Consider the following 72,089-nt stretch of genomic DNA (forward strand, 5'->3'; position numbering starts at 1 on the left):
AAGAGCCCGGATCTCAATCCCATTGAGCACGTCTGGGACCTGTTGGATCGCAGGGTGAGGGCTAGGGCCATTCCCCCCAGAAATGTCCAGGAACTTGCAGGTGCCTTGGTGGAAGAGTTTGGTAACATCTCACAGCAAGAACTGACAAATCTGGTCCAGTCCATGAGGAGGAGATGCACTGCAGTACTTCAAGCAGCTGGTGGCCACACCACATACTGACTGGTACTTTTGATTTTGAGCCTCCCTTCATTCAGGGATACATTGTGAAACATTTTGAGTTTATGTCTTATGGTGTTGACTCTTTTAGTGTTCATACAAATATTTACACATTAAGTTTACTGAAAGTAAAAACAGTTGAAAGTCAGGGGACGTTTCTTTTTTTGCTGAGTATATATGTATGTGTATATATATGTAGATATGTATATATATGTGCATGTATATGTATATATATATATATATATTGTAAAAGATGCAACAACAAGCAGCATAAACGTTTGGGGTTTTCCGGCACCGTATATTGCAGACAATCCACAATTAATCAAAAAAAAACACTGGTCAAAATATAAACACAAACAGGTTCATATGCGCAACGCCGAAGATGGCGTCGGCGGCCATTTTATGTAGGAGGAGCCGGAAATGGAGGAATGCTGGGAAGGAACAATAAGGGAAGATGGGATTGATGACGTCAGGAACAATGGCGGAGGAAGGGTGGAAGTAACGTGCTGAGGGCAAATGAGGCTTATGGTGGCGGAGCGTCTTTTTTTCTGTAAGAAAGCAAAGGAGAAAGGTTAGTACCCCGCCACTCTCTGCCGGTGAATGTCTTCCGAAGCATTTTAAGGTCAGTCCAGCGGTCTCCTATTTGCGCGTGCATGACTATATATATATATATATATATATATATATATATATATATATATGTGTGTGTATGTATATATGTAGATATATATGTATATGTGTATATGTATATATATGTTTATATATGTATGTGTGTATATGTATGTGTGTAGATATGTAGATATGTATATGTATATGTGTATATATATATATGTTTATATGTGTGTGTGTGTGTGACAGGAACACTCATGACAATGACAAAACAATTACATTGACAATCATGTTACGTTATTTTTAAAATGTTTCCTTTTCTTTTTCATTACTTGAAGCGCGGGTATTTTGCTAGTATATATTTATGTATATGTACAAACCGGATTCCAAAAAAGTTGGGACACTATACAAATCGTGAAGACTGAATGCAATGATGTGGAGGTGCCAACTTCTAATATTTTATTCAGAATAGAACATAAATCACGGAACAAAAGTTTAAACTGAGAAAATGTATCATTTTAAGGGAAAAATATTTTGATTCAGAATTTCATGGTGTCAACAAATCCCCAAAAAAGTTGGGACAAGGCCATTGTCACCACTGTGTGGCATCTCCCCTTCTTCTTACAACACTCAACAGACGTCTGGGGACCGAGGAGACCAGTTTCTCAAGTTTAGAAATAGGAATGCTCTCCCATTCTTGTCTAATACAGGCCTCTAACTGTTCAATCGTCTTGGGCCTTCTTTGTTGCACCTTCCTCTTTATGATGCGCCAAATGTTCTCTATTGGTGAAAGATCTGGACTGCAGACTTGTCATTTCAGTACCCGGATCCTTCTCCTACGCAGCCATGATGTTGTGATTGATGCAGAATGTGGTCTGGCATTATCTTGTTGAAAAATGCAGGGTCTTCCCTGAAAGAGATGACATCTGGATGGCAGCATATGTTGTTCTAGAACCTGAATATATTTTTCTGCATTGATGGTGCCTTTCCAGACATGCAAGCTGCCCATGCCACACGCACTCATGCAACCCCATACCATCAGAGATGCAGGCTTCTGAACTGAGCGTTGATAACAACTTGTTGTCCTTGTCCTCTTTGGTCCGATGACATGGCGTCCCAGATTTCCAAAAGAACTCTGAATCATGACTCGTCTGACCACAGAACAGTCTTCCATTTTGCCACACTCCATTTTAAATGATCCCTGGCTCAGTGACAATGCCTGAGCTTGTGGATCTTGCTTAGAAATGGCTTCTTCTTTGCACTGTAGAGTTTCAGCTGGCAACGGCGGATGGCACGGTGAATTGTGTTCACTGACAATGGTTTCTGGAAGTATTCCTGAGCCCATTCTGTGATTTCCTTTACAGTAGCATTCCTGTTTGTGGTGCAGTGTCGTTTAAGGGCCCGGAGATCACGGGCATCCAATATGGTTTTACGGCCTTGACCCTTACGCACAGAGATTGTTCCAGATTCTCTGAATCTTCGGATGATGTTATGCACAGTTGATGATGATAGATGCAAAGTCTTTGCAATTTTTCGCTGGGTAACACCTTTCTGATATTGCTCCACTATCTTTCTGCGCAACATTGTGGGAATTGGTGATCCTCTACCTATCTTGGCTTCTGAGAGACACTGCCACTCTGAGAAGCTCTTTTTATACCCAATCATGTTGCCAATTGACCTAATTAGTGTTCATTGGTCTTCCAGCTCTTCGTTACGCTCAAATTTACTTTTTCCAGCCTCTTATTGCTACTTGTCCCAACTTTTTTGGGATTTGTGAAATTTTGAATCAACATATTTTTCCTTTAAAATGATACATTTACTCGGATTAAACGTTTGATCTGTCATCTACGTTCTATTACAAATAAAATATTGACATTTGCCATCTCCACATCATTGCATTCAGTTTTTATTCACAATTTGTTTATATATATATAGCAAAATACCAGCGCTTGGCAGCGGAGAAGTAAAAAGAATTTTTTAATAATAACGTAACATGATTGACAATGTAATTGTTTTGTCATTGTCATGAGTGTTGCTGACAGACAAACACATATATAAACATATATATACACATCATATATATATATATACATACACACACATATATTTAAACATATATATACATACTGTACATATCTACATATCTACATATATACATACACATACACACACACACAACTATCGTATATGTTGAATTTCTATTTAAATTTTAAATAGAAGGAATTTTTATTTAGTCGACAGAATATTTTTCCGGAATAAATCAACTCAAACCTTAAATAACATAATATTTTGCACTCCATAAAAATATATCTTGTCTAAATTATACAAGTTAGAAATAAAGTAAACGTTAAAAGAACAAACATTCAAATTTCTTTACTCTTATGTAATTTTATATAAAAAATAAACTTAAATTTTAAATATCCCAAAAGATTTTGCTCTCCATAAACATTATATATCCTGTCAAAATTATACAGATTCAAATATGAACATGCTGCATAACAAAACCTGGAAATATAAATAAAATGTGTTCCTTTCAGCAATAACAAATCAAATCATTCATTTGTCTTTGCTCTTATGTCATTTTAGAGCTGGACGCCTGGCATCTTTTTTTGGCCACAAGTTCGTTTCTGTTTGGTGTGAGGTTCTGTGTTGTGGAGATTCTCAGGATGGATTGCAGGTGCTCATCAGTGAGGCGACTCCTGTGTGCTGTTTTGTTAGTCTTCATGATTTTGAAGAGCTTCTCACACAGATATGTGCTACCAAACATGCACAAGGTTCGAGCCACATGTAGACGGAGCTGGAGCATTTGTGCGGGAATGGAGTGAATAAACTGTGCGGGTCGTGCAGTATCGTACTTTGCCTTCAGTGTGCCATTACACGGAGCTCAATCACCTCCATCTGAATCTGCACAGGTGCAGTTTCCACATCGACAGCAAATGGGTTGCGAAACAACTCAAAATTCTTTTTTTGTTCTTCAAAGTCACCAAAGCGCTGTGCAAACTCAGTGTGCAGTGCGCTCAGTTTATCAGCAAAGTGCGTATTTGGGAACACCGTCACAGCCGACTTGGTTCAACATTACTTGGCAACAGGGAAAGTGGTGCAAGTTGCACTGGTGCATTTGTGTCTCCCATAAAAGTAGCTTCACTTGAAATCACTTTGTGATTTTGCACGGGTAAAAACGTCTGCTGGATTCTTCTTTAACTCTTCTGCTTTCTGTATCTTGTGCATTGCATTCAGGTCTTTCAGGTTATCTTGATGTTTTGTCTCATAGTGCCATCTTAGATTAAATTCTGTAATTACAGCCACATTAGCTCCACAAATGAGACACACGGGTTCAGTAAACATATACTCAGCCTCCCATCGGTTTTTAAAGGCTCTTTGTTCAGAATCACCTTTTCTCTTTTCAACATCGTGTGGGCTAGCTTGGCAATATTTTGTAGCATCATAAGGTAGACTTGATTAACGCGGTAAGTGTTCGGAAAGGCAGCTGAAGTGCTGCATTATGGGATCTGTAGTTTATTGTGTTACCAGCGCTTCATATACCCGCGATTAATAACAATAATACAGTATATAAAATGATCTCACGGGCCGGATATAATTACACGCCAGGCCGGATGAGGACCGCGGCCCTTGAGTTTGACACATATGGACTAAATAGAACTTGAAAATATATATTTTTTCAAATGTGATCGCGCAATTCAGATCGAGTTGACGCGCACTATAGTACATCGAGCCCGCGTGCTATTGTGGTTTTGCCTGCATGCCTCAATAAGATACCCTCCCCTCGCTCTTACTTTTTTACCGTTCATCTAATGAATACACTGAGTATGGCTTTACCAAAACAATCATTGATCGCGAATAAAGTATCCATTATTCATAAAGCTTCAATTGGTGATCTGTCTTTCTGCGTTACAACAACAACAACAACATTTATTTATATAGCACATTTTCATACAAACAGTAGCTCAAAGTGCTTTACATATTAAAGAATAGAAAAATGAAAGACATAATTATAAAACAAAATAAATCAACATTAACATCGAATAAGAGTAAGGTTCAATGGCCAGGGGACAGAAAACAAAAACTCCAGACGGCTGGAGAAAAATAAAATCTGTAGGGATTCCAGACCATGAGACCGCTCAGTCCCCTCTGGGCATTCTACCTAACATAAATGAAACAGTCCTCTTTGGATTTAGGATTCTCACGGAAAGGCTTGATGATGATGATGGTCACGTAGACTTCTGCCTTTTAATCCGTCCATCATTGTTGGAGCATCATGAAGCTTTGAGTAGGTGGAGGTGGCGCAGGCCACCACCACAAAGAAACCGGAAAAAGAAACAGAAAAGAGAATAGGGGTCAGTACCGATTTTAGAGTCACCATGAATAGTTATTATGATGAATTGAACATGCAGAGTATCAGGATTAAGTTAAATTACGATTATAATGAAGTTATAGAAAGGCCATGTTAAAGTAATGTGTTTTCAGCAGTGTTTTAAAGTGCTCTACTGTATCAGCCTGGCGAATTCCTATTGGCAGGCTATTCCAGATTTTAGGTGCATAACAGCAGAAGGCCGCCTCACCTCTTCTTTTAAGTTTTGTTCTTGGAATTCTAAGGAGACACTAATTAGACAATTAGACAACTAATTTCTCAGCATCTTTCAGTGATATAAGAGGTCTAACTTTACTTATGTTTCTTAAGTGAAAAAATGCTGTCCTAATGATCTGATTAATATGTGATTTAAAATTCAGATTACAGTCAACAATCACCCCTAAGCTTTTTACCTCCGTCTTGACTTTTAATCCTAATGTATCCAGTTTATTTCTAATAGCCTCATTGTATCCATTATTGCTGATCACTAAAATTTCAGTTTTCTCTTTATTTAACTTGAGAAAATTACTATTCATCCATTCTGAGATACTAGTCAGACATTGTGTTAGTGAATCAATAGAATCAGGGTCATCAGGTGCTATTGATAAGTACAGCTGTGTGTCATCAGCATAGCTGTGGTAGCTCACGTTGTGCCCTGAGATAATCTGACCTAACGGAAGCATGTAGATTGAGAAGAGCAGCGGACCCAGGATAGAGCCTTGTGGAACACCATATTGGATATCATGTGTCTTCGAGTTGTAATTCCCACAACTAACAAAATATTTTCTCCCTGTCAGGTAGGATTCAAACCAATTTAAGACACTGCCAGAGAGGCCCACCCATTGACTAAGGCGATTTCTAAGAATGTTGTGATCAATGGTGTCAAATGCAGCACTCAGATCTAAGAGGATGAGAACAGATAAATGGCCTCTGTCTGCATTTACCCGCAAGTCATTTACTACTTTAACGAGTGCAGTTTCTGTGCTGTGATTTGTTCTAAAACCTGACTGAAATTTATCAAGAATAGCATGTTTATTTAGGTGGTCATTTAACTGCATAATGACTGCCTTCTCAGAACTTTACTTAAGAAGGCAGGTTAGAGATGGGTCTAAAATTTTCAAGAGCTGAGGGGTCAAGATTATGTTTCTTAAGTAGGGGTTTAACTACAGCAGTCTTAAGACAGTCTGGGAAGACCCCAGTATCTAGTGACGAATTTACTATGTCAAGAACATTATCAATTAGCACGCCTGATACTTCTTTGAAAAACCTTGTTGGTATCGGGTCAAGGACGCAGGTGGAGGGTTTTAATTGAGAGATTATTTTTTTAAATCAGGTAAATCTATCCTAGTGAAAGAGTTTAATTTGTTTATAACAGGATGTTGGGGTTTAGGGGATCCTTAGTGTTGGGGAGATATACTATGTTATTTCTAATATCATTAATTTTTGATTGAAAATACAGCGACAGCCTCACAGGTTTCACTGGAAGCACTTAGGAGGCATTCCTTTGAGCTACCTGGGTTTAGTAGGCGATCAATTGTTGAAAATAAGACTCTGGGATTACTAGCATTGTTATTTATAATCTTGGAGAAATCGCCTCTCAAGACGGACAGTGTTATTGTATTCTGTTATTTTGACTTTTAATATTTCGTGGTGGATAGTAAGTTTACTCTTCCTCCATTGACGCTCAGCTCTACGGCATGTTCTCTTTAAATCAGACACTCTTTGGGTCTTCCATGGTATACCAATGCTAGAAGATTTTTTCACTGTCTTTTCAGGTGCAACTATGTCAACAGCAGCTCTCACTTTAGAATTAAATCTTTCCACCTTACTATTTACATTGTCCTCGCTATTATAGCTGGCACTATAAACGGACTGATTGCTTAAAATGTTTGTAAGTTTTAAAGCTGCTGCGAATCAAAGAAGCGTTTTTAACAATATGCTTCTCATGAGTGTTTTTATCATTATTTCTATATTAAAAGTAGAAGAAAATGGTCTGATAGACGAATATCAATGATCTGTTTTATATCAACTTTCAGTCCTTTAGTAATCACTAAGTCTAATGTATGACCTGCTTTATGTGTAGGCTGATTTATGAGTTGTCTCAAATCAAAAGAATCCAGGAGGTTCATAAATTCTTTTACTTTTAGATCACACTGATTATCTATATGAAAATTAAAGTCGCCAACTATTAGGAGTGTGTCATAGTTAGTAATTAAAATTGACATTAAGTCAGAGAATTCCTCAAAAACGACGCTATATTTAGGAGGTCTATACACGGATAGTACTAGAACTTGAGAATCTCCATGAATAACAACGGCGAGATACTCAAAGGACTTGAACTTACCAAAACTGACATCTTTACATTTTAATCGGCTCGAGTAAATGTTAGCCAATCCGCCCCCCCCTTTTTCCCTGGCGGTTTGCATGAGTAAAACTGTAATCCGGAGGCGCAGATTCGATTAAAACTGCCGCGGCATCTGAATTCAACCATGTTTCATTTAGTGCAATAAGATCTATTTTTTTATCACTAATAAGATCGTTGATAAAAAACGTTTTGTTAGTTAAAGCTCTGACATTTAATAGTGCCATATTTAATGTTTCAGAGGTGCAGAGATGAGTACTATGTGCGTTATTGTTATTTGGAATAGGAACTAAATTATTATTATTAGCCGCTCTGTGTGTATTTTTGTTTAATCTGTGATCTGTTTTATAGTTTTAATACATTGTTCCTCTAAAATAGTGATTTTAATTAGATTATTGGAGTTAACCGCATATTTTTTCATACGTCTCAAACCAAGGGGATGCAAGGCTACAATGTATCGGGAAGCGCGCGTACATACTCAGTGCATCCCCTCTCGGGAATCGAACCTCGGAGCTAGAGGCGAAGGCTCTACTATTGCCACGGCGTGTGGTTTGTCTATTGGAGCGTAGCAGTGTAATTCAGTTTTTGTTCAGCACTCTTTGGAACTGTTGCTTTTTGTCTGCGCACTGCGTCAGTTCACGTGAGCCGCTGAATATTGTTTTATATGTCACTCGCTCGCTTCTAATTGTTTCGCTGCCTTCTTAATTATATAATGCATGTTTTCTTCAGCGGTTTTTTGAGCTCTTCCTGGTTTTCTACGTACTGCGTGATTACGTGGGAGGCGTGATGATGTCACACGAAACTCCGCCCCCAACGACTTTCGTGCTCAACTCCATTACAGTAAATGGAGAAAAATATCTTCTAGTTATGATCATTACGCATAGAATTTCGAAATGAAACCTGCCCAACTTTTGTAAGTAAGCTGTAAGGAATAAGCCTGCCAAATTTCAGCCTTCTACCTACACGGAAGTTGGAGAATTAGTGATGAGTCAGTGAGTGAGTGAGTGAGTGAGTCAGTGAGGGCTTTGCCTTTATTAGTGTATATATATATATATATATATATATATATATATATATATATATATATATATATATATATATATATATATATATATATATGATAGCAACACCCATAACAGTAACAAAACTATTACATTGACAATAATGTTACGTTATTTTTAAAATATTTCCATTTCTTTTTCATTACTTGTTTAACACACTACTTCTCCGCTGCGCAGCGCGGGTATTTTGCTATATATATTTATGTATATGTATATGTATGTGTATATGTATATATATGTTTAAATATCTGTGTGTTTGTATATATATATATAAATATATTTAAATATATATATATATATATATATATATATATATATATGATAGCAAAACTCATAACAGTAACAAAACAATTACATTGACAATAATGTTATGTTATTTTTAAAATATTTCCTTTTCTTTTTCATTATATTTTTAACTCACTTCTTCTCCACTTCGAAGCGCGGGTATTTTGCAAGTTATTTATAAAATGAACCCACATGTCTTGAGTTTATAACTTAGAGTGGAGGAGTGAATATTTTATATCATTTTTAGAAAGTTACGGCTATGCATGGCTACGTGGGCAAGATAAGTTTTTAATTTCTTAATATTATTTTTGAATCTAGTATTTATACAATGAAGCAACATGTCATGAGTTTATAGTTTATAATCATATTTTCATAAATCATATTTTCATATTTTCATAAATAATGTTTTCATATTTTTGGGGCGGGGCTTACATTCAGCAATCATATTTTGGGGCGTGGCTTAATTTCATCAATCATCCATTTGACAGTATCTGTCTGATGAACTATCGCTGCCACCTCCACGCTTCACCTTAATGATGGTATTAGACAGGTGATGAGCTGTGCCTGCTCTTGGTCAATGTGTCTCATCAGACCAGAGAGTCTCTTCATGTCCTCAGAGTCCTCTAAACTGTCAAGAGTGCCTTCCATTAAACACTCAACCATGAACACCTGACTGATGGAGTCGTGCTGAGATGCTTATCCTTCTGACAGAGTCTCCTATCTGCGGAGGACTACTGAAGCTCCCTTAGAGTGACCATTCTTGTCCAGTAACCCAGGATGGCCAACTCTAGTCCTGGTGCTTCCAGTCTTATTTGTGTCTCAATTCCCAAAGCCACTGTGATTCTGGGGACACACATAAGTGTCAGAAATAGTTTGATACCTTCACCCTGATCTCCATCTTACCAGAATGTGATCTTGGTGGAGGTCTACAGAGAGTTCTTTGGACTTCACGGATTACATTTTCTCCCGACATGCAGTGTGAATTGTAGGACCTTCTAGACATAGAAACACAACTGACTTTCTAAATGATGGCCACTCAGTTGTGTGGTGAATACCAGTGAAGTTCTGGACACGTCTCAGGCAGACAGGATGGGCCTGAGTGCAGTTTGAGTGACACAAGAAAGGGTCTGAATACGTTTAGGAGGGAGAGAGTTGTTTGTGATTCTGAATAAATTTATTAACCTTTCTATTAACACATCTTCACTTTGTCATGATGAGTTATTAAATGTTGATTCAATGGGCAAAAATGGGAAATTCTTCCATGAAAAATTAAATCCACAACAAAGTGTGTAGAAAGAGTCTGAAAACGTTGTCACTCCACTGTATTTTGAGACATAACACTTAAATTGAGAGATGGTATGGTGGCACAGCGTAGCAGTGCTGCATTCCAACAGTCCTCACCTCCACCCAGATTATTACAGACCTTCACATTGTGACAGTTGCTCCTCATTGGTGTATTAAAAATCAGCCACTGGTTACGTCTACAAACTCCTGTTCTTCTGCTCCATTCTTCATCAGGTTAATTCAGTTGATTTTTTCTATTTATTATATAGTGCCTTTCGTCACTACAGACATTTGTAGTAATAAAATGCACTGCTTTTCTCCTTCAACAGATGGTGTGTCATTTTACTGCTACAAATATTTGTGATGTGCCATTTCTGCCACACGGTGGCGCAGTGGTAGCGCTGCTGCCTCACAGTTAGGAGACCCAGGTTTGCTTCCTGGGTCCTCCCTGCGTGGAGTTTGCTTGTTCTCCCCGTGTCTGTGTGGGTTTCCTCCGGGTGCTCCGGTTTCCTCCCACAGTCCAAAGACATGCAAGTTAGGTGGATTGGCGATTCTAAATTGGCCCTAGTGTGTGCTTGGTGTGTGGGTGTGTTTGTGTGTGTCCTGCGGTGGGTTGGCTGAGATTGGCTCCAGCAGACCCCCGTGACCCTGTATTCGGATTCAGCGGGTTAGAAAATGGATGGATGGATGGCATTTCAGCCATCTGTTGTAAGAACAAAGACATAGCATCTTGACAGACACACAGACACACACTTGTCCTTTTATTAAAGTGCATGAACTCTGATCTTGTATTTAAATTCCACTTCCCGTCACGCTCTGCTTATAGAATTTCTTTAAATCTCACATTAACAAGTCAGTAAGTTTACAATCAAACTGGGAAATTTTTAACCTGAATAAAGCTAATAACATCTCATGATGGCAGAGTTACTGAGCTCCAGTCTTGCTGTTCGGGCTGCCAGGAGAAGCTCCTCAATCCACGGGATTCTTTCTTTCTTTCTTTCTTTCTTTCTTTCTTTCTTGAGGGTTGTCAGGTGCAGCCGTCCCACTGTCCACGAGGAGCTCCGCCTCAAGTAGGCGCTTCATTGCTCAGCTGTCAGACTGTCAAACCTGCACAGCAGGAGGCAGCGGTGAGCACGACATGAACTCGTGAGGGTCTGCGCAGATTCGTTTATCTTCGTCTCACTTTCCTTGTGTCGTGCGCCCAAGTACTTACTGCTGGACGTGGCTGGGGTCGTGTCTGCAAGCACACTGACATAAATGACTTGTTGATCATAGATATGCATACGTATGTATAAATATATGTATGTTTATCCACAGTGCTGATTCTCGCAGCCCAAATCGATATTGACAGATATAACTTGAATGGTTTAGGGCATGACTAAAGGCCGGGATAAATGTCAATCAAAGTGAATGTCAGCGAATCATGTTCTTGCTATCACCTTCCACCTGCTGTGCTCCATTAGCTTTTACGAATAATCCCCTGGTAATTTGGCCGCATAATCAGGCCGGTTTTTTAATGATTTTTAAGCAGAGGGAGAAAATTAACATTTGAAAAATCGGTAATGTAATAAATCAGCAAGAAAAGCAACATTGTAACAATGCACGGAACGAACCAACACACAATCGTCAGGTGCGGACGGTGGAACGGGAGGAGAGGAGAAGGACGTCCACTCCGCTCCCTCCATCATGCTAGTCTGCTGATTTCTCGTTCAGTATGCACTGCCTGCTCATGTGCCCACCTTCAACTCGTCACTTGAGTCGTTGTCGTCTTTGTACAGTCCAGATGCACCTGTGACTCACGTAGACTTTTCATTGCTCTGTGCGGTTTTGGCTGCCTTTCTATATATAATCCACCAAGACACCCGACCATGGTGGGAGGGCGGTGTGTACAAAGTGCAGGAGCATCTAAGAAGACGCATGTTTGTCGCAGATGCGAATTGCTGTATGTAGAGTGTAAAACAGTTTGCTATGGTGCATGCGGTCATGCTTCGCAACCGAAAACTCGTTTTTTTAAAGGCTGCTCACTTCATTGTGTTTTAACCTCAGTTGTAAAGGAATGTTTTAAGGATCCCATGGGATACCCTTCGCAAACCGTTTTACACGCCGCATATGGCGACTCACCTCCGCGAGAAACATGCCTCTATTAACAGTCAACGTGGGTCGGAGCTGCATGTGACCTCTACGACAGAGGAATATAAATGACGCTGGTTTTTCTGTGTCGTCGCGCCCGAGTTGGTGGGTGTGGCTCTGAGAGTTGTCATTGTATCCAATGGTCTTGGAGTTGGTGGGCGTGGCTCCTTCCTGCGTGCACCATAGGTGTCTCACTTGTCGGAGGCTTAGTGAATCCACGCCCCTTCCGGCGTGCTTTCCATGGTTGTCTTGCCTTAGTGAATAATATATAGATAGATACTGTCATAACGTCCCGAAGCCAACTACGGTTGGCCAGAAGTACAGTGCGATAAAATAAATGAAAAATAAATGAATAAATGAAATAGAAAGAAAAAATCAAATGGAATAATATAAAGGGTGACTGCACTGTCACACTCTGAAGTTCATGACGCGTGTTTGTATTTGTGTCTTTCAAACTGAAGTCAAAGTCTCTTGCAATCTCATAACCTGAAAGTCGCGTCCTGACTGTTCATCGTGCGGCCAGTGAGCCGCTGCGAACCAAACCTGCGCTTCGCCTTCAGCCCCCGCCCCACTGCAGTGCGCGCTCCCGCTGATCTCAAAGCGCAGCACCGGACTAAACCAGTCGGGCATTCCGTGAAGCGCGCGTGTCACACTGAGACTTAGCGGAATGAGCCTCACGGGAATAGCCGTCTGCTTACAGTCGAGGCTCAGTCGGTGTCATTAACACAAGACGGGCTGACACAGTCCACGGTTATGTGCGCACACTCGGGAGATTTAAGGAGCGCCGAGAAACAATCAAGGAGAACATCAGTGATGAAAACACCGAGGAGAGAGCGACATCTACAGTGGGAGTGTCTGTGACTTGAAGCGTGGAGTATTATGGGATGGTTTGGGGAAGAAAAGGCCCTGATATTGTGGAGTTTTGTTGAATTGGTGCAAAATAGAAGAACAGATAACAGCGAGAGTCAGCTGCAGGAGCACTTGAGCTGGACGAGTGGCGCAAATCTGTAAGAACTTGAGCTACTGAATAATCAGCGATAACGCGTTAAAAGTTGCCTGAAGATGGGGCCTGAGTTGCCTCAAAACCGTGCATATTGTAATCTTTTTTATTTAGCCAATTAAAAGGGTAATTTTATTTTACTTCTCATTGTTTAACATAACCCCTAAATACATTAATTGAATCCCATTACGTTGCTAAAGAAGAAGAACCAAATTAAATGCAAGTCTGTTAATAGTAATAGTAGGTCACTGGCACTTGATCGTTATAATTATATTATTATGACTTATCTCATTATTACGCCTCAGTTTCTAATAAATATGACGGTTCACTCCATTCTAGTGGGCATTTCTCAGAACTGCAGGACTCTTTAGTGTTTTGAACTCCAAGTTCCTCCCAGTTGGACCCATTGGAGTCAACGCCACCTCCTTGGAGCTCCAGGGTGGAGGCTCCGGGCTACAGAGATGCACACTTGGTGTCGTTGGAAGCAAGTCTCAATGTCAGCTGCTGCCTTTCGAGAGGTGACTGAAGTAGCCGTCTCTTCTTATTGCTAATCCACATCTTAGCAGAATTACAGCAGCTTTGACTCCTCATATAATATCAGCAGTGTGGACAGAATGCAACCAGCCATCACTTGAATATCAATGATATCTCTATTATTATGGAATCAGGTGATGCGGTAGTCCTTGTCCTCCTTGACCTGTCCGCTGACTTTGACACTATTGACCATGAGATATTACTGTTGCTGCTTGAACATCTTGTTGGGCTTAAATGGACTGCTCTTAAGTGATTCAGGTCATATTTAACTGGTAGACACTTTTCAGTGACTTTAAATTCCTCTTTTTCGTCTACTGCTCCTCTTAAATGTGGTGTTCCTCAAGGATCCATTTTGGGTCCTATTTTATTCTCTATATACCTTCACCCTATTGGAGTTATTTTTAGGAAATGGAACATTTCTTTTCACTGCTACAACAACAACAACATTTATTTATATAGCACATTTTCATTCCAAAAGGTAGTTCAAAGTGCTTCACATTAATTGTAAGAGCCATTTTCCTAGTTCTATAAAATTCATGAATATTTTATTAGATGATAATGCATAAAATATGGGAGGTTCCTATAACCCCCGTGTATAGAATTAAGTTGGTATTTTCCTGTCATTTCTTGACAGTTATGAGTTAACAATGTTCTCCAGTTAGTGATTAGCCTCGCCTTGTGTAAGGTACAGAGGTGTACGTTTTTTTAACCGTGTTCTTGTTTGTGCTCACGTTCGAGCTTATGCGCATGACCGTGCCTGGGTGCATGTCTATGTGCCAATGGCCTACGGGCCTTTTGAGTGTGAAGTAACTCGAAAAATAAAAGATTTAAGTGTTGAACCGTATGTTTAAAGCATACAGAAGAAGAAATTAAGAACCTTTAAGTATAGAAATAACCAAAGCTAATCAAGAAAAGCTAAGCTTATAGAAGATACATTTTTTCCTTTTTTTGCCTTTTATTCTGTGTGTAACTATTTTTTATTTTATTCTTGTGTGGATTATTTGCTTTTAACTTTCACTAAATATTTTAAAACAAACTTTTGGACTGTGAGATTTTTTTGACACGCGTCTTACCCGTGCCTGACTTCGCCTTATACATCGGCGGCTACAATAATGAAGAATAGAAAAATAAAAGACACAGTAAGAAAAGAAAATAAGTCAACATTAATTAACATAGAATAAGAGTAAGGTCCAATGGCCAGGGGGGACAAAAAAAAAACTCCAGGCGGCTGGAGAAAAATATAAAATCTGTAGGGATTCCAGACCATTAGACTGGCCAGTCCCATCTGGGCTATGCTATGCTGATGATACTCAGGTTTATATTCCCGTCTGCAACTCTGAAATAAATCAACTCCACAACTGTCTGTCTGAACTAAGATCCTGGATGGCTAATAATTTTCTTGATCTGAATCAGAATTAAACGGAGGTGCTTATAGTCGGTCCATCAGCTAAAGCCCAAATTGGTCTTGGATTTCTCGTCTCTTTCTCTGTCTTTTGTAAACCTCAAGTCCGCAATCTTGGTGTTATCTTTGACAGTAACCTCTCTTTTGAGAAACAAGTTAATTCTGTAGTTAAGAGTTGCCTTTTCCGCTTTGTCGTTTAGGTAGGATTAAGGTAAGATTATCTTCTAGGGATCTTGAGAAAGCTACTCATGCTTTTATTTTTTCTCGCCTTGATTGTTGCAACTGGGATTAACAAATCTCTGATATTCAGGTTACAGTTGGTCCAGAATGCTGCCACGCTTTCTGGTTGGGGCAAGAAAGTCTGATTCTGTTTCTCCAATATTAGCTTCTTTACGCTGGCTGCCTGTCAGTTTTTGAATTGATTTTAAAATCTTACTGCTAGTTTTTAAATCTCTGCTGCCTATTTATCTGAAGTGTGTGCTTTACACCAGCCATCCAGAGTACTGAGATCTTCTGGTCAGCTGTCTCTTGTTGTCCCTCGTACCAAGTGTAAAACTAAGGGGGACAGCTGTGGCACCTCATCGGTGGAGCTCTTTACCTCGTCACATAAAGGAGTCGTCGACAATTCAAAACGAGATTAAAGACTCATTTCTAGTCACTTGCATTCCGTGACCTTCAGTAATACTGATGGTTTCCTCATTGTGATTATGTAATCTTACTTCTATTTATTTATTTCATTTATGTTCATTTATTTTATTTCTACTTATATTAATTGTATGTTTTTTTTCTTCTTTTATTGTAAAGCACTTTGGCCACAGCATTCCTATGTTGTTTTAGATGTGCTATATAAATAAATAGATATTAACATTGACATTATGGAGGGAAAAATTTAAAAATGTTTAAGAAATGTACCTGATAAAGTTTAATGTCAGGACTTATTAGCAACTGATATGGAATGTGGGGGGTCAGGCTTGAGTCACAGGGTCCACTCACATCATCACAGCAGACATTCATGTGTCGCATGGACACACACAGCACAACACAAACACTCAGACTGGGGAGCAACGCTCATCTGCCTCAATAATTAGCTTCATTGCTGTGAACATAAGAATAAACTATTCATATGACACCATATTTGTTGTTCCATTCTCCATTTTCTTTAAAATGATATATATTTTTATAACTTATTGCTTTTTATTACAAAACTAGCTGTGCCATACGTCTAAGATGGGTTCAATTCTAAGTAATCAACGTAGATCTCAGTGTTAATGTTTGCAGTGCACCATCTGTTAAAGTATTTTGAAATGCGTGTAGTAATAAAATGCATTGCAACAGATGGTGTATCACGAACACTTGTAGTCATACAGTGCATTACTGCAAATGTTTGTGATACACCATCACTCATATGTGTATTCTGTATGCCATTCGATTTGTAGAGCCGAAGTACAACAAACTGCCGCAGGTCTGGATGAGCAGTTGTCTGCCAGCAGGGAGGTTTACAGGCTGGTATGGTGCCCACTAATCACACTCACCCTAACATACATTCTGTCATAAAACTGCTGGCTGATATCAAAGGTGATGTCTGGTGCTGCGGCTCTACAACTGGATGATAATGATTAGCATGAGAGTCATAAAAGCAGAGCTAATGTTTGTAAAGGCACCATGTGTTGGAAAGACAGAGACAAAGCGACTGGACAGATACACAGACAGACACACAGACTCTTGTCCTTTTCTTAAAGAGGATTAATCATAAACAAGAAGTCCTAATATCTTCAAAATATGCAAAATATGAGATATGATCAGAGGAATTTACAAATTAAAAGTTAACAAATGAATAGATTTGACAAATAACAATTGTCCTTATGTTGTTGGGTTTTTTTAATCTTTTTAAATTAATGAGGAATTCAATTTTATCAAACTGTGAAGCATTAACAGGCCATTTATCTCTGTGAATGTAACACCTAATCATAATTAACAAAAGATTAATTTAAGTTAAATATTCTTTTACACATTAATTCTTGCAAAACCAAATTGTCCTTCAAGGTGATGTCAATATTGTGAATATTTGTTTAGATCTCACCTTAAACTTTGCTTTCTTCACTTTTCCTGTGTTTAATATGAAGAGTGGCCACAAGAGCGAGCAGTTTGGCTCCAGAAGAATCAGCAGATATCAAAGCCCTGAAAGTCACAGGAATGTCACTAAGGTGCAAGTCACATGACCAGCGTCTGAGTTTACAGCACATGATGAGGGCCACAGGTGCTGACGTGGAGTTGATTATCAGTGACTGGCGATGTGTCCAGTGTGCTCATCAACCATCAGCGCGTGCCAAAGAGTCAAAGAGGAGAAAATGAACCGGGAGGAACAAAACTCAGCTCTTTATTTATTTAAGTGACAACAAAACAAACCCACAAATGACACACTCGTCTGACTCAGTCTGTCTCAGGTCACTCATCTTACCCTTTATCACCCTGACACTCTTCTCTATCATCCCCACCCCTCACTCTTTTTTCACCTTCTGCTTTTCCTTTTAACCACTCAGCCTCCATGAAATGACAGATTTAGAAGTCATAGTCGCCATCTGCTGGTGAGGCCTGTAATACACCATGGGGTTGGGGCTGTCAGCCTGGGCCTTCATTGGCTTCTTCACACAGACTGATATCAGGTGACACGCCGCTCCTTGAGGGGTCCTGAAGGAATTGTAAATTAATCCTGGGAATGTGTGAGTGAGTGGAAAGATAAAATTGTCCCCAGGTGTCACATCTGATTGTCACTTTGAACACCGACAGTGATGGTGAAGTCAATCAGCTGACTCGTCTCCTTGAGGTTGGGTGACAGTGGAAAGAACAAGGAGGAGGTGCAGTTTAATATCTAAGGTGACACCAAGTGACTCAGTAAACACCAAACTCTCATCAGTATGGCCGACATGTGACTGAGTGGTGAGTCCTCGTCTTTAGACATTCAAAGTGAATTCATTCAGAGGTGACAGACCACCTGAGTAACTAATAGAGTGGCAGACAATGTCTGTTCAGAGGCCAGCACTCCTGTCACTTCTGTCACTCTATGCTCCTAAATAGTCACTGGAATGAGGCTCTGGATACTGAGACAGGCATGTGGTCCTGCTGGAGCAGCACTACTGAAAGGCGCTATATAGACTGACTAAGAGGTGACATTCAGTGACACTCAGAGGACACAGCAATTGTTAGGGTGTCAGCCTGCAGGACATGTGCCTGTGAATCAACAGTGACCTCTGCTGGTCAGACTGGTATTTGTGGGTCTGAGGTGTCACCGCCCCTCATTATGACACACACACCTGATTGGCTAGTCAGACCCAATATGTGGGGATATCATGTGACCGGTGGAGGGTACTTGTCAGTGGTCACGTGGTGTTAGATGACTGATTTTTACACTGGAGTGAAGACCAAGATAAAGCCCTGGATAGAGGGGCTCAGTGAAGGAGGTGTTGAACCTGTGCAGGAGGGTCATTGTGTGCGAGACGCTATAAAATGACAGAGAGCCAGCAGGCCAGTCCAGATACACACCTATTCTGGGGCTGTAGGGGGCACTGATTACAGTCCTCTTATTATTGTGACACACAAAGTACTGAGAAAGAGACCACACCAAACTCCAGGACTTGTCGTTGTTTCCAAGGCTGCACTCCTTGCCCTTTCCTTTCCTGCCCAGTCCTTTATATGCGACTCCAATCACCAGTTCACCTCCACTGACCTCCACCTCCCAGTAACAGCGAGTCCCAGTAAGAGCCTCTCTGCACAGAACTTGAGGCCAGTAATCAAATCTGTCAGGATGACCAGGATATTCAGCTTCTGTCCTCTCACGTGTCACCTTCTTGTCCCCTTCATACAGATGGAGTCGTCTGTGTGCCGTGTTGATGTCTAGTGTGAGGGGACAGAAGTCTGAAAGGAGAGAAAAGAAAATGAGTGAGGAAATCTGGGAGTGGGGGCGGAGCACAACACAGACAATTAACAAGAACCAATCAGGAGCTCCTCTGACGAGATAATAATAAAGAGCTCATCTGATTGGATAGAATCTGTGGGGATTTAAAATAAAATTATTAAAAGACGACAACAAACAACAAAGTGAAAGGCAGGCAGGTCATACATTTTGAAGTCGTCTTACTCAGCAGAAATCATGATAAACATCACAAGGTCACCATTGAGGTGAAAGATCTAATGGACTGTCCACACTGACCACTGTCTTTATTAAATGAAACTTGTTACTGTTAAATCCCACCTCTAAAATGTAAAATCAGTCCACTGCCACACTTCACAAACACATACAGTAAATTATGTTAATAAAAGTTACAATCAGCATTTGCTATCTATCTATCTATCTATCTATCTATCTATCTATCTATCTATCTATCTATCTATTATATAGTGCCTTTCACATCTATCTATCTATCTATCTATCTATCTATCTATCTATCTATCTATCTATCTATTATATAGTGCCTTTCACATCTATCTATCTATCTATCTATCTATCTATCTATCTATCTATCTATCTATCTACAGTCCTGCAGACCCTCAAACATCTTGAGAATATTAGCAGATGTGCTCAGTGGAACATTAAGCTCTTTGGAGGTGGTCTTGTAGTCTTCACCTTGACCACCCTTGGCTGTGACCTTCTTCATCTCCTCCTCTTCTCTTGCCCTCGTTCAGTGTGAGGCACACAATGACAGAACACAGCAGAGTGAGGACTTGACTGAATGACTGAAGACCCCAGTGACACTCATTAGAGGAATCAGTCACCACAGTCCAGTGAGGTATTTCAACTTCAAAGGACCCCCAGTAATTTTCTCTGCCATTTTCATTTGTTTTAATGTTTAAAATTTGTGAAGTCGAGAACTCAAAGCAAAGTGTCTGCTCTGAGGAGTAAAGAATGGAGGATGACGAGGACTTTTGTCAGCTTTAACTTATTTCACATACAATTGTACTTCATTTTTAAATCAACACTTTAAAAATCTGTGTCAGTATATACAGTCATGTGAAAAAGTAAGTGCACCCCGTGACGTGGATTTTATTTTTGCTTCCTTTTTGAACATTTTTGGACACATCAAAACTCGGGTTCAACAGACGGCTTTGGTGATTCACTGCCTGAGTCTCCCTATCCCATAATGCACCAGTCAGAGGACCCTCTTCACTCTCAGCCCCTCAGTCACACATCACTCAGACTTTCATATCCTAAGCCTGTCCTGGTCTATTATAAATTAAATTATTTTTTATTGTGATGATCCATTCAGTCAAAGCACAAACTCACATTTTAAAAAGTCGTCTCTGCTCTGAGGTTCAGGAGGCTGGAGGGTGAAAACTGGAGCTTCATGAGCTGAAAATAAAATGAAAAGAGAAGAAGGATAGAAACTGTGAAGATGGAATTGTGTGATCTTAGTTTAGTTCTTAAACACATATTACAAATGCAGAGTAGTTCAAATAAAATATTCATAAACTATACAAGGGCTGGCAAATTAGGCCAAATGTCGATTTGAATATTCATATTAATAATAAATATACAGGGAGTCAGAGAGTATTGAGACCTCCTCACTTTCTGCACACATTACTGTGATGTTGATTTAATTATAAATGGATTAATGTGATTTTTGTGCTCATCAGTCTACACTCAGTAACCCATAATGACAAAGTGAGTGCAGGTCTTCGGAAAGGTCTGCACATTTATTACAAATCAAAACTGAAACTTCTCATTCCTAGAAGTATTCAGACACTTAATTCAGGTTATTTGTGGAAGCTCCTTTGGTGGTCTTCATCACTAAGTGTCATTACAAGGTTTGCTCCCCTGCATTTGGCCAGTTGATCCTATTCTTCCTGCCAGATCCTCTCAAACTCCATTAGATTTCAGGTGAAACGTCTTTGAACTGCCATCTTCAGGTATCTCCATACACATTCTGTGGGGTCTCAGTCTGGTCACTCAAGGTCACTCAAGGACACTAAGACTTGTCACAAAGCCACTCCAGAGTTTTCTTGGCTGTAGTCTTCACACTTCTCCTTTCCTCAATCCTGACCTGTCACTCTGTCCCCATAGCCTGATGCTGTCACCATCATCTTCACCCTAGAGATGGCATTAGGCAGGTGTTGAGCAGTGCCTGGTTCTCTCCAGACTTCCTGCTTGGTCTTCTGTCTAAAGAGTACAATGTTTGTCTCATCAGATTATTGAATCTTTCCCTTGATGCTCTCAGGTGGTCATTTGTCTTTTACTCAAGAGTATCTTCTGCCTGGCCACTCTACAATAAACACTTGATTTGTGGAGTGTAGCTGAGATGGCCGTTCCTCCTACAGTTTCTCTTATCTCAGCAGAAGAGGTCTGAATTTCTGTTGTAGTGACCATTAGGTTTTTGGTCAGCTCCCTCGCTAAGACCCTTCCTTCCCAGTTACTCAGACTGGCCATCTCTAGAAAGCATCCCCGTGATTCCAAAATTCTTGAGGCTGCTGTGCTGCTGGGAACACTCAAAGCTTTACAAATGGCTTTATCCTTTTGTGCTGATCTTTGCCTCACCTTTGAACTCCATGGCTTGTTTTTTGTGCTGACATACAATGTCAAAAATATACTGTATTTTATAAATATTGTCAAGCAGGTACAGTTGGGGACATCTTCAGGGCTCCATCTAGTACAAAAATGATCTTTTAATAAAGTATATGTATATGTATAAGTCGTATAAAGAGTATAACATTTCAAGTTAAAATTCCAAAACATCTGATTAAGAACAACTGATTATTAAGAGAGTTTGTTATAACTCAGCTAATCACTGTGAAAGGCACTATATAGTAAAAAATAATTAACATTAAAGAAATCTTATCTTATTGTCACTCAGGTCATCCTCATGGACTTCAATAAAAAACACAATGTCACCAGACGCTCTACCTGATGGAGTCCATGTCATGATATCCCCCTGGCTGATCCACTCCAGACTCTTTGTCAGATCTGACAGCTCCTTTCTCAGGTCCTCAAATGAGAAATCAGCAGTAACAGTGAAGCTCAGCAAGTCTCCATCAGCAGGAAGGACAGAGCGAGACGAGAAAGTCTGCATCAGGAGAGAAGAGGGGACGAGATTTCAGAAAGAAGACATTAAAAAGTAAGTAATGCTGATAAGAGGGGGCTCTTCTGAATTAAGGATCAGTGTGGTGGACAGTCAGCATGGGTTTAAATGGTGAGAACGCCTGTCATTGACTTGTTGGTTATTTATGAGAGAATATTTGGTGGAGTGTAGTCGAATAGAATCAGAGATTATCAGTCTTAACTATCAATGAGCTTTTCATGCAGGACTCCATGAAAGGGGAGTCAAGATAAGGGATTGAGGGGACAGGTGGGTCCAGAATTGAGTTGGCATACAAAACAAGTCATTGTGCTCCTTATAGTACTGAGACAAACTTAATTAAATGAAATGTAAAGACTAACACATGTGGGGAGAAAGCTCTTCGATTTGATTATACAATTGAAGATCTGCAGCTTAGAAGTGTGACTTGTGAGGAAATACTGGGAGCCTTTGTGTTTTCATCACCATCATCAACCACACAAAGTAGAGAAAGTTACAGCAAACTAAGTTATATAGTAACCACCATGTGTGGAGTGTAAATCTAGAAGATAATCTCCCTAACGTCTGCAAAACACAGTTGACATCTGGGGCCTCATGTATAAACGGTGCGTACGCACAGAAATGTTGCGTAAGAACTTTTACACGTTCAAATCGCGATGTATAAAACCTACACTTGGCGTAAAGCCACGCACTTTTCCACGGTACCTCATGCCTTGTCGTACGCAAGTTCTCCGCTCGGTTTTGCAGACTGGCGGCACCCAGCGTCAAAGCAGTGCTACTGTTCCTGTGTGGTTTACTCATTATTTTCATGACGCGGCTTTATAAATACACTGAAACTAACCGCATATTGTTTATTAGTGTAATGCATCTGATTGTAATTAACTCGCAACAATATAATGGTCCAGGGAACAGCCATAGTATTCCAAATGTCATAACTGCTTTAGCGTTGTTACTCTCACTGCACCTTCTTCTTCTTCTTTCAGCTGCCCCTGTTAGGAGTTGCCACAGCGGATCATCTTTTTCTATATTTCTCTCACGGCACCACTCAGAGTATTTATATGACTGTATCTGAGTGTGAATCACAGCAGCAGCTGATCAGAAAGAGAATTATCGGTATACAGCTTTAAGGACACGCTGTCTTAGCCACTGCAAAACGTTTTAAAGCCTTTCCTGTACAGACCTCGCGGTTCAGAAACAGTTTAATCCCAAGAACTTTTAATGCACTCAATCAATTGCACCTTGTAAAACTGTTAGGACTTATAAGTACAACCACCCCACTGTAAACTTACACTACAGTTATAATATCTCACAACCTGAGCCACTTTATAAAGCGCGTATTTACATATGATGACGATATCATTTTTAAGGTGAAATGCAGCAAAATATGTTTATTATATTATACACATAAAACTTTAACTTTATTTAAATAATCTATATTCTTCACTGGGACTGGTGTGAAGGATAGAATAATTAAACATGTACTACAAACATATTTCAATGTTCTTTACACGTTTTGAAGAATCGGCGCTAAGCTTACAGATGGCTTAACGTCTATTACAGAGCTGATTGTGTGGCGATCGGTTACTTGGGTAAAGAAAAGCACTGACTGCAGTGACGGATACGCCAATATATATTGAATATAAAACAGAAAGAGAAAATAACAACACAGCAAAAAACGCGGCAACAAATTTCGGCAAAAGTTAAATGCTTGTGTCACGAGGCGGCTATGCAGTGTCTGCAACGGACGTGGCCATCCACCGTGCAGAAGATAACATATTTACATTGGCAGGCGAAGGGGCCCCGATTCTTCTTCTGCCCAGTGCTACCACAAGCCTAGAGCCGCCCCTGAGTACTGCTGCAATAAATTATTTCATCGAAGTGAAACACATGTTTAATAACGTGCTTTAACTCCTATCATCATAAAAATGATATCACGTATACATCTCAGTATTTTAGTTATTCAGAGAGCTGTAATATCATGAATGTAATGGACTCCAGTTGGAGGAAGAGAGCCGGTTTAAGAAGAAAGTAGTGATTCACACACATAGAGCACATAGAATATCAAATACAAAACAAAGCATTTAACGTGCTACTTTAATTACGATGTGATTTGAGAAACTGGTTAATTAAATGATTTTAAGATGAAGTTTATGATGTTCTACTTTAATGACAAAATAAACTACGTGATTAAAGTGGAAATGTCGAGATTGAAGTTGACATTTCGTGCTTTTTTCCCACTGTGTGCCTTTTTTTCTCTGTACCCTAATAAGCTTTCATATGACACTCAGACAGTGGGCTACAACTCACCTTTTCATTGCGACTTTGATATGTGACTTCTTTTTTATTTCCGACACTGTGCGGTTTTATGGATGTGAGCTTTTAAGTTTCTCCAACACGCTAATTCACTCAATCAACTTCCTTTTGTTGATTATCCCACGGTTTATTTGAACAAATAGTATGTTTTTCATTTGCCTCCACTTGGTATTCGCTGAAATTCTTATATTTTCCCCCGTGCTTTTCCCATTGTCTTTTCACAGAAGGCTGCGCTTAAGGGCGATTTATATTGATTTGCATATTCAAAGAGGTGTAATTCTGGGAGGATTTGGGGCGTTACATAATGCGCGTGCGAAGCGTTAGTTTTCACGCTGATCGGGATTTATGTAGCGGAAGAACGTGGAAGTTGGAGTACGCACAGATTCCTGCATCTGGATTTTTCTGTGCGTAAGCACATTTCGGCTTTTGTGCTTACGCCATGTTATAGTGCGAGTTCTACGCACGCCGTTATACATGAGGCCCCAGGACTTTTGTGTGTAGTGTGAGATAAAAGCACATGAGGAAGATGGGAGATGAGAGATGAGACTGGAATGTGGGGTCTGAGCTATGAGGAAATGCTGAAGGATTTGATTCTCATCAGTTTAAGGATGGAGACATCAGAAGGTGGCCTGGCAGAAGAGTTAGCACTGTCTTTGATTAGATGTCACCTTTTACGTTTCATTAAAATTCAATATTTCACACAGACAATTGTAGATTCATCTGTCTGTCATGTCCATGAACTTACCAACTTTGAGATATTTGTAAATGGAACATTTCAAACTAGCCAACCCGCGGCGTACCATACTCCACATAATCAGGCCGTTTTTTGATAATTAAGCACAGGGAGAAAATTAACATTTGAAAAATCGGTAATGTAAAAAATCAGCAAGAAAAGCAACATTGTAACAATGCACGGAACGAACCAACACACAATGGTCCGCGCGGCGCTCAGGCGCAGAGGGTGGAACCGGAGTAGAGGAGAAGGACGTCCACTCCACTCCCTCCGTCATGCTAGTCTGCTGATTCCTCGTCCAGTATGCACTGCTTGCTCATGTGCCCACCTCCAACTCATCACTCGAGTCGTTGTCATCTTTGCACAGTCCAGACGCACCTGTGACTCACCTAGACTTTTCATTGCTCTGTGCGGTTTTAGCTGCCTTTCTATATATAATCCACCAAGACACCTGACCACGGTAGTAGCGAGGTGGGAGGAGTGTGTATAAAATGCAGGAGCATCTAAGAAGACGCATGTTTGTCGCGGATGCAAATTGCTGTATATAGCGTGTAAAACAGTTTGCTATGGTGAAACAGAGGCACAGGGCTTATTGGTTTTTAAAGACTGCTTCCTTCATTGGGTTTAACCTCAGTTTTAAAGGATTGTTTTAAGGATCCCATGGGATACCCCTCGCAAACTGTTTTACACGCTGCATATGGCGATTCACTTTTGCGAGAAACATGCCTCTATGAACAGTCAACGTGGCTCAGAGATGCATGTGGACTCTACGACAGACGAACATAAATAACTCCGTTTTTCCTGTGTCATCGCGTCCGAGTTGGTAGGCATGGTTCTGCGAGTTGTCGTCGTATCCAATGGTCTTAGAGTTGGTGGCCGTGGCTCCTTCCTGCGTGCTCCATGGGAGTCTTACTTGTGAATCCACGCCCCTTCGACGTGCTTTCCATGGGTGTCTTGCCTTAGTGAATTATATATATAGATGTTAAGTAAATATGAAAAGACATTCTGTGCTTAGCTGAATGGCCTGTTCTTGTCATGTTGTATAAACTCCTCAGAACTTTAAAATTTTTCTCTAAATGTTCTCAGGTCCCACACACCCCTTCTGATCAGACTCCCTGTGAAGTGTCACTCTCACCTGTAGGAAGTGGAGATGGTCCTTGGTCTCTGAAAGCTCCTTCAGCTCAGCTTCTCTCCTCTTCAGCTCCTCAATCTCCTTCTCCAGTTGCTTCATGACTTCTTCAGCTTTCTCAATTTCTCTCTTTTCTTGTTCTCTGATCCTCTGAGTCAGTTTCCTGTTGGCTTCCACAATGCACCGTATCAGAGCAGTGAAGCTCTTCTTGTTTTCTCCCATCTCTTTTTCCACAGATATCTGATTGGATAGGATAAAGATTTAGAATTGAGTCACCTAATTAGAATAACTAATCACAAGACAGATTTGTTGCTATTTTGATATTGTGAAGATCAGTTTGAATCAGCTGGAGTGATTGGTGATACTTTATTTGCTGAGTGAAGGGAATTTGGAGACCGGCACCCAGACAATATGATCTTCCCACTAGGCCGGATAACAACATCACTCTGCTGATGATCCTATTAAGGAAACTGCAGGGCTTTAAGGGATATGCAGTCATGAACGGCATCCTTGTGAAGGATCTTGAGAGCCATTGGCAGGAACTATTGGGGGACAGCTCTACTGTCACGTGAGGACTCCATTTGACCTGGGAGTTTTACAATGTCTGCCTTTAAAAAGGGCATATCCTGCTCCACCTGGGGTTAGGAGTGAAGTAGGACAACACACACCAGGAATAAAGAAGAAGTAGAAGAAGATGTATTTGTTTAGAGGAGTCAACTTGTGTGTTAGAAGGTAATTGTGTTAAACATAAAAGTATTTCTGTACTGGAGTCTTGTATATAGTAGTTGTGTTCTAGTTTTGGGTGACATCACCACCTGTTGGAGTGACATATTAATCAAGAGGGTCTAGGTGTTAGTCAAGAAGCTTCAGATTTCATTTAATTTCATGAACTCTTTGCTTATCTACCTTCTGCCATTTCTTTGTCATTGTAGAGGGCAGAGTTCTGAGTTTTTATTTCTGTGTATTTCTACTTCATTTATGAACTTTGCATTATTGCTAATGAATTAGCTATTGCAACAATGTCTCATATGTGTGTGATGACATCTGGTGGGGTGTTACTATTGTATGTTGGAAGTAAATGTAAAGTAAAAGATGCATGCTGTACAGGATCATCAACCCCAAAGCTGGAGGTGTTCTGCTGTATTCAGAACTTTGCACATATAGACAGTGACTTGGATAACTCTGTGATAGAAGGTGAGGATGAGAAGCCCTAAAAAGTCAATTCCTGACCAGCCCCAAGAAAGAGGAAGAAATGATAATACGGGATTTATTTATTAGGGAATTTAGATGAAGCTTTACTCCAGATACAGAGAGTATCGTATGGTGTTTTGCCTTTTGGTACACAGGTGGAAAACCAAACTGGATGGATAGGGTCCTGGCAAGAGCAGGGAAGGAAGGAGCCAGTTGTCATTGTCACGTGTCCAGTTCTAAGTGAAAAATTATAAGAGGTTGCATCAGACCACCAGTTCTGCAGGACAATTCAAAGACTTAGGTACAAAGCTGAGGAGCAGTAGTGACATACTGATTAGATGTTCTGCCTACACCAAACACTAGTCTACTGAGGAAATTAGATAGATAGATAGATAGATAGATAGATAGATAGATAGATAGATAGATAGATAGATAGATAGATAGATAGATAGATAGATAGATAGATAGATAGATAGATAGATAGATAGATAGATAGAGTCATATGAAAACGTTTGGGAGCCCCTCTTAATTCTTTGGATTTTTGTTTCTCATTGGCTGAGCTTTCAAAGTAGCAACTCCCTTTAAATATATGACATGCATTATGGAACCAGTAGGTTTTCAGCAGTAACATTAAGTTTATTGGATTAACAGAAAATATGCAATATGCATCATAACAAAATTAGACAGGTGCATAAATTTGGGTACCCCAACAGAGATATTACATCAATACTTAGATGAGCCTCCTTTTGTAAATCTAACAGCCTCCAGACACTGTCCATCTTTAGCCTTTGATGAGTGTCTGGATTCTGGATGGAGGTATTTTTGACCATTCTTCCATACAATGTCTCTCCAGTTCAGTTAAATTTAATGGCTGCCGAGCATGGACATCCTGCTTCAAATCACCCATAGATTTTTATGATATTCAAGTCAGGGGACTGTGACGGCCATTCCAGAACAACATTGTACCTGTGAATGAATGCCATTGTAGATTTCGAACTGTGTTTTGGGTTATTGTCTTGTTGGAATATGCAATCCCTCCGTAACTTCAACTTTGTGACTGATTCTTGAATATTATTCTGAAGAATTTGTTTATATTGGGTTGAATTCATCCAAACTTTGACTTTAACCAGGGCCCCAGTCCCTGAACAAGTCACACAGCCTCGCAGCATGATGGAACCTCCACCAAATTTGACAGTAGGTAGCAGGTGTTTTTCTATAGAATGCAGTGTTCTTCTTCCGCCATGAAAAGCGGTTTTTGTTCTGACCAAATAACTTCATTTTTGTCTCATTAGTCCAAAGCACTTTGTTTCAAAATGAATCTGGCTCGTCTAAATGAGCATTGGCATACAACAAGTGACTTTGTTTGTCGCGTGAGTGCAGAAAGGACTTCTTTCTCATCACCCTGCCATACAGATGTTCTTTGTGCAAATTGATCTGAATTGTAGAATAATGTACAGATGCACCATCTGCAGTGAGATGTTCTTGCAGGTCTTTGGAGGTGATCTGTTGGTTGTCTGTAGTCATTCTCACAATCCTGAGCATATGCTGCTTCTGTATTTTTCTTGGCCTGCCAGACCTGCTGGGTTGGTTTAACAGCAACTGTGCCTGTGGCCTTCCATTTCCTGATTTCATTCCTTACAGTTGAAACTGACAGTTTAAACCTCTGAGATCGCTTTTTGTAAACATGACACTGAACAATCCTTGATTTCAGATCTTTTGAGAGTTGCTTTGAGGATCCCATGCTGTCACTCTTCAGAGGAGAGTCAAAGGGAAACACAACTTGCAATTGACCACCTTAAATACCGTTTCTCATGATTGGACACTTCTGTCTATAAAGTTCAAGGCTTAACGAGCTAATCCAAGCAATTTGGTATTGCAAGTAATCAGCATTGAGCAGTTGCAAGCATTCAAATCAGCAAAATTACAAGGAGACCCAAATGTTTGCACAGCCAGTTTTTCACATTTGATTTAATTTCATACAACTAAATACTGCTTCACTTAAAATCTTTGTTCAGAAAATACCCCAGGACTCAGATGTTCCTAGGAAATGAAAGACAAACCACTGTTAACCTTTTTGTTGAAAGGAGAGTAAATAATTATACAAGCTGAGAGGGGTTCCCAAACCTTTTCATATGACTGCAGATAGATAGATAGATAGATAGATAGATAGATAGATAGATAGATAGATAGATAGATAGATAGATAGATAGATAGATAGATAGATAGATAGATAGATAGATAGATAGATAGAACACAAGAACTTGACAAAGTCACAGAGCACATTCACAATGAAACTATGGGAGACTCTTGGGATTTACAGGGCAAAGGAAAGCTCCTGGCAGTGATTGGCACATGGTCCACCTCTTGGTGAGCCACACACAAACCACATGGAAAGTAACACGGGTAGCTTATAGACAATATCAAATACAAAGAATAAAGCAGATACTCATTCTCATCGACATTAGCATAAATAAATAAACAAAAAACACATGAAACAAGACTTTGAACACAATCAGGGAAAGGAATCCTGGCTGAAAATGTCACGGTCAGCATGAGTGTCTAGACGGGATTTCATGCATCAATAATAAGCAGAAATTCTAGAAGGAAACAACTAAAGCAGATGAACATAGAACCATAAACCAAAGTGAAGGTCAGTCTGTGAGGTTGACTCTCCTTCCCTTCTACGTCTTCAACTGTCACCTCTGTGTCTGGATTGGACTACACAGTTTTGAGTGACACATTGTGCCCGCCTATTTTCTTTGAAATAAAGACATACCCCAGTGGTCTGGACTGGCTTTGCTTAGTACTTTAGTACACTAGATGGTGCTGGTCTGTTTAATGTGAGTCTGTGTTAAATAAATTAGATTGGATGAGTATGATCTGTATGGGCACAGAAATGTGTGTGAAGAGTTCTGACTCTGCTGGATAAGAACTTCTCATGAATGAATTCTGGCAGAACTGGGCATCAGAGAGTATACTATATTGGACAAACCTGCACTAGCAATCACAATGAGCCAATATGGAGTTTCTGCCAATTAATTAAACTAAATTATAAGGCTGTGGAGGATGATCTTGAATAACTGGAGAAAACCCCCTGAGATACTGGAAGAGGGAGTAAACTCCACATGGAAAGTGAATGGAGGACAGTGGATATGGGATTCAGCAGATTCCACCACAAGATAACCTTACTGACCTTTGTCATAAAATGTTAAAGCTTAAGTAAAACATTTGCAGGTGTATCTTATGTAAAGTCTGCACTCAGTCAAACAGTGGAGATCCTTAAGCTTTGGAGTATAATAAAACTGAGAAATACCAGAATGAACAAGAGAAGACCATTGAGACCTCCAGAAAAAAATAAGAATATGCCAGATCTCCTAATGACGCTTTGTACGGGAATGGACAAGCTCTCCAATCAGAATGTAACCTCTTGACAACAACAGAACCTAAACAACTCATCTTTAAATCACAACATCATTATGGTGAACATGGAGAGAGGGCTAATAACCAGGGCTGGATTTAGACTTGATAAGGCCCTAAGCTATTTGAGACATGGGGCCCTTTATAAGTCCAGATATTCTATGTAAGTGCCAAATATGATTTGTTTTGGGGGCCCCCAAGAAGGCGGGGGCCCTAAGCTATAGCTTGTGTAGCTTATACGTAAATCCTGCACTGCTAATAACATCTTAGATCAGCAATCAACAAGCTGGAAGCTTGCAATGCAGTAACAGAAATTAGAATCACGACTGGAGATAAAGTCATGAAGAATAAAAATATAACTCACACATTTAGGAAGTACTATAAGTATTTATATTCTACTCAGTTTAAAGAAGATGAGACACAATCTGAGGAGTTCTGTGATGTAATGCAAATTCAACAGCTGGGTACTCCTAGTGCAGAGGAACTGAACAAACCTCTGACACTCTCAGAACTACTGGATTCTTGTCTTGGACTCACAATCCCTCCTAACCCATTAACAGCTGTGTTTGGTGTTCTTCCAGAGGGGCTTAAAGTGAAGAAAGACAAACAAATTGTGATTGCATTCACTACACTGTTGGCACGCAGACTCATTCTGATAAACTGGAAGAACCCAAACTCTCCTCTTTTAAGTCAGTGGGAAACTGATGTGTTATACTATTTGAAATTGGAAAAAATCAAATACTCAGTTAGAGGATCCGTACAGACTTTTTTCAAAAAATGGCAGGATCTAATCAGTAATATTCTAAAATAAGTTTATAAAGCACAGAGAATTTGTTGATTTAGGTATTTTTACAAGCCTTAAATTTTACACCGTTTGGCTTGCTCTCTCTCTCCAGGGCGGGGACCGATCTTTTCTTAACATAATTCTTTTTTTTGTAAAAACTTGATTGCTATGTATTGATTGTAATAAAATTAATAATAATAAAATAAAATAAAAAAAAAGAACTACTGGATTCTGTAAACTCACTCCAAAGTGGGAAAACAACAGGCCCTGATGGCAATCAGTGGTATTTTATAAAGAAAAATTCAACTAAGTGAAATTATTATTAACAAAGTTTACAGAAGCTACAGACAACAAAATTCTACCTCAAACTGTTTACCAAGAATTAATTCCTGTTTTTTCAAAGACATATAAGTATTTATCACAATGTGCAGCATACAGACCAATTTCAATTCTGCACAATATAAAATCACAAGGCCAAACCAGATTTATTAAAGGCTGACAGTTACCTTCAAACCTTTGTTTTCTATTTAATATAATATACTCACATACAGCATCTAACACAGCAGAGATCTTATTATCTTGGGATACAGAGAAAGCCTTTGACTAAGATGAATATTACTTTTTATTCAACACACTGCACATGTTTGCACATTTAACAGCCCACCGGTTATAAGTCACTGGGTCACTGATGTTCTGAACAATTTGAAATTGGAAAAAAAAACAATCTCACTTAGAAGTTCTGTTCAAAGCTTTTTAAAATATGGCAAGATCTAATTAATACAACTTTAGAAACTTTAGCATTCATAGCGGAGAAAAAGGATATTGTGCCTTTTTACTTTATTTATTTATTTATTTTCATAAATTATTTTTGGTCCTCTTTTTCTTGTGTGAGGGTGATTCCTGTTTGGTAGTCCTTTTTTTTATTATTATTTTTTAGTTTGACTTTTAAAGTAATTTTATGTATACGTTGAACTTGATTGCATGCAATGCTACTTTTTTAGGACAAAAAAAAAAAAATGACCATTAAAAAACGTTGTTCCAGCTGATCTAATTCAGAACATCAGCATCGCCCTTCAGTGTGAGTTTCTGTTAGTAGAGTTAAGTCCCCTTTAACTGTGGATGGAATATCAGAGGACTTTAGGGTGATGCTGTCTGAGTCTCTACTGAGTAACACCTGGGATTCTGTCAACAGTGAAAGGCCATGAAGGACAGCACACAACGTCTTCTCTAACTCTCCCTTCTCATGTCCCTACTCATCATCACCAGTGAAGCTCTGCTGCTCTTCAAGTTCTCATTTATAGTATCCATCCTCTCTTTGATATGAAGTGCTGTCTTCCTATTCCACTCACCTTCATGTCCTTCATCGCCCTCCTCATCTCCTTCAGTGTCTTCTCTCTCTCCTCAAGTCTCCTCTTGATGTCACTCAGTGACACCCCCAGCTGTTTCTGTTTGGACACACAAGAGAACACGTGTGGTCAGATTAGAATTCACATTCAAGTTGTGATTTCTTCTTCTCTTTCTGACTCCTGATATTCTCACAACACATTTTTTGTTTTACGTTTCATAACTCAACTTAAACTTGAATTAATAAATAGGAATAACAAAAAAGACTAAAAGAAAAATATGTGTGTGTGTGTGTGTGTTTGTTTTGCTGTTCTGAACTGATACAAATCCACTTTAGTTTTCTTACTGAATTTCTGAAGAGACCCTTACAGCAGCTAAAGTCTTCTCCTTCATACAGTTATGGTGATGTCAATTCCCAGAATCCATCCACTGGCTTTATCTTAACTACCAAGTTACAGTCAGAAGTTCTCAGACTCTAAGCAGGTGAATTCCTGACTTGGTTTATGATCACTCAGGTGGAGATGATGCTTTGTCCAGATTGTTGTATCCATGGAGAGCTCCCTCTGTCACACATGAAAGAACATTCAGTTTGCTTTTCTTTCTTCAGACAGATTCTTTTTTCTCTCTCTGCCTTGTCTCTTTGTGGCTGTGGGCTGCACTGCAGTTTACTGTTTTTGAGGTTTCACTCCTACTGGTTTTCCTTTGCTGGAAAAAAATGTACACCTGCTGTGTAAAGTGTGATCACTTGATCTCCTCCTTCAGCAATTCACTAGAGATGTTGTATGTGGGGTCTCTCTTACTTGTGTACTTTGGTTTCCTTTACCAGGCAGGACTGAATGCGACACCCACATCTAACTCTGCCACAGGTGGTCTTCAATTCTTACACTCTGGCACTACGTTACCTTTTGGAGTAGAAGAGATCATTTAGTCTTTGTGATTGCCACAATAAGGGTCTTACTACAGGACAGATGGTAATCCAGGGGCAGAGATCAGAGTTCTAGTGCTAGCAAAGGGTTATAAAGGAAGGATTAGACTTGCTGCTGCAGGTGTCTTGAAGACACAGAAATCCAACGTGTTTACTGCTAATTTCTGCTAAGTGTAGTCCATCAAGTGTGTAAGGGGTTGAGTTTTGGCTCTTTCTTCAATCACAAAGTAATAAAGAGTGACATACTGAGACATCGCTGGGTGACATTTACTGTGGTTGATCAGATTTCACCCAAAACTGTCAAGAAGTGTCCTGGTGAAGTGAACTGATATTTGAGCTGAAGTTACGAGTCAATAAAAGAGGGGCAGGCAGAGGCAGCTTAATAAAATGAGCTTCTGACCAAGTGATGTCATTCTGTCCTATAAGTGGATGTCTGTCTGAGGAATCTGAGGAATTGATTTATGTTAAAGAATCCAAATTAACTGATAGACAAACAATAGAAAATATAAATAGATCAAAAGTTAGGTGTTGATATTAGTGACCTGATTCATATTAAACTGAAAAATATCAGGCCACTTCATAGACTTCAATGTAGTTTAAGATGTTGGTTGCAAAAAATGTGTTCACCTGTGAACTGGGCTCTTTATTATGAAATTGAGGACTCGGCCACATTCGTGTCACTTACTGAGACCTAGCAGAGCCAATGTGACACTATACCTTTATTTGAAGAAGCCCCAAATGGTGGACTGAAGTTAAGCGTCTTTATCTGAAGTTACTGTGCATTGTGGTTGTGTGGTCGTGATGGGGGATTCTAAAACTGACTTAGATGGTCAGACATACACTTTAAGGAAGTTCTTTACACTCCTGATGGACTTGTTAGAGTTTTGTGAAAGCTCAGCATCTTTGACATAATCATACATTAGGTGGGATTATCAGTCAGTGGTTTGACATTCATAATGTTCTTATTGCTGCAATAAATGAAATGATCTCTAATCACTAATAAAGTGCATGATTTGATATTTCATTAAAATAAGAAAATCTACACAGGAATCGTATATAGAACTTTCTGAGCTGAATTTATTGTTAATTATCTTACACTTAACTCTGGAGAACAACATATATTGACATGTGACTATGATGTGTCTCTTAAAAGGCCTTGAGATCAACTTAAATTTAAATTTAAACTCTTTAATAATGGACAAACAATACAAACACAAACAACCCACTAAGAACACATACCACATGTCTCTAATGATGTGTCAAGCCTTGTGTTGAATTATGGTTATGATGACACTGCATGGTCACTTACAGTAACATCAACTTGCTTAAAACACCTTATGAGGGTCAGAATGTCAGACATTTCTACGAGTAGCCCACGTGACTCTCGCACCCCTGACAATGGACAGTTGTGGTCTGCAGGTTGTAGTTTGAACTTCACTGCCTGAGATGCTCAAAGAGAAACTGATCAGAGCACAAAGAACATCAACTCAGTTTAATGAGAGCACTCGGCTCACTCGACTGTCCATTAATAACTTTGGGTGTCTCATCCTGGACTGTTTCACGCCTTACACACAGTGTCACCAGGATAGACTCCAAAGCCCTCTACTATCTATAAATATGACATTTACACTTTTACATTTATTTGCTTGGCAGAAGCTTTTATCCAAAGCGAGTTACAAAAGCGGTAAACATAATCGAGTAACATTAGGCCTGGGCCTGTTTGTTCAGCACGTGTATTAGGACAGGTAATTCAAGTTGATTGGCACAAATGAGAAGATGTGACAACTAACAAATCATAGCTCATAACCAATAAATCAATTAAACCTAAACAACAAGTTAATGGAAAACATTTATTCTATCAATATGATATATTCACAGCACAGATGGGCCTTCATTTACTTCTTAAATACATTGAGAGAGTCAGCAGTACAGGTGAAGGTGGGCAGCTTGTCACACCAAGTGGGAACTACACAGGAAACGAGTTGGGATTGAGACCTGATAACACGTAGAGGTGACATCACCAGACGCTGTTCACTGGCAGACTGAGTGGGAGAGAAGGAGCAGAGGACTTCAGCAGGGTCTCCATATACTCAGGTGCTGACCTACTGACTACTCTGCAGGCAACAATGAGGGTGTTAAGATGGATGAATGGATTTCTTTGTCACACTACATTACAAATCCCTTAACTCCTGTCAATCATTTTGTTTTCATCAAATACTAAACTCCACTCACCTCATTTTCTTCTCTTTCCGTTTCCAGCTCGACCTTTTCATGACCTTCATGTTCGGTCATTCCACACATCAAGCAGATACACATCTCATCAGTTTTACAAAACATCTCCAAACTTTTCTGATGTTTCTCACAGAGTTTCTCCTTCAGATTTCTATCAGGATCAACCAGCTTATGTCCCTTCCAGGCGTCTCCTTCATAGTGAGGCTGCAGGTGAGTCTGACAGTAGGAGGCCATGCAGGTTAGACAGGACTTCTCTGCTCTGAACTTCTTCCTAGTACAGAAGTCACACTCCACGTCTCCAGGGCCGGCATAATTCTGAGATGGAAGACTGATTGTCGTCTTCTTTAGTTTCTTGATGACTTCATTTAGCAGAGTGTTTCTCTTCAGTTCAGGCCTCTGCATCAAGGTGTTCCTGCAGTGAGCACAGCTGTACTCTTGGCTCTGATCCCAGTAGTCGGTGAGGCACTTCAAGCAGAAATTGTGACCACAGGGGATGGTGACGGGATCAGTCAGGGTGTCCAGACACACCAAGCAGATGAACTCGTCCTGTGATATAAGCAGCTGGGCTTCAGCCATCGTCAGTCTGAGGAGAAGCAGGCAGAGAGAATCAGTCAGGCGAACAAGCAAGTGACTTGTGAATAAACCAAAGTGAAAGTTTGTGTTCAGTGAGGAGGAAGAGGAGGAGATTTAAAGAGAAAGCTGAGAGCTCACAGAGAGAACATCTGAGGAGACACTAAGGGTGAACACTTAATGTGAGACAGGAGCTCAGAGAGTGAAGACCACAAAGTGACAGAAAAGATGACCTGTCACAGGGGGTCTGCTAAAGTGTCATTCACATCAGTATTTCTTAGTTATTTATTACACACTGCAGTTTACTTTAGACAGACTCAGAGCTCAGTGCACATTTACAAATGAAATTAAATGAAAATAAAACACAACACATAAATTAAAAGAAACAAATTTGCATCTAGCAATGCTGGTCCTCTTCATTAGTCAAATTGTCCATCCCATAGTAAGTTCTCGCCTCCTGCTTATCAGAGTTGTGTGAATGGTGTGGGTGAGGAGAATCGACTGACTGATGTTAATCAAATAACTAATTTTGTTCTTTTTTCTTTGTTCATGTCATTAATTTATCAGATTATTTAGTAAAGCACCAGGCTGTTAGACTCATTCAGGGTAACTGAAGCCAACTTGGTCTAACAAGCAGAATGATACGATTTGTTGATAAACAAAAGGATTGTAGAAATATGAAAACTGCTTTTAAACGGACGTAAAAAATGAGCCATGAGACAGACAGGCAGGCAGGCAGGCAGGCAGACAGACAGACATGTAACACACAGCAGGTTTTTTACATTTTCTTGGTTATTCAAGTCGTTTTATCTCAGGATTTGTGAGACTTAATCAAGTCTGTTGAACAGACTCATCTACTCCTGCACCCTACGATTAACACACTCAGATCCTAGTCACACAATTGGGTATAAGTGATGCCCTGATGCCAGTCCTGCTGTAATAGCCCACCTCAGACTCATTCCACTTAAGTACATAAGAATGAACCCTCCAGCCTGTCACTTCTCAGTGTCCCACACTGGGATTTGCTGTCACCCTGACAAATGCACAGGTGTCTCTGAAACACACCATAGCTCATACAACATTTGGTTTTATGCCAGTTACCAACTTATAAGGTCTTACTTCTGCTGCACTTGCTCTTCTGTAGCCAGCAGCCAAACCACCAGCACTTCAGAAGAGGTCATCCACATGGAGCTAAGCAGATTTGTGTTCGGCCAGCGCTTGGATGGGGGATCATCTTGGAATAGCTCTGGTTGCTACTGGAAAAGGTGTTGGTAATTTGAATGTGAATCCCATTGCCCCCAGTGCAGTGATGGGGACTTTGTGCTGTAATAATGGTGCCGTCCTTCAGGTGAGATGTCAAACTGAAGTCCTGACTCTCTGTGCTCATTAAAGATCATTGGGCATCCTTCATAAAGAGCAGGGTGTATCCTGATGCCCACCACAGCCAGGCCATTCTGACCCCTAATCATCCCCTGTCTCTAACTGGCCAACTACTTTTCACCCCTTCACCACCTAATAGCTAATGTGTGGTTAGCGCACTGGAACAAAAATGGCTGCTGTCATGTTATCCAGATTGATGCTGCACATTAGTGGTGGTTGACGTGGCTCCTCACTCACTATGTAAAAGCACTTTCAGTATTGAGAAAAGCAGTATATAAATGTAAATAATAATAATAATAATAATAATAATATTATAATTATTATTTATTATTATTAGTAGTAGTAGTAGTAGTAGTAGTAGTAGTAGTAGTAGTAGTAGTACTAGTAGTATTATTATTGTGGATTGACCTATTGCCTGAAGTCAGAAAACAACGGAAGAACTTAAACCCAATTAAAAAAATAATTTCTTCATTCTTAATTCTTGGTGAGTAGAGAGATTGTGAGATTGCCTCTTTCCAACTCAGTCAACTGATTTGGATTTTGGCAGAATCTCTAAAGTAAAAACGTTCTCTCTTTTATATCCTAGAAAAGAAAAAAAAAACCCTAGCAGTTCATTCTGAGGTTATACATAGCTTAAGGTAAAATCTTAATTTATGATATACTGGAATGTTCTTAAACATGAAACAAACAGCCATTTGCATTCATAAGGAATACACCCTTCTAATTATACACACTTAGAATCAATTTAAACATTCTTATCGTCCATAAAGATCTTACATTCTTCACAGGGTCTTCTGATAGTATCAGAGGTCAGCCTTTCCTCATAAATGATAAAAGTTAGTCCCTTAATGCTGTGCACACAGCCCAACTCCTTTTCTGCATAAATCAGGAACAAATCATATAGCTCTCTTCAGCATGATCAACTCAAAACACAGTCCTTAATATCTGTGAGTTAAATAATAATGTTTTCTCTTCCTCATCTATCAACATTGATAACACCCTGGGCAAGAAAGTAGCTATTTCCCCCATCCGTGCCCTAATATTTACTTCAGTCACTCAACAAATAAAGACAAAGTATAGAAATCTCATAGCAATGTAGCATTTAATAAAGTAGTAGTTGGGCTGGGTTGAAATATAAATGATCAAAGTAGACCTCAGCGTTATCATTTGCAGTGCACCACCTATTTGAATTACATTTGCCATTCCAACAGATGGCACATTGCAGACATTTGTAGTAACAGAATGCATGGAATGTTGAAATGACAAATGCAGTGTGTATGTCTCTGTTTCGTGTCATTTAGTATGTGATTTGTAAAAGCAGTGTTAATGTTTGTGATGTGCCATCTGTTGGAATGACAAATGTAATGCATTTTATTACAGCAAATGTTTGTGATGTACTAGTTTTTGGAATGACAGAGACATGGCTACCAGATTGACACTCAGACACTTGTCCTTTTATTAAGGTGGATAATAATACCAATAGAAGTTATGTATGTTAGAAAATTAAATAGACAGCAAAAGAGGAGGTGCAGGGAGGTGTAGAGCAGGAGCGACTCTGCAGGATGGTGGACATGTGTCAGCAGGAAGCATGGACAAGGTGGGAGGTAGTGCTGGAGAGGAAATTATCTTGGAGTGACATGTGGCAGGCTGAACCACAGCACATCATCTTCACGGTTTAAGTCGTGTATGACGTCCTGCCCAGACCAGCAAATCTACACACCTGGGGCAAGAGTGAGTCTCTAATATGTCCTCTCAGCTCCAGAAAGGGCCCACTGGAGCACATTCTCAGCAGCTGCACACTAACCATCAATGAGGACCACTACCGTAGTTGACACGACGAGGCGCTCAGGTCAGTGGCAGAGGCCATCTCTAAAGTCATGGCTAGCAACAGCATCATCTGCAGCCAGAGGGACATCACCTTTGTTTGGGTGGAAGAGCAGTGTCAGCCACAGCCTACTGGCCTCGATGTTGGACTGGGAGCTGTGAGTAGATTTGGGTAGGCAGCTTAAGTTCACAGACCACGTTACACCAGCTTCTTTGAGATCAGACTTGGTGTTAACATCTCTCTCTTCAAAGCAGGTGCTAAGAGTGGAGCTGACAGTCCTTTGGAAGGACCACATTGAAGAGGCCAATGAACAAACGTCGTCTGAGTACCATGAACTGGTGGAGCAGTGGCGGAGGAGAGGCTGTCATTCATAAGTTTGTGTTCCCCGACATTCACACAAAGTGGTCTCTCTTTTCTCACTCTGTCTCTCTGACGTGTCTTGGTCTCTGATGTCAGTTCCTATGTCGTTGCTACTTTGTTTCTCCCTCATTTGTCCAAACAGCCATAATTTATATTGAAATTCCACATGAAGACTCCCGGACATGTGACATTACACACATTTGATTGGCCAGCTCTCCTTCTTGATGCACCTCTGCACTATTTTCCGTACAAACAAAACAAAATTTTTGCATTCATACCGCGGTAGATTTAGGTATGACAAACATGAGCATCCTCCAGGGCTGCTTTTTGCTTGTGGCTTCACAGGATGCTCTCACTGAAAAATTCAAAAAGGTGACTACAGCCTGAGCAAGTCAATGAATTAGGAGTGCCATTTATGAAAGTTAAGGGGCAAGCACTCTGGTCACCAAGTGGCATGAACTCCATGAAGTCTGTTTGGTAACCGACAGGAGTAAACATCAAGTGGGACCCCCACAGTCGTCGATGTCTAATACTGACTACGTGCTATGTGGCCCTCTCCCTGCCTAGGGCTTCAAATGGGCTTCTTCCATATTGCATTCCAACTGTTTTTTATTTCCAGACTTTAAACAACTTTTGATCCTGTGGCATCCGCACTGTTTAACCGACTGACTGATACATTAAAGTCATAAATTACTGGTGTGAAGAATGGAGAAGTGAGAAATACTGTCAACGTGACCTGCCTCTGTAGTTAGGTTACTGTAAGAGTCCTGTAAATTCAGGTCTTCCTGCTTTGTGTGAGCAAAATTAAAGTTTACTATAAGCAGTCTGTAATTTCAAAACACAACAATTTTACACTCCAGGACACGAGCTTTTCACTTTAGTGTTTCACTAAACGTCATTTTAGCCTGACGTCACAGTCGCTTTGGCCTGCTCTGATACACAGCATTTGGGTGTCAGAGGGCTTATGGAAACCTAAAGTTTATCTGACCCACACATGAGTTTGTGGCACAGGAATTAGAAGGCATGACCAAGGTGGTCTTTAGCTGGCTCTTTACTCTCCACTTAGAGTTTTAATTTAGCTTGGCACAAATAAACAGTTTCATGATGCCAGGCATTTAAGGATGAAATCTGATGACATGTGGAGTTGTGTGTCATTGTTTTGTGGTTCAAGTAGAGAACTTTGCTAGTGCTGGAGGGCACTCATTGTCTCTGCCATGTGGTCCTTTCACTGAAGTGGGCTGTTGTCTTCCTCAGCTCACTGTCAGCCTCCTTGTCGTGTCCTCTGAAACTTCATTTGAAAAGTCAGAACTGTGTCTGGAACAAGAGTTTAGTGATGAAGTCCCCTTCTTGAAGTAATGGCTGCCTTTTCAGACTGGGCTTAGTCACTGACACAGAGTGTGTTTTAGAGGACTGGACCTCAGAGCTCAGTTAAGGTGTTCAGTTTTAGGGCTCCATGGACAGAAGAAGCCAAAGAGAGTTTGTGATCTTCTCACTCCATAGAGACTGGTACAGCTTCATGTCTCAAAGTGACAGACGTGATGAATGAACAAAGTGTTAAAGGCTAGTGTCACTTCTTGTGGCTGGACTGCAGTAGTGTCCACTTAGAGATCCAGTGCCCACTTATAGGTGACATGTTTACTCATCAGAGTTCAGTGACGAGCCTGCGATGAATGTCATTTTAGGTCACCTTTGTATCTGAAGGAATTTCTCCAGACATGTCAGCTCATCCTCGTTTTACAGCTTTGTCACCAGATGAATGTCAGAGCTGTCCAAAGAGTTGGTGGAACTGCAGTTTAGATGTTCAGTTTAGTGTTCACTCTGGAAAGCAGGTGGGGGGCTCAGATGACTTTCTGCATTGCCATTAAGTCGGCTCTCTTAGCAGGCCTTGTGTGCAACTGAGCACCTAACAGAATGGGGTGACATTAATTTATTAGTGAATAGCGAGATGTGCAGTTCATGAAAATCAATCAGACAATGAGATGTGAATGCCTGGCCTGCCTCATAAGACCATCGTGAGACCCTCTGACATTTCATCATCTGACAAACACAGCCAGAGAGATTGAAACATGAAGAAAACTGAGAAAGGCTCTGAACTGCTTGAAATATAGGCGTGAATGGCTTTGAGGTGAAAAACGACAAGTCACAATGGCGCAGAACACACAGACTACACACACGGCATGGCTTGAACACGAGTCTCTGGGACTTTCAGTAGCAGTGAGGCCCAGCAAAAGGAGCATTCATGTCTGATAAGGACTGGGAGGAAAAATGTTATTATAACCAAATCAAATTTTGGAAAACCACAAAAATATAAAATCCAGTCATCTGGCCCAAACACATACAAAGTCAGAGATCTAAAGCAAAAGTTTATTTAATGGGAAGTCTAATAAACACAAAGTCACAAGCCAGTTTATTTGTGGAGGATCCACAATCTCAGATTACCAGCAAGTGCGCAGTGCCAACCTTAATCTCGTTGTGTTCTGTCTGTGCAAGCTGGGAAACATCAACTTTAAACTAAAAGGATCATCTTACAAAAGACATGAAGTAAAAAGAAACAAAACTAATATTGACTTTCGACCCCACATCATGTTTGACGGATTTGTGAAAAGACCAAACAAGACCAATAACAACTAGAAACTGCCTGCCTTGAGATACAATGAGCGATGAACTGGCACAGGGCCTGTGAGCGCCGTGCAGGTGAAACCACGTGACCTGTGAGAACTGCACTCAAGTAAAACCAGAAAAACCGGATTTACAGGAAACACACGGCTGCACCTTAAGTAACAAGCAGAGACTTCTCAGGTACTGTGATTATTATTGGCCACTTCAGGAATCTGTGACAAAGCCATCAGTTTGTAATTCTTTAACACAGAAACACACTGTAGATGTGTTCAGGAGGGGCTTCATTGTCACATATCAAAGACACACGGGGTCTGACTTATCAGAATTCTGTCCAGATTAAGTGAATGAACAAAATGGACTGTCAGGCCTTTCAAGCACTTCTGTAGTCAGCGAGTGAGCAAAATGAACAGCAGTTTGACTAAACAGTGAGGTGGGCTACAACCACATGGTGCTCACTATGGACTTAGAAACAGAAGCTTCAGTAACGGGCACCTTGTCCATCTGTGCCATACATACGGGAATTTGAGAATTCCAAAGTCATCAGTAGTTTAGTAGAAACAGTGAAATGGATGGAGCCTCAGACTTACAGTAAGCATTTGTGAGAATGTGATAAACCAAACACCTCTGAAAGATGACCAGATCATGAAATGGCATCCTACTTTGCAGACCCCGACTTCAGTGATTTCTTGCCACATAAAATTGCCCACTCAAGTCGTCTTTTTAACTGTGTAGTCCACATTTTATTACAGCTACATAATAGAAGTATGCAATGCTGTGTTCTTGTTGTACTTGAAACCGTTCCTGAGGTGTTAACAGTCAGCCATGTGGATCCTGATCTCCATTGATCCTCACCACAGCGTCCTCTGACTCAGACCCAACACTTATTACCAAATCTCTCTACCCAAGCATATGCCATCCTTCAAATGTTTTTTCATCCACCAACAACCTGCATTTCTAACTGGGGGGTCCACACATGTCACCCTACTTTCTGTGATACCCCTGACATCTTGCTGACATCCTTATTTATTTTTCTTTCTATCCTGATCAGCAGCTCCTACTTCTGTTTGATGGCCCAGATTGTGTCCTCGTACATCAACACTGGTTGGACTCCTGTCTTATAAAACTTAAAGTTACGTTTTCTTCACAGTCTTTGACCATTTGTACCTTCTCCCACTTTCTTCCTTTTCTCAGCTCGGCATCAGTTCCATGATGGCTGTTCGTCAATCACCTCTTGTGTCAAACACCCAGGCCAGATATGTCATTTGGTGGACTTATTTGAGCTCAACATGTCGGCTGTCTATGGCTCAGATTCTCTCATCCCCTCCTTTATGGCTCACAATAACATCTGCCTTTACAGCATTTACTTTTAATCCTTTTTTGTGTTTTATTGAAAAATAATTATTTTAATATCTAAACTTTAAATTACAGCCAGATTCTCTTTTTATACTGCTTAAAAAAAAATAAAGGCACTCTTTGTAATCTGAGTATAGCATCAAGTCAATGACACACCTGGGCTATTGATCAGGTCAGTTAAGTGGCAGAGGGGCTTGTTCATCAGTTTCAGCTTCTTTGATGCACTGGGGGGGGTAACAATGAGACGACCCCCAAAACAGGAATGAATGGTTTAACAGGTGGAGGGAGGCCACTGACATTTTTCTCTCCTCATCTGTTTTGTCACTCGTTTGGTATTTGGCTACGGTCAGTGTCACTACTGGTAGCATGAGGCCATACCTGGACCCTACAGAGCTGGCACATACAGTCCAATTTCTCCAGGATGGCAGACACATCGATACGTGCCACTGCCAGAAGGTTTGCTGTGTCTCCCAGCACAGTCTCAATGGAATGGAAGAGATTCCAGGAGACAGACAGGCAGTTACTCCAGGACAGCTGGATAGGCCCATAGAAGGTCCTTAACCCATCAGCAGGACTGACCGGTATCTGCTCCTTTGGGCATCGAGGAACAGGATGAGCACTAGCAGAGAATACAAAATGACCTCCAGCAGGCAGGCACTGGTGTGAATGTCTCTGTCCAAACAATCAGACTTTATGAGGGTGACCTGAGGGCCCAACGTCCTCTAGTGGGCACCATGGAGCTCCATTGGCATTTGCCATAGAATAGCAGAATTGGCAGGTTCACCACTGGTGCCCTCTGCTTTTCACAGATGAGAGCAGGTTCACCCTAAGCACATGTGACAGAAGTGAAAGGGTCTGAAAAAGCTGTGGAAAAAGTTATGCTGCCTGTAACATCGTTCAGCATGACTGGTTTTGTGGTGGGTCAGTGATGGTCAGTCTGGGGAGACATATCCATGGAGGGACGCACAGACCTCTACAGGCTAGATGACAGCACCTTGACTGCCATTAGGTATCGGGATGAAATCCTTGGACCCATTGTCAGACCCTATGCTGGTTCCTCCTGGTGCACGACAATGCCTGGACTCATGTGGCGAGATGATGAAGGAATTGATACCATTGATTGGCCCCCATGCTCTATTGCCTGACCTCAATCCAAAAGAACACCTCTAGGTGGGACATTATTTTTGGATCCATCCAGATCTGGGAGGAGACCCCCAGGACACCATCAGTCGTCTCATTAGAACATTGTCAGGCATGCATACAAGCACATGATGGCATACAAACTACTGAGTACGATTCTGATTTGCTGCAATGACATTTTCAGTGACACATTAGCCTTTAAACTCAATGCACTGCTATCAGGATTGTCAAGTAACAGTAAAAAGAGAAACAGAGAGCATGTCAGCGGAGATCAGTGACTAAAACCTGCAAATAAGAACTTCACTCTGCTCTGTACGTGTGACAATACACTTACACTAAACACAACTAAACAGACAAAGCAAGGATTTTTACACTTTACATCTATGATAACTTTCATTTTTCTGTTGCTATTTGTAAAGCACGCACATAGGTGTGAAACTGTGCTACACAAAGATATAAATGTCAATGTTGTTTAAGATCTCCAGGCCAGGTAACTCCATCCTGCTCCATCAGCTCAGTATAATTTAACGTCTTAGTTACCAACAGTCAAATACGAGATTCTGAAAGTCACCTGCTGCCCTCCAGGGTCCAGCTTGACTAGAATATCACATGTTATTCTGCGCAGTTTTTTAGTTCTGCTCTCCTTACCTGTGTATGTCCCCGATGTCCCGTGAAGTGACGACGTGACTTTATTCAATATGCCTCTGTGGCCCCTGACTTCGGCAGGCGTTATGAGGTCAAACCTGAGATTGCAGCAGGACTCGGTGTGTCTGTCAGCTCTCCAGCTGCTCTTCTATATCTACCAGGAAGTGCAGGTTTGTGAATAAAGTAACTGACAGGAATGTTGTCTGGTGAGTTTTCATCAGGCACGGGGCCCGCTTTACCGTCAGGTGCTCTTTATTCATAGACTAGCAAAATACCCGCGCTTCGCAGCGGAGAAGTAGTGTGTTAAAGAAGTTATGAAAAAGAAAAGGAGACATTTTAAAAATAACGTAACATGATTGTCAATGTAATTGTTTTGTCACTGTTATGAGTGTTGCTGTCATATATATATACACACACACACACACATATATACATATATATATACATATTCATATATACATATATATATACATATCTACATATACACATATATACATATATATATACATATACACATCTACATATATATACATATATCAATATATATATACACATATATATATATATATACATATCTACATATATATATAATAATTATATATATATATATATATATATATATATACAGTAATAATTATACGCCAAAGACATCATAAAGGTTTGGGGTAGCCACCCATATATTGTTTTTCCCAGCTGCAAAAGGGTTTGTTGAATCATAAATCTCAAGTTCATTTCACAGAGTTCAAACTAGAACTGCTATAGTAGCCGAAAATGGAGGCTTTAAAGGCCGGGAGAGGAACTGATGTCATCAAAATGGCCGGAACTTGAAGTGACGTCAGCCAAGTGTCCGGCTTTGTAAGCGATGTCAGCAAAGGGGCCGGCTTCGGAAACGATGTCAGTGAGGAAGAGAAAACATTATTATTTAACTCACAGATATCAAGGACTGTGTTTTGAGTTGATCATGCTGCAGAGAGCTACATGATTTGTTCCTGATTTATGCAGAAAGGAGTTGGGCTGTGTGCACAGCATTAAGGGACTAACTTTTATCATTTATAGGAAAGGCTGACCTCTGATACTATCAGAAGACCCAGTGAAGAATGTAAGATCTTTATGGACTATAAGAATGTTTAAATTGATTCTAAGTGCTTATAATTAGAAGGGTGTATTCCTTAGGAGTGCCAATGGCTGTTTATTTCATGTTTTAGGACATTCCAGTATATCATAAATTAAGATTTAACCTAAGCTATGTATAACCTCAGAATGAACTGCTAGGGTTTTTTTTCTTTTCTAGGATATAAAAGAGAGAACAGGTTTACTTTAGATATTCTGCCAAAATCCAAATCAGTTGACTGAGTTGGAAAGAGGCAGTCTCACATTCTCTCTACTCACCAAGAATTAAGAATAAAGAAATTATTTTTACTTTAATTGGGTTTAAGTTCTTCCGTTGTTTTCGACTTCAGCTCCCAGTTTTGGCGCCAACGTGGGGCAGAGACGCGACTCCTTGAGCAGGATCGTCCAGAGGACCGGTAAAAGGACCGACACCGGCCGGGTCGGGAGGACCAGATCCGGAAAAAGTTAGGACTGGCCTGCCTCGGCGACTCCTGCATGGGGAATCCTTGACCTCCTCTGATTCTTCCTGAAAGTCGAGTGAACTGGGAACTTCCAGGCGGAGGAAAAATTCTTGGTGAGTAGACCGAGGGAGTCCGACCGGGAAAGAAACCAGGCAGTGAGTGGACCGGAATGTATAGATAAGCTCTTGGAAATAAAACAGTGTAAAGATTATGAATGTTAAGGACATGAGTTAGTACACTCCCTAGGAAATGAAGAAGAAGTCTCTTAGAGGCTTAAAAGTAAAATAAAGGAAGGGAGTGGGAAGAATAGATAAATAACTGAACATTTCGTGATCGGGAAAAAGCACTGTTGCGGAGGGCGAGACTCTTTGCTCTAACGGTCTGGTTATATTCTGAACTCAACGGGTCACTCAGGGAAATGATCACCTAAACAGCGGTAACCAGCGGCCTTCGGGTGAAACTGTCAGTCCGCTAATCAGGTTGATCGTCCCGGTGGACCAGGGAACAGGAGGGACCGGGAGTGAAGTGACAATTGAGGCTGGTTTAGCAAAAAGAGTGCGGAAAACTCACTGACCATGGGGAAAACTAATAGCAAACCGGTTACAACTCCTTTGGGAAACAGAAAGCATGAATCAACGTACTCATCTGTGACTGAATAAAGACTAATTGATTGAACTATTCCTGTCTTCCTCGGTGTTACTTCCACTGTTTATTTGGCACCTGAACAGTTTCCTTCGTGTGGAGAACCCGTGAAGGTGCAAATTGCAGACAGGAATAAGATCGGTGACCGCTGAGTACAATTGCTTTACCGTCCGGGAGAGGTACTGGGACGTGTCGATTAGAGCGCCTCTTGGAATGAGACGGAGTCTTAAGTAGACTTATAATTAGAAGGGAGAGGTGGAAGTTTAATAAAAAGGGAAAGTACCTCCTGGTCGGGGATTCGCTAAAGAAAGAGATTGAAAAAACAGGGTGTGAATGAGGAGCCTCTGTTCAGATTATTGTTTTCGGAAAACATACCAAGGAAAAAAAAAAGCGGCTCTCAAGACACTACATGGAACAGAAAACAGGGTTAGATTTAAAAAAAAATTGTAAACGGTGGAATGAACAGAGCAGGGGCAGGTGGCCAGTAGAAGGCTCTGGTGATATGAGTGAACTACAGGAAGTTAGGTAGATTGTATATAGAAAAGCACGAGGGTGCTCTAGTCGAGAAAATGGAAATGTTTTAATAGATGGGAATTGATAATTAAAGATAGAGCCCTGAAAGCGATGCAGAAGTGCAATGAGGGACTGCAAAGCCAAATTAAACTTATTGTAGAAAGAGAAAAGTTGTCCTTGATAATGCAAGAACTGTCCCAAAAGTCCGGATGAAAGAAGGAAGAATAAGTAAATATAATATAAATAAAAAGAAGAAGAGATTATACCTTGATTTAGCGTCAGCATGCGTGTCCACTCCCTTTGAGGACAATAGTCCATCACCACCCCTTGGGCAGCTTGAGGAATTAATGAGGGAGAGGAAGAAGATGGTCCCGATGATTTTTAAAAAATGAACAGTTTCAGCCAGAGAGGATGAAGACGCGGGGAAAGGGATACCTAATAAGCCCCGATTCTGACCCTCAGGGTCAAAAACATGAATATGAAAGGATGGAATTTCAAGCACCATTAATACAAGTGCCCTTTCCGCAATATAATGTACAACAGCCTGACTCAGATTAAAACTGTCCCACCTTCATGGTGCAAAGAAACTGGGACCTGCAAGAATTAAAAGAGGTGGTGCAGGAATTGCTGAACCAGTTCATGACAATGAAGAAACAATTAGATGACATATATAAGCCAAATACTGCAGAATGGATTCAGGTCCTTAGAAGGAAAGCTCATTTCAGGCTGAAATGATGTGAGAGTGCAATGGACAGAGACTCTGGGACGACAGCGGGTTGATAGTGGCCAGTTCAGTGTTCAGTGGACAGTTACGAGCACAAATAAAAGCAAAATATATCAGCCCTCTAATGCCCAGTGAACTTTGACAAGACTTGATGGTCCGCCTGTGCCTTTGCATTTCAGTTACAAATAAGGAGTGAAGGTTGCATCAGAACAGCACACCGCCCTTGCACTGACCACCACCATTACATGCTTGTATGCTGCCTTGATTGTTCATGTTTGACTCAAAACAGCAAAAATCTCTGCTGTCCTGGGTTCCTCTTGGATTACAGTATTCAAAATCATTTTACTGTATTGCATGATTTTTGGACTGTATTATGATGAAGTCTGACTCTTGGACTTTTCAGCTGCTGTTTTCAGAAAAAAAGACTATTTGCCTAACGAACTGTTATATCTCAGCAAAACTGGCTGGAGCAGTATTTCTTTTTACAACAATTGCTTTTCTTCTGGAGTGGTTTTACCACATATCCTCATTGCTAAATCCTCTCGTTTTCAGTGGCATAATGTGAGACAATTGGTAATAGCATGTCCAGAAGGGGAGGATTGGGAGTATGTGGGACCTAACATTTAGTTCACCTAGATAGATCTGTTAAGAAAATAGCAGTAGAACTAGTTGTACCTGTAACCCGATCCGTTCTGTCATTTATCTTTCACTTCTCCACCTAAACCCATGCTGTTTACCCTTAAAATTTTTTAGTTAGATTTGCTCCACTCATCTCTCTGGGTACAAGGGAAATAATATTTTGTCTGAATAGCTCATGCTGAACCCTTGGTCATTTTCCCAAAGTCATCCTTCCGTTTACATTGTGCACAATATCTTATTTTGTTTGAGGCTGAAACCGGTATTACAATTGTTTATGCTGATTTAGTTAAGCGGGTGCTATTATTCCGATCCAATACTTTCCTATTCTTCCAGTTAGAAAGCATATGATTCATGACGATTCATTCAGGACCTCCGCGGAGTCAATGCTGCTATACACCCTAGGACTCCTATAGTCTCAAACCTTCCACTATTCTCTGTACTGTCCCGCCACTGCTATGTGGTTTTCTGTTACTGATCTTGTGAATGCTTTCTTTTCAATTACTGTACACCCTGAGTCTCAGTTCTGGTTCGCATTCACTTTTAAAGGGAAGCATTGGACCTGAGCTGTGATGCCGAGGGATATACAGAGGCTCTGTGTGCGTGCATGTGAGTGTGTGTGCATGTGTGTGTGTGCATGTGTTCGTGTGTGTATGGACAAGAACTAGAAAAGATAAAAAGTTGAAAGGTTATTGGCCAAAGGGGGGTGGTGTCTGGTGTAATATGTAGATGAGTTGCTTTTATGTTCTGAGGCTCAGGAATAATGCGAAGAAGACACAAAGGCTTTGTTGGTCTTTCTAGCGGAAATCGGGCACAAAGTGTTCGGAAAAAGTTGCAACGGGTTGAAAGAAAATGAAATACCTGAGTCATGATTTGACTTCAGGGAATGTGCACAGTCTGCAAGACGGCAAGTTATGTCTGTTCTTGGAATGTTATGATATTGATATTGCCGGCAATGGGTTAAAAAGATTTTTTTTGCTGAAAAGCACAGCCACTCCAAGAATTAGCGACCTTTCTAATTTGGTTTTGACTGATAAAATTTCATGGACGGAGCAGGCTGAGAAGGCTTTAACTGATATAAACTAAATTTTATGTCTGCGCCTGCGTTAAGAGTTCCGGACTACGGTAGTCTCGTCTTTCACTCTGTTTGTGGACGAGAAAGGGGGGTGTACGACTGCAGTATTAACTCAACAACAAGGAAATAGACAATGACCGGTCACATACTATTCTAAAAAAAAAAAAAAATTAACAAATAAAACTGGATCCAGTGGCGCTACAATCCCGCCTGTTTGAAAGCAGCTGCTGCAATAACAGAGGCCATATTAGCATGCTCAGATGTTGTTCTCATGAGTTTATTAACTGTTAAGGTACCACATGCTGTACATTCCATCTTAGTACAGACAAAAAACATCTCATTTGACAGGTGCGCTATGTAGTGAAGTGTCAAGCTCACACGGAAGACGAATCCAGTAAGTGAGGGAAATGCAAGCAGACGTGGGCAAAGAAAGCCACCCAGGATCCTACTTCACCACTAACTTCTTTATTTCTATTACAGAAGGAGGAACAAGAGTCACACAAGGATGCAGTATTATCTCTACGAACTGTAGCAACGGAAAAGGAGATAAAGACGTTGCAGAAAGAGGGATCAGATAAAGCTCTGAAAGGAATTTAGATCCATCCATTAACTAAACATCCTTTTTCCCAAAAGCTTTCTTTCTAGGAATTGCAAAGGCTGCGCATGGTTTGGCCCACCCTTCCAGAAGATGCAATGATGGCACAGGTGCAACAATACTGTCACGCCCGGGGTTTTTCTAACTTTGCTGATCAGTTCTGTAAGAGGTCTACATTATGGCGAAGATTTAATGTAGGAAAAGGCTTGCAGGTTTGCGTAGTGCCTTACAGAGAGTGCATGAACAAGTGAGGGAAACATGGTGAACTACCTCACTACTGTAAGGGCAATACACTATTAAAATGTGCTCTGTACCCTGTCAAATGTCACTATTGCAAGATGCTCAACTCTAAATCCAGCTACCTACTTCCCACTGAGGGAGAGGGGGAACCACATAACTGCCAGGATGAGATAACAAAGGTCCTAAAACCTAGTCCGGACCTCCAGGAAACTCTACTAGAAACAGGAGAAATTCTTTATGAGGATGGCTGTTCCTTGGGATTGGACGACAGAACACTCTCCACCAGTTATGCAGTGGTCAAGGAAGACCACTTACTTGAAGCAAACTGAATTTCTTCTAGTTTAAGTGCACAAGCAGCTGAGCTAATAGCTCTCACTCGAGCTTGCCAGTTGTCTGAAAGAAAAGTCATAACCATTTACACAGATTCCAGATCTGCCTTTGGAGTCTTCCATAATCATGGGGCATTATGGAAATTAAGGGATTCAAAACCAGTACTGGTAAGCCCATACAACACCAGAAATTAGTGGAATCCCTTCTAAAGCTATAACAGAACCATCAAAACTGGCAATAGTTAAATGTCAAGCCCATTACTGGGAAACAAAACCCAGTCAGCCAAGGAAATGAACTGGCTGACCATTTGCTAAACAGGCCGCCTGTAATAACACACCAGTCTTTATTCCAACAGAAGGATGACAAAGACCTGATAATCAAATAATTTCTTTACAGAGCGCTACCACTGACCGAGAAAGGATAAAGTGGTCCCAAGAAGGATCCCTCTCTGCTGGGGTCTGGACCCATAAGCAAACTAACAAACCTTTCCTCCCAAAGGCTTCTTTTCCAGGAATGGCAAATTCTCACACGGCCTGGATCATGCAGGAAAAGACACTATGACTCAGGATGTCGAGCAGCATTGGGAAACCACAGGGTTCTCTACATATGCTGAAAAATTCTGCTGACGATGCGCACTATGCCAAAGGTTTAATGTAGGTAAAGGTACTCAGGTAAGCCCCCGTCACTCCTAACCCAATGGGTCCCTTTGAACACCTCCAAATGGATTTCATTGAGTTAACACCGTCTAAAGGCTACCGTTATTGCTTGGTAATTGTCGATGTGTTCTCCCGATGGGTGGAAGTTTTCTCTAAACATGCAGATGCAAAAACTGTGGCTAAAGCTTTAATAAAAGAAATCATTCCAAGATGGGGAATATCACAGAAACTGCATACCGATAATGGAACCCACTTTGTGAATTCTGTAATAAATGAGCTGACTACTTGGCTCTAGATAAATGTGCATCATTACTGCAAATACCATCCTCAAAGTGGAGGTATTGTAGAAAGGTGCAATGGTACCCTAAAATCAAAATTGGCAAAAATCTGTGAGCAGACAAACTTAACCTGGCCAGATGCTCTATCCCTGGCCTTGATGGGGTTGAGAGGAAGAACACATCGGCAGTTGGGACTATCACCATTTGAAATTTTAACTGGACGCCCCATGCCTGTTGGCATGGTTATCGGAAATGTTACTCTGCATACTGTGGACAATGATCTTCTCTCTAGTCTTGCAGGTCTCCGAGCTTCCCTGAAGGAAGTCCATGAACAAGTTAACAAGGCTTGGCGGACCGGTCCCCCACCAACGGAGTTCCAGATCCCCCTTGGAACCTGGATACTGGTCAGAGACACCCGAAGAAACATTGGCATCAACCTCGCTGGAGGGACCATTCCAGGTGCTATTATCTACACCTCACGCTGTTAAAGTCGAAGGACTTCCTGCCTGGATCCACGTCTCACATTGCAAAGAATGGCATTCTTAGTTCTATTATTAATAACTTTTTCTGTCCCCTTGAACATGCGACAACAAACTTATGGGGACCTTCCCACACTAACTTTCCAAGTAGGGAAGACTACCTCACTCCAGATTGACTTTTGTACTGTTGCTCCTTGTGGAACCGGCAGCCATGAACAATGGACTAGGGCTAAAAAATATGTGTGTGTGTGACTACTGTCTCCATTCATTATGGCAGTAATAGTGAAAAATGGCAGTGGGTATTTGCAAATACAGGTACCTATGACTGGGGTTATCAGCCCTGGAAGGCTCAGCAACATGATCTCAAGGTTTGTGGTTGCTGCCTCATCCCCTGTATTCATGGCCTCCTTCAGAGGCTTATTGACACCTCTCTCACAAAAGCCTATTTTCTTCATGCTGACAATTCCCAAAACCCTGATTACAACCCTTTCTCCCTCTTCTGAATATGATGATATTGTTCCCGATGATTGGGTCTGATCATTCTCATGTGCACATTTTATGTGCAAAGGGGGGAACTGAGGAAGAGAAAACATTATTATTTAACTCACAGATATCAAGGACTGTGTTTTGAGTTGATCATGCTGCAGAGAGCTATATGATTTGTTCCTGATTTATGCAGAAAGGAGTTGGGCTGTGTGCACAGCATTAAGGGACTAACTTTTATCATTTATAGGAAAGGCTGACCTCTGATACTATCAGAAGACCCTGTGAAGAATGTAAGATCTTTATGGACTATAAGAATGTTTAAATTGATTCTAAGTGTGTATAATTAGAAGGGTGTATTCCTTAGGAATGCAAATGGATGTTTGTTTCAGGTTTTAAGAACATTCCAGTATATCATAAATTAAGATTTAACCTAAGCTATGTATAACCTCAGAATGAACTGCTAGGGTTTTTTTTTCTTTTCTAGGATATAAAAGAGAGAACAGGTTTACTTTAGATATTCTGCCAAAATCCAAATCAGTTGACTGAGTTGGAAAGAGGCAGTCTCACATTCTCTCTACTCACCAAGAATTAAGAATAAAGAAATTATTTTTACTTTAATTGGGTTTAAGTTTTTCCGTTGTTTTTCAACTTCAGCGCTCACATCAGCAAAGGGGCCGGCTTCGGAAGTGACGTCTTCTGAGGCGCCGGAACCTTGCAGGATTTACCGGGAAAGGTCTGTAGGGAACTGAGAAAGACAGTCAGCGCACTCCGCCACCCCCTGGTCAGCGTGACAATACACATACATACATACATACATTCACATATATATATACACTGTATATATATATATATATATACATATCTACATATATACAGTATATAGCAAAATCCCCACGCTTTACAGCGGTGAAGTACTGCTTTTAAATTTTTATTAAGAAGAAAAGAAAACCTTTTTAAACTGAGGGAAAATATACCAATAACTATCTGTTAAGGATCTCTTTGTATACCACGTTGTCAGTTCAGCACTCCGGTTGTAATATGATCAAGCTGTGCCCTGAGCTCACTCTTGAGAATGCAACGTCTAGTTTTGTCCAGGAGAAAAGCAATCTTGCTTCAAATCGATGGCAACCTTTTATAGGGTCTGTCCCTGAGACTTATTAATTGTCATCGCGAAGCAGAGCCTTACTGGAAATTGGAGGCATCTGAATTGAAATGGGAGGTCAGAGGGTATAACGGGGATGCGAGGAATACATTGAGTGTGGGGAAACTCTAGAGTCAGCGTGTGTATTAACTTGTGGATTTTTCTGTGAGTATTTGGTGGCAGAGTGACGAAGTTGCTTCCGCAAGACAGCGTTAGCTGTGGAGCTGAGCTCGGAGCGAAATGAAGTGAATGAAATGAGGTGAATGGGAGGGGAGATGATGACATGACTCCCCCACCAACCTTAACTCTCAATTTCTCCACAAACACAGTCTCTCGGATCTCAACTCTCCTTTATATAAATCAGTAAAGAAGAGAGGACTAAACACTAAGGAAAAAGAATGGCAAGACCGCGTCAGGTGCGGAGCTCAGTTTGGAGCGAAATGAAATGAGGTGAATAGGAGGGGAGATGATGACGTGACTCCCCCACCTGCCTTAACTGTCAGTCCCTCCACAAACACAGTCTCTCGGAATTTGCATAAGCACAGTCCTTCACCAGCAATTTTAACTTAGTTACAAAGTGATCAAAACTCTCTTTTATACCCTGCGCCCTCTCATTAAACTTGTATCTCGCGAATATCGTATTAGTCGTGGGCATGACAAATGCTAGCGGCAGCCTGTCTATGAACTTAATTTAAACTTTAGGTTTACACCGTGCTTTGCTTCCGAAGTAGCTGCACTCATGAATATGCTTGTTTGCGTCACTCGTTTCATTTTCTTTTCCTACCTTGTCAATTGTGTAATGCATTTTTTGAACAGGTTTGATTCATCGAAGTTATAACTCGTACTGTGTTTAGTCAGTTCACGTGAACCGCTCTCTTGTGTGATCTTGCGATGTCCACGGCTTTATTTAATGTTAGCTAAGACCCGGCACTTAAAAGTTTCTCGCTACAGCAATTTTAACTCTGTTACAAAGTGATCCAAAGTCTCGTTTATACCTCGTGTCTTCTCATTAAACTTGTATCTTGCGAATATGGTATTCGTCGTAGGCATGACAAATGGCAGCGGGAGCGTGTCTATAAACTTAATTTAAACTTACGGTTTACACTGTGCTTTGTTTCCGCAGTAGTTGCACTTATGAATATGCTTGTATGCGTCACTCGCTTCATATTCTTTAGCTGCCTTCTCAATTAATTCTCAATTCTTCAGCGCTCTTTGGAGCTCTTCCTGGTTTTCTACGTACTGTGTTCACAGTCAGTTCACGTGATTACGTGGGAGGCGTGATGATGCGAGACGCAACTCCGCCTCCCACGGCCATCGAGCTGCAATCTATTACAGTATATGGATAAAATAGGTTCCAGTTATGACCGTTACGCATAGAATTTTGAAATGAAACCTGCCCAACTTTTGTAAGTAAGCTGTAAGGAATGAGCCTGCCAAATTTCAGCCTTCTACCTACACGGGAAGTTGGAGAATTAGTGAGTGAGTGAGTGAGTGAGTGAGTGAGTGAGTGAGTGAGTGAGTGAGTGAATCAGTCAGTCAGTCAGTCAGTCAGTCAGTCAGTCAGTGAGGGCTTTGCCTTTTATTAGTATAGATATTAACGGACACAATTACAAAACTGACATGCCTGCCTTTCTTTGGATTACAGATGCACACAGACTGCTGGCTCCTTTACCTTCACTGCTCCATTTTTTCCCAATAGGATGTAATCCATTTCTTCTCAATCCAGCTCACACGATATAAATGCAGGATGAGCACCATACTTTGTTCAAGCCACAGTAAGTAGAAATTCACATCAATAACCTCATTGGCACCTCGTCAGCCATCTGCTTTTGTTGTGTTCTCCCAGAATTCCACCACGTTATTCAAACTCCATCCCATCTAAACACTTGATGACCATTCATTTTGGAGCAAATTCTTTTTGTGTTTCCTTTCGTATTGTAGTTTATTATTTTCAGTGAGTCCCAAATTGTCAAGAATTTCTTAGGTCTCTGTCAGTGCAGGTCTGGGTTTGTTATGTTCAGGGTTCAATACAGTTATTATTTATCATTAACAGTTATGCAGTTTGAAGTACCGTGATCCCTTGCTGTATCGCGCTTTGACTTTCGCGGTTTTGCTCTATCGCGGATTTTATATGTAAGCATATGTAAATGTATGTTGCGGATTTTTCGCTGATTCGAGGATTTCTGTGGACAATGGGTCTTTTAATTTATGGTACATGCTTCCTCAGTTTGTTTGCCCAGTTGATTTCATACAAGGGACGCTATTGGCGGATGGCTTAGAAGCTACCCAATCAGAGCACGTATTACATATTAACTAAAACTCCTCAATGCTATAAGATATGCCTCCTGCGCGGTGCTCGATTGTTTGCTTGTCTCTGCCTCTATCTCACCTCTCTGACATTCTCTGCGCCTGGCGGAGGGGGTGTGAGCAGAGGTGCTGTTTACAGAAGCTATTTGCCTAGTGGATACAGGACGCTCCTCTAAGAAATGCCGCTTTATCGAGGTGCGTCCAAAGCACACTTATTGATTTTTGATTGTTTGCTTTAATCTCAAGCTCTCTTTCTCTCTCTCTGACGTTCTCTGCGCTTGACGGAGGAGATGTGAGCAGAGGGGCTTTTGCACAGAGGCTGTTTGCTTAGAAGATACGGACGCTCCTGTAAAAAATGCTGAAAGGCTACCTTCGCATTGATCCCTTCATTGCCGCTGCTTTATCACGGTGCTTGCATACTTAAAAGCGCAACAGCCCTATTGATTTTCATTGTTTACTTTACTCTCTCTGACATTCTCCGCTCCTTACGCACTTTGAAGAGGAAGTTATGTTTGCATTCTTTTAATTGTGAGAAAGAACTGTCATCTCTGTCTTGTCATGGAGCACAGTTTAAACTTTTGACTAAAGGGTGTTATTTCATGTCTAGAGGGCTCTAATAATGTTAAAAAACTGTAAACAGGTTTTCAATGCTCTAACTGCGAAAATATTAGATTTATAAATAAAGAATCCTACTTCGTGGAAATTCATTTATCTGCCTGGAGCGGATTAACCGCGATAAACAAGGGTTTACTGTATAACTGTGCGGAGAATATTTATAAACAGTGTGGGAGAGTTTCTAAGGGCTTAAAATATATAAAAATAATCATACAAACATATGGTTTCTACTTCGCGGATTTTCACCTATCGCGGGGGGTTCTGGAACGCAACCCCCGCGATCGAGGAGGGATTACTGTATTCTACTTTGTACCATTTATTATGATTAATTATCATTGTTATTTTTATTTCTGATTCATGAACACCTCCATGTTGTTGAAGACAACTCCACTGTTGATAAAACACAGCATACAACTTGCATCCATCCATCCATTATCCAACCCGCTATATCCTAACTACAGGGTCACGGGGTCTGCTGGAGCCAATCTCAGCCAACACAAGGAGCAAGGCAGGAAGCAAACCCTGGGCAGGGAGCCCACCACAGAGAACACACATACACCCACACACCAAGCACACACTAGGGACAATTTAGAATCACCAATACACCTAACCTGCATGTCTTTGCATTTGAAAACAAAAAAGACCATATTCACACTGCAGCTCCATTCCCATTTTATCACTCATATGTGACAACAATCTGAATTTTAGAGAAATATGATTTGCAAAAATCATAATGAAATCAAAGCCTTTTGAGAAAGTATATCTTAAATGCATTTCAAGATATCTCAAAATCATTTCCTGTAAAACTTCCTATTATTTCAATAGGACTTCTTGTTAAGATATCTTAAAATGTATATCTTGAAATGAACGGGAAGTAATTTTGAGATATCTGAAATTGTATTGTAGATACTGTATCTGAAAATGCTATTGAGATATCTTGAAATACATATCTGAAATAGATCAGAGACACATTTTAAGATATCATGAAATTAATTTTAATTAATATCTGAAACAATAATGAATTTCAAGATATATTAAAAGCTTTTGAGATATATAAATTATATTTTGAGATATTTTAAAATGACTTCCTTCTCATTTTAAGATATCTCAAATTCATTTTCAATAACTTCCTGTTTAGATTCCCATGGCGCAGACAGAGACTTGTGAAGTTCTCAGGACTATTACAACTGTGTTCACTGCCAATGGAAAGAAATATTCTGAAGGGTCTGTGATTGATTCTGATATTAAGAATTTATTGCAAAATGCAACTTTGATAGAATTTTATCAGTATTACCAGAAAACATCAGAGTACAACTGAGAGACTATTTTGAGGATTTGATCCCACGAATTGAAAGATGCGATGCCAGAAACTCTGCAGCAGTTATCAGCAACTTTCTCGCTACGCCCCATTAAAGGAGGTAAGCAACGCAAAAGTGTGAATGTCATTTTAAATCAATGTTAAATAAGAAAGTAAACTGATCAATGGGGCAAACGTGTTTGTGCGGTTGAATAATATTTCTGTTGCTTTATTGGTAGAGTTTAGAAAAACTGAACTTTGACGTGGAATGTCAAAACGTATTGATGAAATGTTTTAATCATAATTTATTAAAATCAATTCTCGTCTTTGTGTGTGAATAATGCACACATTGACTTTCTTTCTGATCAACCATTTAACGATATGCACATATAACTGCATTCAATTGTATTTTCTTTTCAACTGAATCACCTAGGGTTGAATTAAATTTAACACTGCGTCTTGTGACATTTTTAATAATGTTATTTTCATATTAATAACATAACAAAGACGATTTAAAATGCCGTATATCGTAGTGTACAGTGGCGTACCTGCATGGCGTTATTCTCTCTCAAGTTTCATTAAACTCCTGTCTTGCAGTATGTAAGGCCAGTTAATTCTTGACACTTGACTCCTGAGGTAATTGTGGAATCTAAAATCCGTGTGAGTCTGCACTGCCCACGCCATCCACAGTCGCTTTCTTGTCGTCCGTGACCCTTCTGTGTTCGTTATAATAGTAGCGCTATGCTGGAAAGATCGTGTTAATAAACTCAATTAATGAGTCGGACGTACTGAAGAAAATTGCAATTAGTTCTACTTTAAGGGGTGTTTCATTTTTATTTATTAATTTATTTCCATACCACTGTGGTGGGCTGACGCCCTGCCCGGGATTTGTTCCTGCCTTGTGTCCTGTGCTGGCTGATTGGTGTAGCAGACCCCCGTGACCCAGTGTTAGGATATAGTGGGTTGGATGATGGATGGATTTTGATACCAAAAATAAACACAGCATTTTCACCCGCGCGATTTTGAGAGTGTTATCACTTTAAATAAATTCATTGGCGACACTTTATTTACACGTCCTAAGGTATCGTAAAAATCAAAAATGCTTAAAAGATGCTCAACAATTTCTGACAATCTCAGGATGAACAGAGGGTTTTTCACCACCACAGTAATGAATTTAACTTGAATAGTATTTTAACGCCTATAGTTAAATGAACGAGAGATACTGAATATGATTTCCTTGTTGTTTTCTTATAACAAGTTACTTTAAATAAATACAGTTAGAGAATATTCTTAGTCCAATGTTACAGCTGTCAGAGTTGAAGCCTGTCTCGACAGCAGCGGGTGTGAGTGGAGGAGAATTCTGAGTAAGCCATAACTGATCCCTGAGCACACCCACGCCGCTGCACAGCCCATAATAAAAGTATCCGTTTTTCTTGCTTCAGCATCTCCTGCAAGTGGCAGATTACATGAATACCTGCAGGAACTCTTACATATTTTACTGTTTATTTGCAATATTTCAGAGAGCTCATCATTTTGGACCTAACCTCTCTCTCTCTCATTTCTCCTAGGGCACGAAGCAGACAATGGCCGACGGTGTGGTAACTCGCGTTGAAATCGTAGTTGAAGAACTCCAGGCACTCAACGAACATATTCAGAAACTCCTGTCCCGACGGAGATACCTTAGAGATCTGAATGCCCGGCTGCTGGATAAACCGTCCTCGCCATCTGGAACCGGCGAAACATCAACCCCGCGTTGTGCCGACCTCACCCCCGCGTCTCGTAGGAGCGACACCGCTGATGACCTCGGTGGATTTCAGCTATGCAGGCGGGGGTTCAAGGCCAGAGCACCTCCATCGGCACAGGCGAGCATCCTATCTCAGAACCGGTTTGACCCTCTCCGCGTCCCCATTTCGCCTTCAGCCCCTGGTGATGTAATAGTGGTAGGTGATTCTATTGTTAGAAACCTTAATGTCGCATGCCCTAATGGAAAATCATTTGTTTCTTGTTTTCCCGGTGCTCGTGTCCGAGATGTGATGAGACGTGCGCCAGCAGTCTACGAGAAGCACAAGGAGAGGGCAGTTGGAGTAATCGTTTTGCATGCTGGCGTAAACGATATAAGGAACCGACAATCAGAAATCCTGAAGGCTGACTTCGCAGCTTTGATTAAAGACACGAAGGAGAGGACCCCATCGGCAAAGATCTTCGTTACGGGTCCACTACCTCTACTCAGACGATCCAACGAGTACTACAGTCGTCTGCTAGGATTGAACAACTGGCTACAGGGTTTCTGCAAGAAGAAAGACGTCGGTTTCATCAACAATTGGAATCTCTTTTTGGAAAGGCCGCGTCTCTTCAAGAATGATGGCCTGCATCCGAACAGTTTCGGCCCCCGGGTCGTCTCCGAAAACATATCGTTTATCTTGACTATCTATCTCTGCTCTTAACCCATTCCGAAATGATACTGTTGTGCTAGGACATGATAAGTGTTTAATAGAATTTTCCGTTAAAGTGCAAAACATTAATACTGTTGTTGTGGAGAAAGGCAGAAGGCAGACTTGCAATACGCTGTAGTCGCTGTGGTGTGTCGGTTAGAACACAGGAACTAATCCAACCATTTTAGGAACATCACTTTAATGTTGAGATGCCAAAATTTCACATGAAGTAGAACAACTGTACAGGTAGGTAAGTAGTTGTATGTGTGGTTCTAACAGGCAAACAACAAAATAAGACATTTAGTACATATATACATGTTATCTCACTATGCTATACACAAATGTCCAATAGGTGGCACTATAGCTTCACGCTTTCAACTTAAGGTGTTTGCAATTACAATTTCAAAGTGGTAACATAAGATATTAACCTAACTACTAATTCAGAACAGTTCTCTCTCTAACTTTTAACACTTAACTTCTAAATATGTACATAAGCACTTACATTTGGTCAACAACGCACAAACTTAAACTTTCTCTAGTGGCTCCAGTAGTTCCGGCTTTCACGAGGTACATCTAACAAACACACATGCTCACTGCACACGCCTCGACTTCCACGTGATCATGCTTCAGCGCCTTAAAGGCACAGGAGCCTTTTTTACAGCCGCCCCCAAATTTGGTATACCAAATTTGACCTCTTACGTCATTCTGAAGGTTTGTCACTGGAAGGCTCATCGTCAGATATTTCTGGAAGTTCTATAAGTCGGGTCACAGGTCGAGTATACACTCGTCCATTAATCCTTACTTCAGCTGTTCGAACTCGTCCATCAGCTCCTGGTATGACGCGCAGCACTCTACCTACAGGCCATGAAGCTCTGGGTAACTGTGGATCAAGAAGCATTACTACCTTTCCATCAGCTAGATTAGCTGCCTCTTTCTGCCACTTCTGACGTGTCTGAAGATTCGGTAGGTAATACTTAAGAAAGCATGACCAAAAACGATCTGCCAGCACCTGGCTGTGTCTCCATCTCCTTCTAGTCAAGAGATCTGATTCAGGATAGACAACCTGAGGAAGAGATGAGTCAGGCCGCCCCATAAGCAGATAGTTGGGGGTCACTGGGTCAAGATCAGCTAAATTGGAAGAAACGTACCCCAAAGGTTTTGCGTTTAAGATCCCTTCTACTTCCACTAGAATTGTCCTCAGCACCTCTTCAGTAACTGTTTGGGACCCCAAGGTTATGTTAAGTGCAGTCTTTATCGAACGAATCTCCCGCTCCCAAGCACCACCAAAATGTGGTGCACCTGGTGGATTGAACTGGAACCTAATTTTTTGTTTGGCCAGAAGCAACTTAAGATCATTTGTTAAACTTGCAAAGGCCTCACACAACTCTCGATTACTTCCACGGAAATTTGTACCTTGATCACAAAGCAGTTCATAGGGTTTTCCCCGTCGTGGAATAAAGCGTCGAAGGGTCATTAAGAAAGAGTCTGCATCCATGCTATTAAATATGTCCAAATAGACACACCTGGTTGTAAGACATTTAAATACTACTCCCCATCTCTTTTCATTACGACGGCCGACCTTCACAATAAAAGGCCCAAAGCAATCCACTCCAGTACTATAGAATGCTGGCTTAAATAAACGGAGCCGGGCTAGTGGCAGATCGGCCATCTTAGGCATTTGAGGTTTAGCTCGCCATCTTTGACACTCTCTGCAAACATGCTGATGTTTCCTAATTGCCTCTCTTCCTCTCAGGATCCAGTATGCGCCTAATTTCAGCAAATAAACGTTCTGGTCCAGGGTGACTAAGTTGTTCATCATATCTTTGAATCAGCAATTTTGTCACAGGGTGAGTAGGATCCAATATAATAGGATGCATTGCATCACATTCCAACAGCTCAGCTCGTCGCAGCCTACCACCAACTCTGATAATTTCACTGGAATGGTCAAATTCTGGAGATAAGGTTATCAGTCTGCTACTAGAAGAAACAGGTTTACCTTCTTGTAGTTGATTGAACTCATCAGGAAAACTATCTATTTGAGCCCTTTGTACAAGTAGCAATTCAGCCTTTTGGTAATCAGAGGCACAAGGTTGATGATCTTGCTCAGCTCCTTTAACTAATCTCACAGTGGCTTCCAACAACTCACCATAGGTGCGAAACTGACTAATATCTGGAATAGCTGGTACTAAAAGTAGGAGGACTGTACAGGGTTTAGGAGGCTTTAATTCAGCTATATCTTCAGCAACATTGGTGCAAGTCATTTCAGGCCAATCCCTTTGGTGCTGTAGGAGAAAGGGTGGTCCAAATCGCCAGTAACCTGGTTTTGCTATCTCTATTAAGGTCTTTCCTCTAGTAATGTAATCGGCAGGGTTATTAACGGAGTCTACATAGCGCCAGTTATCATGTTCTGTTAGCTCTTGAATCTCAGCTACTCTGGTGCCCACAAATACCTTAAACCGGCATGAATTAGAATGAAGCCAATTAAGAACAGTTGTTGAGTCTGTCCACAAAGTGACACTGCTGATCGGTATGGATATTTCTGTTTTGAGTAGCTTGGAAACTTGAGCCCCTGTCAAAGCGGCACAAAGTTCTAACCTTGGGATTGAAAGCTGACGCTTTGGGGCTACTCTGGATCTAGCCATTACAAAGGAAACCTGCCGGTTGCCTTTACCGTCTTCCATTCTAAGATAGGCCACTGAACCATAGGCCCGTTCTGAGGCATCACAGAATATATGCAACTCCCGTCTGGTTTCTGGGACATCCATATCAGTTGTTTGGTAACACCGGGGTAATGTAATCTTTGACAAGTGAATTAGCTCTGCCTCCCATGAGTTCCAGGCCTGAAGTAAATCTTCAGGGAAGAGAGGTCATCCCAATGCCGCTCCTTTTGCCAGAGCTGCTGAACTAATACCTTTGCCCGAGTAGTGAATGGAATAAGGAACCCAAGTGGGTCATACTGACTTGCTAGAACTTTATAAATATTCCTTAGTGTGGGCCTGTCATACTTAATTTCCGATGCCTGTAGCCTAGAGTGTCAGAAGAGCAATACCAGCATAAACCCAGCGTAGGCTCTGGAGAATGTATTCGATCCTGAGTTAGCCACAGTTCACTCATTTCAGACTGTGCTTCTTTTGGTAAGTGACCTATCACAGTAGGATTGTTACTAGCCCACTGTCGTAACTGAAAACCTCCTAAATTAAGAAGATTTATTAATTTATCCACCATGTCCTTCGCCTCTTTAAATGTGGAGAAACTCTGTAGAAAATTGTCAACATAAAAATGCCTCTCAACTGCTAATCTTATATCATCACCAGGTTCACTATGATTATGAACGTGAGTTTGCAGGGCAAATGTAGCACAGCACGGGCTACAAGTCGTGCCAAATGGCAAAACTTGCCACTCATAGATGTCAGGATCCATCCTTTGTCTAATATTTCGCCAAATGAATCGAAGGAGGACCTTATCCCTTTCTAACAGGCGTACCTGGTGGAACATAGCCTTAATGTCTCCACTAACAGCCACAGTATGCTCTCTAAACCGAATTAACACTCCTAATAGTGACGGGCCTAAAGTAGGGCCAGGTAACAAGTATTCATTTAGCGTTGATCCTCTGAACTGAAATGAGCAGTTGAAAACTAGCCTGTTCTTACCATTATGATGAACCATATGGTGAGGGATGTACCATGATTCCTGACTAGCTACTGCTTCCTTGGTATTTTAGCGATATAGCCTGCTTTCTCCAGTTTCTCTACTTCCGCAGTGTAGATGGCTGCAAGTTGTGGATTTTTTGCTAGTCTTTTCTCTGTACTTCTGAGACTTGGCATCACTGCTTCTAATGAAGAACTCAGGCAGGGCATGTCACTTCTTAGTAACAAAGGGGTTGCGTATCGCTGAATTCCGTCCACTTTTATTGAGTAGTTTGACTTTGAAGAAGAAGTATGGCTTCTTTATCCTGTTTGGATCGAGTGACTGATTCAACATTCCTATAGGGCAAACAATCTAGTTGCCAAAGTCTTTCCACATTTTTAAACAGTTCAGTATCTGGGGACTGGAAGGAGGAAAACAAGCACTGCGTGGAAGACATCTGATGTTTAAGTCCCCTTACAGGTCCTAGCAATGTCCATCCCAAAGAAGTCTTGATTGCTGCTGGCCCTCCTGGTGGGCCAAGGCGTACAGGCTCAGTGGGTTGAGTAAGTGGGGATGGTCAGCTCCAATGAGTAGAAGGGGACGCATTTTCAAAATGAGGAATATTCAAGCCTTTAAGGTGTTGATACTTCTCCTGAAGAGTAGTCATCGGGTAGGAATGTTCACCCAATGCTAGCCGCGTTGCAGTAAAGGCATGCTGGATCTTAAATTTCCTTTGTGGCTCTGTTGCAGGAGTTAGCATAAATGAAACTGATGCTCCCTCCAATGTCTCAATGTCATGTCTAACTGTCCTTAACATCATCTTTTCAGATTCTCCCTCTAAGCCAAGCTCTTTAGCTGCTGCTGAAAGCAGAAGAGTCCGTTCGGAGCCGTCGTCTAACACTGCGTAGGTTTCTAAGGCTCTGTTGCCATTATAAAGCATTACCTTAACTACCTTAAGCAATACATAACTGCCATCAGTGGGTCTGTCGCCATAAAGAGTCTCAGTAGATGAACTCAGCACACAGGTATCCTGTTTTGGGGGGAGAGTGTTAACTTCATGCAAGACCTTAAGATGTTTCCCTTTACATATATTGCAGGGTTTTTTGAGATTACACTGAGCTGCTTGATGCGACGTCCACACCTCCAGCATCGTTTCTTGGTTTTGATCCAGTCTATAATTTGCTCTTTCGTGAACTGCTGGAATGTGGGACATTGACTAAGGAAGTGCTCTGTATTTTCACAATATGGGCAGTAAGGTTTAGGCTTTTCTTTCTTCTTCTCTGATGGCTCATCTATAGAAGGGTTGGAAGTCTCAGTCGCAGAGCTTTGGTTTGCTCCAAGTAAGACCGTAGTTGGTTTTGGTCCACGTTTAGGTTCTCTGTATTTCTCCACTTGTCTGGGCTGTCCTCCTGAATCGTGACACCACACTTCAAATTTTAACCACGTTGAGAGATCAAGTAAAGTATAGGTTGCTCCTGGTCTATGCAGCATGTGTCTGGGAAGTTCGCCGAAGGTCTGGTGGAAGCTTTGTCAACAGGCGAGCTACATGAGATCCACATCGGAGTTCAATGTCACCCTCAGGCCCTATGGTTCCCAACATACCTACTAATGCTTGCACATTTAAAGCAAACTTCTCAAAAGCTTCTGTATCCCCACTACGAATTGCTGGAGAGTTCATGACTGCTGAAATTTTCTTCAAAGCCAATTGATGAGGTTGTCCATATTTCTCAGTAAGAGCTGCCATGGTATCAGTATATGGGTAAAGAGAGTTCAGGTATGCATCAGCTATTAAACGGGCTTCCTCTAACTTCAGGTGCTCAACCAAAATCTGGTACTTGAATAGCTCTGTACTGCTTGCAGGGAGAAGGTTAATTAGAGCTATCTTAAGCCGTGCAAACTCACTGGGATCTTTATGGATGAAGTCTGGGATTGAAGGTTTAGGTCCCCTATAGAAGGTCTCTTGTGCCTGTGGAAAGTACTCCCGCTGGGGATGATCAAGAGTGTACTGATCACATTCTGTGGATGTAGGAGGTTGCAGGATATACTGGTGAAATGGCTGCGGAGGAGGCTGGTGAGGCAGACGAGGAAGGTGAGGAAGAGGAGTAGGAGCAGGTGTGTTAGGATCTACACAGTACTGATGTAAGGGTGGATGTTGCCTGGCTGGTGTCCTTTGGCGAAGTGCATCATGATTCAAATGGGAAAGGGAATCTGGTCTAGGTGGAGAAGAGTAGGACGGAATTCTGGCTTGTCTACTTTGGGCTTTCATTTCACGCATCCGTGCCACCATCTCTTCCATTATGTCAAGCATCGCATCAGACTCCTGGCTAGGTTGAGGATCCTCCTGCTCGTGGACAGGTGATAAAGGTGCACTAAAACTGTTATTACTTACATTATCTCCTTCCCACTGTTTCTGCATTCTTGGCAGGTCCTCATTGTAGTTGTAGTTACAAGGGGCATTTGAAGTCCTAGGAGATGGCACTGGTGTTCGATAGACAGTCCGTGGTGCAGGAACTGGTCCAGCCCTTCTTAATGAGTCAGGACTAATATTAGAAAGGCTAGCTGTCTTTGATTGTGAGTGTTCATAGTCTCTCTCAAGCTGTAGCTTTCTATGAGAATTATTCAGTGTTCCTGGTGAAGTTATCGCTAGTTCTCTACGATTTGGTGTTGCTTGAGCTTGCAAAGTTTGAGGTAACAACATTCTGCTGGCATCATAATCCTCTTCTTGGTAAATTGTGTGCAGTACTCCTGGCCGCAGTGAAGATGATGCTTCTAGAACCCTGTAGCCTGCATAGCTTAAATCATAATCCTCTAAGTAACGCGGAGGGCGCGACTGTCTTCTTGGATAGTTCGCTCCGGCTTGCTGGTTGGAGTAAGGATACATGTTCCACAGTAACCACTGCGAATCCGGCTCGAAGGACCAAAATTGTTGTGGAGAAAGGCAGAAGGCAGACTTGCAATACGCTGTAGTCGCTGTGGTGTGTCGGTTAGAACACAGGAACTAATCCAACCATTTCAGGAACATCACTTTAATGTTGAGATGCCAAAATTTCACATGAAGTAGAACAACTGTACAGGTAGGTGAGTAGGTGTATGTGTGGTTCTAACAGGCAAACAACAAAATAAGACATTTAGTACATATATACATGTTATCTCACTATGCTATACACAAATGTCCAATAGGTGGCACTATAGCTTCACACTTTCAACTTAAGGTGTTTGCAATTACAATTTCAATGTGGTAACGTAAAATATTAACCTAACTACTAATTCAGAACAGTTCTCTAACTTTTAACACTTAACTTCTAAATACGTACATAAGCACTTACATTTGGTCAACAACGCACAAACTTAAACTTTCTCTAGTGGCTCCAGTAGTTCCGGCTTTCACGAGGTACATCTCACAAATGCACATGCTCACTGCACACGCCACGGTTTTCACGTGATCATGCTTCAGTGCCTTAAAGGCACAGGAGCCTTTTTTACAACTGTAATAAGCAATCTCAATGCATGTAGAAAATCTAGGAAATACGGTATAAACTCCAATAATCTAATTAAAATTACTATTTTAGAGGAACAATGTATTAAAACTATAAAAACAGATCACAGATTAAACAAAAATACACACAGAGCGGCTAATAAAATAATTTAGTTCCTATTCCAAATATCAATAACGCACATAGTATTCATCTCTGCACCTCGAAACATTAAATATGGCACTATTTGTTAGACTAACAAAACGTTTTTATCAAAGATCTTATTAGTGATAAAAATAGATTTTATTGCACTAAGTGAAACGTGGCTTAGCTCAGACGGCGCAGCTGTTTTAATCGAATCTGCGCCTACGGATTACAGTTTTACTCGTGCAGACCGCCAGGGAAAAAGGGAGGGCGGATTGGCTAACATTTACTCGAGCCGATTAAAATGTAAAGATGTCAGTTTTGGTAAGTTCAAGTCCTTTGAGTATCTCGCCATTGTTATCCATGGAGATTCTCAAGTTCTAGTATTATCCGTGTATAGACCTATTAAATATAACGGGTCTTTTTTTGAGGAATTCTCTGACTTAATGTCAATTTTAATTACTAACTATGACACACTCCTAATAGTTGGCGACTTTAATTTTCATATAGATAATCAGTGTGATCTAAAAGTAAAAGAATTTATGAACCTCCTGGATTCTTTTGATTTGAGACAACTCATAAATCAGCCTACACATAAAGCAGGTCATACGTTAGACTTAGTGATTACTAAAGGACTGAAAGTTGATATAAAACAGATCATTGATATTGGTCTATCAGACCATTTTCTTCTACTTTTTAATATAGAAATAATGATAAAAACACTCATGAGAAGCATATTGTTAAAAAACGCTTCTTTGACTCTTTAAAACTTACAAACATTTTAAGCAATCAGTCCGTTTATAGTGCCAGCTATAATAGCGAGGATAATGTAAATAGTAAGGTGGAAAGATTTAATACTAAAGTGAGAGCTGCTGTTGACATAGTTGCACCTGAAAAGACAGTGAAAAAATCTTCTAGCATTGTTATACCATGGAAGACCCAAAGAGTGTCTGATTTAAAGAGAACATGCCGTAGAGCTGAGCGTCAATGGAGGAAGACTAAACTTACTATCCACCATGAAATATTAAAAGTCAAAATAACAGAATACAATAACACTGTCCGTCTTGAGAGACGCTGCTATTTCTCTAAGATTATAAATAACAATGCTAGTAATCCCAGAGTCTTATTTTCTACAATTGATCGCCTACTAAACCCAGGTAACTCAAAGGAATGCCTCCTAAGTGCTTCCAGTGAAACCTGTGAGGCTATCGCTGTATTTTCAATCAAAAATTAATGATATTAGAAATAACATAGTATATCTCCCCAACACTAAGGATCCTCCTAAACCCCAGCATCCTGTTATAAACAAATTAAACTCTTTCACTAGGATAGATTTACCTGATTTAAAAAAATAATCTCTCAATTAAAACCCTCCACCTCGTCCTTGACCCGATACCAACAAGGTTTTTCAAAGAAGTATCAGGCGTGCTAATTGATAATGTTCTGGACATAGTAAATTCGTCACTAGATACTGGGGTCTTCCCAGACTGTCTTAAGACTGCTGTAGTTAAACCCCTACTTAAGAAACATAATCTTGACCCCTCGCTTTGAAAATTTTAGACCCATCTCTAACCTGCCTTTCTTAAGTAAAGTTCTGGAGAAGGCAGTCATTATGCAGTTAAATGACCACCTAAATAAACATGCTATTCTTGATAAATTTCAGTCGGGTTTTAGAACAAATCACAGCACAGAAACTGCACTCGTTAAAGTAGTAAATGATTTGCGGTGAAATGCAGACAGAGGCCATTTATCTGTTCTCATCCTCTTAGATCTGAGTGCTGCATTTGACACCATTGATCACAATATTCTTAGAAATCGCCTTAGTCAATGGGTGGGCCTCTCTGGCAGTGTCTTAAATTGGTTTGAATCCTACCTGACAGGGAGAAAATTTTTGTTAGTTGTGGGAATTACAACTCAAGACACATGATATCCAATATGGTGTTCCACAAGGCTCTATCCTGGGTCCGCTGTTATTCTCAATCTACATGCTTCCGTTAGGTCAGATTATCTCAGGGCACAACGTGAGCTACCACAGCTATGCTGATGACACACAGCTGTATTTATCAATAGCACCTGATGACCCGATTCTATTGATTCACTAACACAATGTCTGACTTGTATCTCAGAATGGATGAATAGTAATTTTCTCAAGTTAAATAAAGAGAAAACTGAAATCTTAGTGATCAGCAATAATGGATACAATGAGGCTATTAGAAATAAACTGGATACATTAGGATTAAAAGTCAAGACGGAGGTAAAAGCTTAGGGGTGATTGTTGACTGTAATCTGAATTTTAAATCACATATTAATCAGATCATTAGGACAGCATTTTTCACTTAAGAAACATAAGTAAAGTTAGACCTCTTATATCACTGAAAGATGCTGAGAAATTAGTTCACGTTTGTTTTCAGTCGACTAGATTACTGTAACGCACTCCTCTCAGGACTACCCAAAAAAGATATAAATCGTTTGCAACTAGTGCAGAATGCAGCTGCTAGAATCCTAACTAGGAAAAGAAAATCCGAACACATTTCTCCAGTTTTGATGTCACT

General features: G+C 40.7%; 1 protein-coding gene across 1 annotated transcript; it reads right to left on the bottom strand.

Moving 5' to 3' along the window:
* Positions 1-17,603: 17,603 nt before the first annotated feature.
* Positions 17,604-46,411, bottom strand: LOC120528394 (tripartite motif-containing protein 16-like). Its single transcript, XM_039752549.1, has 7 exons — positions 46,280-46,411; positions 36,385-36,967; positions 33,233-33,328; positions 26,498-26,731; positions 22,145-22,304; positions 20,531-20,596; positions 17,604-19,164 (listed from the first exon to the last, which is right to left on the bottom strand). The coding sequence occupies exons 2-7, from the start codon at positions 36,958-36,960 to the stop codon at positions 18,623-18,625; spliced, it is 1,674 nt and encodes a 557-aa protein (XP_039608483.1). The 5' UTR covers positions 36,961-36,967; positions 46,280-46,411; the 3' UTR covers positions 17,604-18,622.
* Between the last annotated feature and the right edge of the window lie 25,678 nt (positions 46,412-72,089).

Source organism: Polypterus senegalus, chromosome 4, assembly GCF_016835505.1.
Source record: "Polypterus senegalus isolate Bchr_013 chromosome 4, ASM1683550v1, whole genome shotgun sequence".
Classification (NCBI taxonomy): domain Eukaryota; kingdom Metazoa; phylum Chordata; class Cladistia; order Polypteriformes; family Polypteridae; genus Polypterus; species Polypterus senegalus.

Excerpts from the sequence above, each read along its gene's own strand:
- LOC120528394 (XM_039752549.1), bottom strand. The coding sequence starts at position 36,960 with ATGGCTGAAGCCCAGCTGCTTATATCACAGGACGAGTTCATCTGCTTG. Across the intron at positions 33,329-36,384 it reads CGGAAAGAGAAGAAAATGAG|AAACAGCTGGGGGTGTCACT; the intron begins GTGAGTGGAGTT and ends GTGTCCAAACAG. Across the intron at positions 20,597-22,144 it reads CATGACATGGACTCCATCAG|CTCATGAAGCTCCAGTTTTC; the intron begins GTAGAGCGTCTG and ends TTTTATTTTCAG.